The sequence below is a fragment of the Sorex fumeus genome, unplaced genomic scaffold (genome assembly GCF_029834395.1).
Source record: "Sorex fumeus unplaced genomic scaffold, SorFum_2.1 ptg000008l, whole genome shotgun sequence".
Taxonomy (NCBI): domain Eukaryota; kingdom Metazoa; phylum Chordata; class Mammalia; order Eulipotyphla; family Soricidae; genus Sorex; species Sorex fumeus.
The window spans coordinates 84,516,746-84,588,834 of NW_026606065.1; the positions used below are offsets into that span (position 1 = coordinate 84,516,746).

The 72,089-nt window shown below is 41.1% G+C and overlaps 1 protein-coding gene across 1 annotated transcript; it reads left to right on the forward strand.

The window, feature by feature from the left end:
- The first annotated feature begins 37,613 nt into the window (after positions 1-37,613).
- POMP (proteasome maturation protein) lies at positions 37,614-57,101 on the forward strand. The gene is made up of 6 exons (XM_056109876.1): positions 37,614-37,874; positions 40,982-41,079; positions 44,973-45,033; positions 46,847-46,948; positions 49,448-49,541; positions 56,919-57,101. The coding sequence occupies exons 1-6, from the start codon at positions 37,629-37,631 to the stop codon at positions 56,984-56,986; spliced, it is 669 nt and encodes a 222-aa protein (XP_055965851.1). The 5' UTR covers positions 37,614-37,628; the 3' UTR covers positions 56,987-57,101.
- Positions 57,102-72,089: the final 14,988 nt, after the last annotated feature.

The following is a 72,089-nucleotide window of genomic DNA, read 5'->3' on the forward strand; positions in this document are numbered from 1 at the left end:
CATGACTTGGAGACCAGCCACACGTGCTAGGTGAAAAGGAAGCTCAGATAGAGAAGAGAGCATCAAATAAAGGGTGTTGTGAGGATCCTCCCAGGATGGGAGATGCATGCTGAAAGTAGTCTATAGACCAAACATGATTGCCACTCAAGGCCTCTCTTGCAAAACACAGTACCCAAAAGAAGAGAGAGACAACAAGGGGGAATGCCCTGCCACAGAGGCAGGGTGGGACGGGGGGGATGGGGGGTGGGAGGGATGCTGGGACCTGTGGTGGTGGAGAATGGGCACTGGTGGAGGGATGGGTACTTGATCATTGTATAATTGAAACCCAAGCACGAAAATTTATAAGTCTATAACTGTACCTCATGGTGTTTCACTAATAAAAAAAAAAAAAGAAATGCTGGAACAGAATTCAGGAATAAAATGGGCAGTCTGTATTGATAGTACAGAAGGCAAGGTGCTTACCTGACAGATGTCTGACCCTGGTTCAATCCCCAGTACTCTATATGGTTTACCAAGATCTACCAGGAGTTATGTCTGAGCACAGAGCCAGGAGTAAGCCCTGAGCACCACCAGATATGACCTAAATATCCCCAAAACCCCCCCCCAAAAAAAAGCATAAAATCATCATGGATCAACTTTTTTTTTTTTAAATGGGCATTTTAATTAATTAATTATTTTATTTTAAAAAGGTGCTCACAATAATTTGCTACATTTAATAGTCCAACATCTGTCCCACCACCATTATGCCTACCCATCACCATATTTTGAATATTTCCACCCTGACCTGAAATGGGCATTTTTAACCAGTTAATTGTCTTTCCTCTAAGGGTTCAAAAAAATATGTGGAAGGCTATCTTTTAAAGATGTCTTGTCTTTCTGTGAATCTTGTTTTTTGGAGAGAGGTCAGAATATATGATTGCTAAGCACCAATATAATTCTGTTTTGGGGATACTGTAGAATTTTGGTTTTGGGATCACACCAGCAGTGCTCAGGAACTACTCCTGGTTCTGTGCTCAGAGATCATTCCTGGCAGGGCTCATATGGGAATCATATGGGCTGCTGGGGATTGAACCAGGGTAAACCACATGCAAGGCAAGTGCTCTATCCGCCATACTATTGCTTCAGCCCTAATTCCAGTTTTTGTCAACCCTGAGTACATTTGTTCTCAGTCCATCTTTTCAAACACTGTGCTGTGGCCTGATGCCAGAATAAGAATGTGCTTAAACTTGTAACTTTCAAAGTCCTTCTTTCTAATTCCCACAACCCTGTCCAAATAGCAACAATTTCATTTAGGTCAACCAATAGTCAATTTTTGGTTCTGGGAAAGAATAACTAATAAACCCCACTTCATTCCAGCAAACCCAGATCACATTCCTTTTAGATGGCCTATCACATTCCACTCTGAACTAAGTACCATAGTTACAGCTTCTTTGTACAACTTTGGGTAATCCATGTCCTTACTGTTTTCTCAGTGAAACCCTAGAAAACCTTTTTATTTCATCATTCCCAATGGAAAACATTTCTTTCTAGGAATCGAGGGCAGGATAGAATCTGTAAAAGGATTCTTATAATTATAAATATGTTAAAAGTTCCTATTTTGGGTGTCTAATTAAGCTCACATATGTATATCTTAGCAAACGACACTAGTAAACCAGAAGTTGCAACACCTTTGACATTGAGTATGCAAAAATATTTAAGCCCACGTGTTTTGTGGGCTTAAATATTCCATTTCTAAATTGGGATTAAATCGTTTTCCAGCTGAAAGTAAGGATGCTGGGTTCAATAATAACTGAAAGCTTCTATGGGAGGATTTGAGACCCAGGGTCTAGGTTCCAATCTGCCTCTTCTCTAGGCCACATTGTCTCTGCTGTCCCATTACATCAGACTCTTCACACTTCTGATTTAAGTCTTCTAGAAGTGCCCGGCAGACGCATGGCTTCTCATCTCCACCTATCGTCTGCTCCAAGAACTGCAACCATCTGTAATTCATCCCAGGCACAAGTCTACTGGCATGAATGAAGAGGAGAAAAAAGTATGGGACTGAAAAATCAGAATAAAATGGAAGAGCCAGTAAACTCATATTCTGGGGGAAGAAGCCTAAAATATTTTTCTCAATAAAACAACTTGCTTTTATAGCTTTTTGGATATTTCCAGATTGAATCCTTATTTTTAAAAGATGACAACTAAAGACCCTTATTAAAAAGTGAGATGATCTTTTCAAAGTGAAAACAAGATCTACTCATTGTTCTTAAGTTTAATTTAATAACATTTCTAATGAGATAAAAATATATTTGTTTTGATAGGTGCTATCCCAGTATGTTTGCTTTTTTAAAGCTATTATAAGCTTAGCATCAATGTATTTTTGAACGCTGCAGTCTAAAAAAAGATAAAACATGCCTCCCTGATGCCTTGAGATTCTTCTTTTTTCACTTCAGTTGCGATTTTTTAAATACTTTCACCAGTTTCAGGAAAGGGTGGGTTAGAGTTAGGGGTTTCCTGAAACTTTTCAGAACAAGAATTCTAATGAGGCAGTATGTTTAGAGAATTGTGTTTTGGAACATACCGACCGCATGTGGTATTCTCTTAGCCACGTTTTGCAGGTTTGTGTGAAATTTATTTTTAATCCTTAACAAAGCATATCCATGTTTATCTTAAGTTATGAAAAAGTGTAATCATTTAAAACAAAACTTTTCCAAAACAATTAAATATACAATGAATGCTGAAACATAAAAGTCTGACAAAATGTTACCTTAACAAGAAAGAGCTTCCTAGGGATCAAAGAATTGTTGTTTGTTTTATTTGCTAAAGACAAATAACAATACTTTCACTTTAAGGGATTCGGATGACAACTGAGGGTCCAAGCCTGTTCATTGCTCCACCTTCATCAAGATAAAGGGTCCTTACACTTCATGACCACAGAGCTGGAAAACATATTGGCATTCAAAACTATACAGAGTGTTGAGAAGTGTGATTGGAGACATCACATGAATCAAGCCAATGGCATTTCTGAGCATGTCCTTCACTCTTACTTAAAATTGGGTGGAATGGTACTAGGGCTTTGGTGGTGGGTCTTTCAGTTTTGTTTATGTAAGTTTTGTTCATGTCAGTTTGTTCATATATAGAAGCTGAATTCTTGGAATCTATATATTTTTAAGCCAATGGTATATTTTAAGCCAATGATAAATAAGTAAAATTTAAATACAGAATGTGCCAGTAAAAAAAATCATGGGTTAAAAGACAATCCCTGGGGTTTTGTCTATTTTGTGCAGTCTTGCTGTCCTGAGCAGAGACTAATGCAGCAAGTGCTGTTGTGTCCATATCTGAGTACAACAGGTCTGAATCCCATCAGTCTCTCTGGTGGAGCTAATTTTAATGCTACTCTTGGAAAGGAAGAGAAACAACGGGGCTTTTAGTGAATGAAAGTTCTTTTTTCCTTCTCTAGAAACTAAGTATTTAGTCTTTTTTAAATTGATGACATAAATTAAGTCAATTATAGACTAATTTTTCATATTAGCACAAGGTTAGAGTTTGTGCTGGTCTGTGATAAATGGTCTTGCATCATGCTTGTATCATGGGGCCATCATAGCAGAATCCATAATTTGGATGGATTAATGAATGAATCATCATTTCTAGTCTGCAACTTTCAAATGAACCATATCAAATTCAAAAGCATTCTATTTGTAGAGAAACAATAGCTTTATTCATTTATCTTCTGTGGGTTTTCTCCAAGGAACTTCAATATGTTTTTTCCTACTTTTTAAGGTAAAGGTAAGGTAAAGGTAAAGGCCCTCCCGTTGATCATCGATTTGCTCGAGCGGGCCCAGTAACGTCTCCATTGGAGACTTTGTTGTTACTGTGTCTGGCATATCGAATACGTCACGGGGAGCTTGCCAGGCTCTGCCGTGCGGGCGAGATACTCTCCGTAGCTTGCCGGGCTCTCCGAGAAGGGCGGAGGAATCGAACTCGGGTCGGCCATATTGGCTGCATGCAAGGCAAACACCCTACCACTGTGCTATCGCTCCTACTTTTTAAATCAAAGTATTTTAATAAGATACTTTGCATAAAGCTAGATTGTGATTTCTGTATTTTTAAAGGTGTCATTTCTACATTTTCTAGCTATTATCAAATGGCTAAGATATTGAACTCCAGAATTTGACAAACCGATTCCATCACATCCTGGTGTGATAGAGGCAAGTCATTGTAACTTTCTAAGCCTTTGCTCAGTTGCAAAATGACAGTTATGAATATTACTGAGCCTGAAAGACTACTGTGATATTTGTATACACTAATGAGTACAGCTGAGGGCCTGGTACTACATGATCGCTGTTATGGTAAATAGTATAATGTATTCTCATCCTTAAGCAATTATAAAGAACCATAAAGATACTAGGTAGTAGATGAGGGAAATCTAACAATGCCTTCCTTTCGACTCAGTTCCTTTCTGCCACGGTCACATGGAACAATTTGGAAAGCTTAACTGTAGGAAGTTCACAGTTCCGTTCTGTGAGGGGTGGAAGAGAAGCAAAGGTCATAAAGCAGAGCATGACCCTGATAAATAGATATATCTCAAAATATTCATACAGAAGATAGGTTCATTGAACCAATAATTATTCAAAACTCTACCTGGGACAGACTTCATTGTGATTTGGTAAGTGATATTCCCTGACTTTGGAAACTGTCACAGATAAATAAAGACTCACAGTTGGCAGAGCAATAGTACAAATATTCCCAAACCTGACACTCCTCCAAGTAATGGGGTTTTGAATGTATAAAATCAGCAGTTTACTTTGTCTTGCTTAATTTAGTTTAATAAAAGGTATGAGAGAGTGATGAAATGAAGTAGATTAGCTATTATTATTATTGTTGTTGTTGTTGTTGTTATTATTATTATTATTATTTGCTTTTTTGGTCGCACCCAGCAGTGCACAGGGGTTACTCCTGGCTTTGCACTCAGGAATTACTCCTGGCGGTGCTCGGGGGACCATGTGGGATGCTGGGAATCGATCCCGGGTTGGCCGCATGCAAGGCAAACACCCTACCCGCTGTACTATCGCTCCAGGCCCTGTTATTATTATTTTTAAAATGACTTCATAGTATTGCTTTACATAATTGCCTGAGATAGTTGAGTGACATCTTATTAGCTCATACTCATCAGAACATTAGGAAAGGTAGTTCATCTGTAGTAGAGATAATAAAAATTTTGTCTCCCTGCTTTGTTGCTGCTTTTGCAACACTCTGAGGTTGCATTTGGAGCTGTAGTACTGTGTATTTACTTGTGGGGCTCACTGGAGGGCTGGTATCATGTTGTTGTGCTCACTCATTGGGCTGAGATATTCATCAGGGTTGCACTCCCTGAAGTTCGGTGTTGCTAGGGGCTCACACTCCATTACTTCTGGTGCTTGATCATATTATGATCACAGTGCCAATCACAGTGTTTGCTGTCATGTTCATACATATGCCTGCCAAGGGTCGCACTTCTGTCCATGGCTCACACATCTTTTGAATTACAGTGTTCATCAGGGTTAGCATCCTTTAATGATGATGCTTGTATACACCTGGTGGAGGTACAGCTGGAGATGCTAAGGAAAATGAACAACAGAGCTGTCAAGTGGCAGCAGCATTGGCTTTTGTGATTTTTGTTTTATTTTTTATGGGTGATACCCACCTGTGCTCAGGTTTACTCCTGACTCAAGGGACCACTCCTGGAAGGGGACGGAGGACCATATGTATTGTTTTGAACTGAACCCAAGATAGATGTGTGCAAGGCAAATGCCCTACATTCTACCCACTATACTACTGGTCTGGCCCCAAGGCAGTAGCATTGGGAGTGGATCTGAAGGCCTCACACTTTCAAGGCCAGCACTCTAAGTCACTGAATTATCCCTACAGCCCTTTTAAAAGTACATTTTAAGATGCCAGAGTGATAGTGCAGCAAGTAAGGTGTTTGTCTTGCACACAACTAAGCCAGATTCAATTTCTGGAACCAAACACAGTCCCTTGAGCCCAGCAGGAGTAATCCCTGAGCACAGGACCAGGAGTAAGCCCTGAGAATCATTGGGTGCAGCCCAAAAACAAACAAAAAAAGAGTACATTTAAAAAATACTAGAGATAAAGTAGATGATTGCTTTTATAAGGGAGGACTGGGGAAATAAGACTAATTATTTTGGATAAATTCATTCTCACATATCAGACTTCAAAGAGCGTTCTTTTTTTTTTATTATTAGTGAAACACCATGAGGTACAGTTGTAGATTTACAATTTTTTGTGCTTGGGTTTGATTATACAATGATCAGATACTCATCCCTCCACCAGTGCCCGTTTTCCACCACCATGGATAATATCCCCCCCCACCCCCATCCCCCCATCCCCCCCTGCCTCTGTGGCAGGGCAAGCCCCTGTGTTCTCTCTCTCCGTTTGGGTATTGTGGTCTGCAAAAGAGGCATTGAGTGACAAACATGTTCAGTCCATAGTCTACTTTCGACATGCATCTCCCCTCCTGGGAGGATCCTCCAAACACCCTTTATTTGGTGTTCCCTTCTCTATCTGAGCTGTCCTCAAAGAGCGTTCTTTGGCTTGCAGAAGAACTTGAGTTTGGATCATCTCTTTCCAATATAGGTTTGTGTTTGTTTTTATGTGGGACTACACATGGTAGCAGTCAGGAACTACTCCCGGCTCAGTGCTCAGGGAATCACTCCTGATAGTATTCAGAGAGCCATATTTGGTGCCAGGGGTTGAATCAGAGTCATCTGCATGCAAGGCAAGTGCTTTAATCTCTGTATAATCTCTCCAGATCCCAAATACAGGTTTTTACATACAAATTTTTATTTAGTTTTCAATTGATTTAATAAGTGTTTTTTAAGGATCTGTCACGTAATCACAACATGATGAAATAACAATGATATTCAGATTGAGCCTACAATGCTTTTCCCAATGTGACTGTCATAGTTTCTTTTCCATTCTAAATGTGGCAGAGTTTGGTTGACTGAATGAAGAGTGACTGTACCACAGATAGTTCTACAATATCTCTATTGAAAGTTCTTTGTAGTCACATCCTGATCTGCCGGATTATCAGCAAATAGACAGTTGTAGTTCCGATCTCATATCTGCCCCCAAAATAGAACCCCAGATTCTTTTAATATGAGGCTTATCTAGATGAAGCTATATCTAGGTCTTCCCTGACAAGTTCTATGATTCATTGCTTTGTTTCTATCAACTAAAGTTAGAAACTGGAGTGACTCACTTTTCTTTTTTGTATGCATCTAAGTGTACAAGGAAATCAGACTGCGTTTGGTGGTGTTGTCTTTAAAAGCAAAATAAAAGATACGCTCTTTCTCAAGTATCCTTTTTAGGTCAGTGATTTTGAAGTGCAAGAGTTATTGGTATCCGAGAGGAAAGGGCTTATGCTCTGATTTATCACGACTCACTGTGAGTGGAGTTCTTCCATGACCGGAGAAAGGAAAACATTTGTTGTACTAATACTGAATGTGCTTCCTGTGTAAAATAACCTTTAACTCCGGAGATCCCCCATTTTAATGAGCGGGAACATAGTGGAAAGAGAAGGAAATCCAAACACCCTAGGGGAAGTTACTCTTCTCCCTAGTAGGTCAAGCTGGAAACCTCCTTATGGCAGAGATGACAGCGAAGGGAATGCTCTGCTGGGCTCTTGTTCCTCCTCTTTGAAGAGAGGGTTAATTACACTGACTGTTTCACAATGTGTGCCACACTTGGACCTTCTAAGAAGGCGGTGCTACATCATTCAGGGATGTGAGGAAGATGCAACAGGGGAGTCCTTGTACTCACACAATCGACGTGGGGACCTGGGGAAGCTGGTCAACTATAGCACCAGCTCTCAGACCTCAAGAAGAGTGAGAGTGTCTGTATTTCCAAATGTTTTTCTAGAAACACTCTGGAGTCTCCAGTGAACTGCCCTGACCATAATAACTTGTCTTTCTATGCACACCTGAAAAGGGCTTTCGTGTTCTGAGCCGGGGAGCAATCCAGAGATTTTCAACCAGTGAACTAAATATTTAGGGGATGCAAGACTGTGTGTTCTACGTGCAGTAACTCAGCCCTTCAAGTTCTTTGGAAAGTATGTCCATGTGATTAGCGTAAGCTCCTGATGCTTTTAGAATTTCCTGCCCTGCTAGAACTACGTGTCTCATTGCAGACACAATTGCAATGTCTCAACAAACTATACATCAATGATGCATTTGCTATTCCAAGAACACACTCAACAGTGTGTGAACATGAAAGCTTTCTGCAAAAAGTCAGAGAGGGACACAGTGACTCCAAACTCGTGTGCAGTTTTGTCCTTCTTAGGAGATGTATCTGCACTTGAGAAGACAGCAGTTTCCTGGGAGGAAAAGGAAGACAGGGGTCTGGATATTTTAATCTTTTCATCCCCTGTATTCTCTTTCTCTCACCCTACCTCCGAATCCCATTCTTTTTTCCCTCCCATTCCCCCAAGTCATACATTCCCATCAGTTTGACTTTCATCTGCCTCCTTCTCCCTAGGAATGAATGATTTGTCTCAATGAATGCAGACTGATTTCAATAACACAAGAGTGATGTATTTCACAAGTCGTGGACCATATCACTAGGTACTAAACATCGGATGAGACACAGCTGTGATGTGGTACAAAAAACACTGCCTGGTATCTTAGTATTTATCAACTTTTATTTAACATGTTTGTTGATGATTGCACATTGGTTAGATATCATGGAAGCCAGACCACTGTTCTACTAAATAGCCATGTAACCATTGATGGCATTCTAGAATCTCTGGATTTACAAATCCAGACAGGCTAGATTTTTAAATCAGAATTATATTTTTTTAATTCTTAAAATGGAATATCCTTGTCCTGAATTGTGCCAGAGGATGCAGGTACCCAGAAGAGAAACATTTCTAGAGTTACAATTTTACTTGAGGATAAGTAATAAGAAAATTATGTTTTCTGTAGGCTAGTGAATAAAAACAAGGCTGTATTAAGTACTCCTGAAATGTGAAGTGAATAAACTTTATGCATACAGTCAATAGTTTTGGAGAGGCAGGGTTTGGACTACACAGAGCAGTGCTCAGCGGTTAGCCCTGCTAGTGCTCTCAGGACACAATGTGGTGCCAGGGATTCAAACCAGGGTTGCAGCCACCCAGCCACAGGCAAGGCAAATAATTTATTTCCTGTATTATATCTCTACACTGCTTTCCAACCCAACAGATTTTAATTATGAACACAGACTGCCCCTCCACTCTTACCTCCTACTCATACTCACTGTCTTCTAGCTTTTTAAGTTATTCAGCAGAGAACCCTATGAAGCACTGTTGGGTGATAAGTACTCTTACATTGAGCCCCCATTTCTTTCCTGTTCTTAAAGTGCTTTCTCTTGGAGAGATTTCCCCCACCCAGAATTTTAATTGCCACCTGTATGCAAATATTTAAGAATCAATTTCTTTTTAGCATCAAAAAATTGCATATCTGGTTGACTTGGGATTTCTTTTTGGATATCTCAGAAGAACAAATCCAACGTGTTTAAAGCTGGACTCAAGATTTTCTTCAAAATCTTGTGCATCTCCATCTACAGCCTTGCAAATGCCTTTGCAGTTATTCAGTTACATAAGTTCAAAATGTCATGCATAACATCTTCTAGATCTTATTCTCTACAGTCAACCAATCACTCAAACCTTATCATTACTGACATCTAAATAGTTCTAAAATCCATCTTCCCTTCATCTTATGCTTAGCTCTTGTTTTAACTTCCTTGTGATCTTATGCCACATCCTATTTGGCCTCTCCACCTATAAGACTATATCTTCTAGATCAATACTTACCTAGAACAGCCTTGTTTTTTCTACTCCACACAGGCTCTTTGCCGTATTTGTTCTTCTTCCCTTTTTTATACTCCATTAACTTTCATCCATCCTTCAGCCTTCAGTTAATTTCTGCTCACTAGATGGAGAAGATTTTTTTTTCTGATCACACTGATTAAATTCTCCTTTAATTTCCTTTTGCTGGCTGGAGCTGCATTATTTTTCTTTTGTTGTTTGATTCAACTATGCTCCCATCAAGACCAAAATCCCATGAGGACAGAAACCATAACTGGCAGTAATTATCATCCCATACATTAGCGTTATGGTTTAGTCTATGAATACTTGCTGAGCCAATCAATAAAGTAGTTACTCAGTATCAAAAAGAGTAAACTCTATTGCTTAGTTACATCAATAAGAGTGAACTGGTACACAAGAAAGAATTTTGTGAATCTAAGCTAATGTTCATTTATGAGATTTTGTTGCACGTAAGCAGTTGGGATGCTATTTTTCAAACATCCAGTGTAGACTAGTATGACTTTATACAAAAAAAAGACAAGAAAAATTTATAGTCCCTCTTGACCATAAATAAAAAAATTTATACAAAATATTAGAAATTACACTGAGCAATATATAAATAAGGTAATAATTATTTGTCCTATCCCAGGAATAGAAATTGTTGCACATTAGAGGATTTATTAATATAATGTATTGCATTAAGAGATTTTTTAAAAAGAAACACTGCAGGTTATTTCAAAAGAAGTGCAAAAGTGGGCTATAGCTCAACAGTTGAGATACATGCTTTGCATGCATGAACCCAGAGTTCAATCCCCAGCAAAGCTGGGAGCAAACCCTTAGCACAAAGCTGAAAGTAGCCCCCAGTGCCTCAGGGTGTGGCCCAAAAGCAAAACCAAAAAAGGTGGAAAAACACTGAAAGATTTCATAAGCCATTATAAGAACAAAAACAAGCAAAACCTCTTAAACAAAAAGAACAGAAAAGAATATCGTCAGTGTATCTAATAAAACATATCTAGAAAAAACATCTCAGTTAAACATAGTTCTTCACGTAAAATCATTAAATGCATTTCCTTTTAAAAACCAAAAGTACTGAGACAAAGAGATGAACTATTACCAGCCCTAATAATCTTGTGTTGGTGTTCTAATCATTGCAGAATATTCAGAAAAATAACAAAATAATATAAAGTTTGTATAGGAACCTAATAGTTGTTATTTATGAATTCAATGATTGTCTATGTTAAAAACTCAAGGAATATACCATTATTACAAGAGATTTTATCAAGATTTTTAGGTATAGAATGGAAAGGCAAAATTTATAGTATTAGTACATATCAGTAAAAAGCTGCTGCAATTTTTTTTTTTTGCTTTTTGGGTCACACTCTGCAGTCCACAGGGGTTACTCCTGGCTCATGCACTCAAGAATTACTCCTGGCAGTACTTAGGGAGACCATATGGGATGCTGGGAATCGAACCCGGTTTGGCCACATGCAAAGCAAACGCCCTACCCGCTGTGCTATATCGCTCCAGCCCCCAGCTGCTGCAAATTCTAATTTAAAAGATATCACTTAGAACAAAAATAAGATACTTGGGAATAAATCTAAGAAAAATATTTAAGAAACATCATGTGCAATAATCAAAATGCACTGAAATATACGTAAACACACCTAAGTGAATGAAGAAAGATCATTTTAATGAAGAAGTTCTATCTTAAAGTTTCACCTTTCTCCTAAGGTATCAACTCAGTAAAAATCAAGTAAGTATTTTAATTGACTTTAAAAATTTATGTGAAAAAAAAAAAAAACTAAGTGCCCAAGGTAGCCAAAGTACTTTTTGGTTTTTGCTTTTTATTTTTGGGTCACGCCCAGAGGTGCTCAGGACTTACTGCTGAATCTGCACTCAGGGATTACTTCTGGCTGGGCTAAGGGAACTATATGGGGCCTGGGATTGAACTAGGTCAGCTGTGTGCAAAGAAAACACTTATTCCAGTGTACTATCTCTCCAGCCCCACCAAGATACTTCTAAAGAAGGAAGTAGACAGAACTTGGGGTATCAGCCATCAAAAGATAGTATAAAGTTATAAAAAACAACATAAAATTATAGAGATAGAAAACGTTACTAATAGAAGAAAGAGAGAACCAGAAATAGGTATGTGCGAAATTGACATTTTGCATAAATGGAGATACTTGCACTTCTCAGTATGTACTTCTCAATATGAAAACATCTCATCTACTTGAAATAAAAGAACTGGATATTGGGTCCCTATCTTATTCAATGCAGATATATATATACCTGTGTGCATGCATATGTGTATATAATAATTATATTTAATATATACACATGAGAGGAATTCAAATTTTCCTGAAGAAATGATTAATTTTATTATATTAAAATATTTATCAAAAATATATAGAAAAAAGGACTAATAGACAAATAAGTACAAGATACGTCTTGGAGAGCCTGGCAAGCTACCAAGAGTATCTCGCCCGCATGCCAAAGCCTGGCAAGATACCCGTGACATATTCGATATGCCAAACACAGTAACAACAAAGTCTCACAGTGGAGACATTACTGGGCCCACTCGAGAAAATCGATGAACAACAGGAGGGCAGTGACAGTGGTGAATTGGTATTTTAGAGGAGAAATAAACAGAAATTGGCCAATAACATAAAACCATACTCAACTTCTGTAACAATTAACTGGTGTCAGAGAAATAGTACAGCTGGCAGGATGCTTGCCCTGCATGTGTCTACTCTGGGTTCAATCCATGGCACTCCCTATGGTCACCTTAGACCATCAGCAGTGATCCCTGAGCGCAGAACCAGGAGTAAAGACCTGAGCACCCCTGGGTGTGGTCCCCAAAACAAAAGAAAACACAAGTAATTATAAAAATTAAAATTAAAATAACAGATTTTGTAGGTAACAGAAAAATGTAAATGTGTATTGAAGTATTGATTAGGATGTAAATAAATGGGAAATCTGTTAATCTGAGTATAAATTCTTTCAATCTGTATGACTAACATTTTGGTATTATTCGTTAGCTCTGGGTATTTCTACAATTTTACTACTTGCACCAGCAGACATACAAAAATATTTCTATGTCTGTTGGTGCAACTTGGCACCCTATCCAGACCCCTGAGCCCTGCTAGCAGTGAACCCTGAGCACAGATCCAGGAGTAAACCCTGAGTACCACCGGATATGATCTTTCTCCTCTGAAAATATTTCTATTACCACTATTTATGTTAGCAAAAACTTGAAACAATCTAATAAATTCAGCATAATGAATTTTTAATTTAGGCACCTTGATATTAATAATGACAGGATTTCATGAAAAAAAATTCAATACCATATTCTCCACCAAAGTGTCAGCTTCCCTCCACCATATTCCAATATCCCCTTTCCCCCACCCACCAGTCTTATCCCACATGCCTTGTTATTGACATATTTTTTATTAAAGGCCCTTTCTGTTTCTGTTGCCTTCGAATAGATACTTATTATATACTTTATATACCACATATGAGCTCATTCTGTGTCTGTCCCTCTCCTTCTGACTAAATTCACTCAGCATACTTTTCAGATCCATCCATGTAGCTGCAAACTGCATGATTTTGTCTTTTCTTATTTACTAGGTTATGCATTCCACTGGTATATGTACCATAGTTTCTTTATTCAGTCATCTGTTTTGGGGCCCTGGGGTTGTTTCCAGATTATGGCTATTGTGAATAGTGCTATAATCAAGATAGGAGAGTAACTGCCTTTCCTGAAGAGAGGGTTTTTTTTTCTTTTTTCTTTTTTTTATAAATTTATTGAATCATTGTGAGAGCAGTTACAAAGCTTTCTGGTTTAAGTCTCGGTCATACAATGATGAAACACCCATCCCTTCACCAGTACCCATTTTTTACCACCAAAAACCCCAGTATACCCCCCCATCTCACACCCTCCCCCTACCTGTGGGACAGGTGATTTCCACATTACTCTCTCTCTATTTTGATTACATTCAATATTTTGACACCAGGCCCACCGTTATTATTCGGGATTTTAACCCAACACTCAGATCTGCCAAAAAGGCAACCGTAGACAATTTGTTTTCTATTGCTGGTTATGAATAACATATGATGTCACATGGCTGCAGTAGTGGCCGCATGATTTTGGAATTCCAAAATTTTAACACTTAAATCTGGAGGGATCTCTGCCAAAACCTGCTGGGTTCTGAGATTTGTTCCTGAGTCACTGAGATCATGGCCGTTAAGCAGCTTGATCAGGAGCCAGGGAGGCCATACGTGGGTGGTGACTCGGGATCTTGTTGGGGTGGGGAGGAAAGGGCCGCCTCCACCCTCATCCCGTGAGGGTGGTTTGTGGGTGTGTCTTGTCACTGCAGGCCCAAACCTGACTGTCCAATGGCATCTGGAGGATGGTGGCCACTGAGTCACCAGGGGGAACAGGCCAAGGCATGAAACCTATTTCCACCTGGGGTGGCTCTGTGCCAGTGACCTACTGCAGGGTCGGGACACATTTCTGCCAAAAGCCACTGGGTTCCAAGATTTGATTCTGAGTCTCTTGGATCATGGCCATTAAGCAGCTAGATCAGGAACCAGAGAGGTCGTTTGTGGGTGGTGACTCTGGGTCTCGTTGTGGCGGGGAGGAAAGGACCGGCTCCACCCCCATTTATGAGGCCCCGTGTATCTCGTCACTGGGGACCCAAACCTGACTATCCAATGGCCTCTGGAGGATGCTGGCCACCGAGCCGCCAAGGGGAAGCAGGCAGAGGGACAGCACTCTTTCTCCCTGGGGTGGCCCAGTGCCGGTAACTTACTGCAGGGACCAGACGCATTTCTGCCAAAAGCCACTGGGTTCCAAGATTTGTTTCTGAGTCTTGGGGATCATGGTGGTTAAGAAGTTTGATCAGGAACCAGAGAGGCCTTGCCTCCAATTATGTAGCTGAGCTGGAGGTGGTTTGTGGGTGTGTCTCCCACACACATAACTTTTGGCCATTTACTTTCTTGGTAAACTTGGCCCCGACTTGTTGGGTCTGGCCAAAGGCACAGCAGCAATTTGGGGGTATCTAGAAGTCTGAAGGTACCATCAGGCTGCTGGTGCACTCGCCTCATAGGTACAGATTAACCTGCTGGCAGCACCATACCCCCTGAAAAGAGGTTTTTGAACCCTTGAGGCAAATGCCAACAAGTGAAAGTGATGGGTCATATGAGGGATTAATTCCTAGGATTTTGAGAAGTGTGCGTATTCTTTTCAAAAAAGTTTGGACCTGTAAACATTTTACTAGCAGTGGACCGGGGTTCCTTTTTCCTCACATCCCCACCCACACTGGTATTTTTAAATCTTTGTGGTATGTGTCAGATTCACTGGTATGAGTTGAAGGCTCATTGTTGTTATGATTTACATTTCTCAGATGATAAGTGATGCCCAGAATATTTTTTTTTTTTTTGCTTTTTGGGTCACACCCGGCTATGCTCAGGGGTTACTCCTGGCTCTGCACTCAGGAATTACTCCTGGCTGTGCTCAGAGGACCATATGGGATGCTGGGATTCAAACCTGGTTTGGCCGCATGCAAGGCAAACGCCCTATCTGCTGTGCCCACCGTATTTTTTATATGCCTTTTCACTATCTGTGTTTCTTCTTTGAGGAGATTCTATTCAGTTTTTCCATCTACTTTTGATGGTTTTTCTTTTTTCTTGTGAAGTTCTACCAGTACCTTACACATTTGGTTGCTGAGCTCTCTGTGGGGACTGCACACTTGGTTGCAGTGTTCAGGTGGTACACCTATGGTTTAGGGTATCACAATATCTGTATTAGAAATTCCCTGGATATTAACTCTTTATCAGAGGAGTGATGGACAAATATTTTCTCCAACTCTGTGTGGTCTTTTTATTCTGGTCATCGTTTCTTTTGCAGTGCAGAATCCTCTGTTTTATGTAGACCCATTTATTTATCTTGGTTTTCATTTGCTTGGCCAATAGTATTGGATCACTGAAGATGCTTCTAGATTCAATGTCATGAGGAGTTCTGCCTATATTTTCCTTGGTATAAATTTATGAATTGTAGTCTGATTTGATATCTTTAATTCATTTTGATTTGACTTTTGTGCATGGTGTTAGAATTCTGTGTTCATTTTTTTACTTTTGACTGACCATATAAATCTCAACATGTTTGATCTATGCTTTTAAAAAGTATCATTTTTTGATGAGTTCATGCACAATTCAATCAGTTTAATCAATAGCTGAATAAATAGCACTACTCCAACATTAAAAAATGTAATTTTTTAAAAAAGATTGAGACTGCATTGCATCTGTATAATGCTTTGATCAGTATTTCCATTTTGACAGTGTAGTTATTCAGGAGAAATGGAAAAGGGTTGGGTGAATATTCAGAGAAACTATATCACAGAAACTACTTAAAAGATCAAAAACTTTTGACAAAACAAGAGATTAAATATTATCTTGAAGATTAAAATACTAAATATATTTCCATTCAGATATTTTAGACAGATATCTTCTCTCACCATCATTTATTCAACATTATTTTGGATAAGCAATTGCAGTAGAATTTTTTAAAAAAGAAACAATATGTTTGAAAAAGTGCTAAATTATCTTTTTGTTTACAATACTGTTATTTGGAGACCTTAAGATATGATTTTTAAAAGTGTGAAACATATGACCACATACAAATGTGTCCTAATGCATATGTGCACATTAAACTCAATGATAAAATCTCTCTCTTAACTTATTCATATCATGACTATTAGGGTTTACAGAAACTCAGTTTTGCCTGTAAAATTTACAGACTCTACAGAAGGATTAATGATCTCACCTTATGAGACAGTCATGGAATCCACTCTCACCAATTGAGTTGTACACTTGTTCTTTCATGAAACCATTTTAATAAGAGCTTTGCTGTGATTGCAGTAAAGAAATTTAAACATTAGAGATGAGTTGTATGTTTTAGAAAGAATCCATAAAGACAAGGTTTTTTTTTAATTGAATTACTGTAAGATACAATTACAAAGGTTCCATGATTGAGTTTCAGTCATACAATGACTGAACACCCAACCCTCCACCAATGTCCCCAGTACTCCTCCTTCCTTCCCCACCCCACCCAACCCCTTGCTTCTATGACAGACAATTTCCTTCTTACTCTCTACTCGACAAGGTTTAAAAGTACTATTGGTTTGGGTCTGGAGTATGGCAGGTAGTGCACTAACTTTGCGAGTGGCCAACCTAGGTTCAATCCTAGCATCCTAAATCGTCCCTCAAGCACTGCCAAGAGTAATTCTTTTTTTCTTTTTGGGTCACACCTGGCGATGCTCAGGGGTTACTGCTGGCTTTGCACTCAGGAATCACTCCTGGTGGTGCTCAAGGGATCTGGGACTCGAACCCTGGTTGACCACGTATAAGGCAAACACCCTACCCGCTCCAGCCCCCCATTATTACATTTTTTTAAATGTAGGAGTACTGCTTTTTATTCAGCCATTGATTAAGCCATTATTAAGCCATTGTTAGCAGTTGTTTTAAGTATTTAGCTGTTCCCTCATTAGGTGCATATACATTTAAGAGTGTGATTTCTTCCTGTTGTACATATCCCTTGATGAATAGAAAATGACCTTTGCTGTCCCTTCTAATCTTTTTCAGCCTGAAATTGATGTTGTTGGATACTAGTATGACCACCCCAGCTTTTTTGAGGGAGCTGTTTGCTTGCAGGATTATTTTCCATCCTTTAACTTTGAGTCTGTGTTTGCTCTGACTATTCAGATGAGTTTCTTGTAGGCAGCAGAATGTTGGGTTCTGTGTCTGAATCCATTTTGCCACTTTGTGTCTCTTAATTGGTGAATTTTTAGACCATTGATGTTGAGAGAGATTATTGTTATGGGGTTTTGTGTCATCTTTCTGTAAGGGTGTGTTGTGCTTGTAGGGTTGTCTTGTCTTATAGTAGCCCCTTTGGCCCTTCTTTTACGTTTGGTTTTGAGTCTATGAAGTGACTGAGTTGCTGTTTATCCTGAAAATAGTGTACTGTTTCTTCGAGTTTGGGTGAGAGTTAGCTGGATAGAGTATTCTTGGTGAAATATTCATTTCAGTGAGTTTTTTCACTATATCCCACCATTGCTTTCAGGCTTGGAGGGTTTCCTCTGATAGGTCTGCTGTGAATTTAAGGGGTGCTCCTTTGTATGTGATTTCCTTCTTTGACCTTGCTGCTTGCAGTATTGTGTCTCTATTCACAGCATCAACCATTCTAACTATATGTCTTGGAGTGTTTTTGTTAGGGTCTCTTTTAGCTGGCACCCTTCGGGCTTCTTGAATGTGAATAGCTGCATTGTCGAGCTCTGGGAATTTTTCAGCAATGATTTGTTTAACCATGGCCTTTTCATTGGGATTGTTTCCCTGAGCTTCTAGTACTCCAATGATTCTAATGTTGTTCCTCTTGGAATCATCTCCTAGGACTCTGATTCTCTCTAGAGCTATTTTGAGGTCTCTTGCCATTGTTTCTTGTTGTCTGTTGGCTTGGTGTAGCTGATGTAGCTTATCTTCCAGCTCACTGATTCTGTTCTCAGCTGTGGTCATTCTACTGCTGAGGGCACAGACTGAGTTTTTAATTTCATCTACAGAATCTTTTATTCGTGACATTTCTGCCCTCATTTCTTCCCGTAATTTCTCGATTGTTTCTGTCATGTTACTGGATAACTGTCTAACTGTTTCACTGAGTTCACTGAACATCTTCATAACTTCATATCTGAATTCTATCTCAGAGAGGTCCTTTAGGTGAGTAGCACCTATTGTGGCTTCTGGACTCTTTTCATCGTCTCTCCCATGTGGTGGGGCTTTGCATTGTTTCTTCATGTTGGTGTGTAGGTATGGGAACTGAGATGTTACACTATATTTCTTTTCTTTTCTTTTTTTTAAATTAAATCTCCGTGAGAACAGTCACAAAGCCTTTCAGTTTAAGTCTCGGTCGGTCATACAACGATCAAACACCCGCCCCTTCACCAGTGCACATTTTCCACCACCAAGAACCCCAGTATACCCCCCTCCCACTCACCCCCCGCCTGTGTGGCAGATTTCAACTTTACTTTCTCTACATTGATCACATTCAATATTACGGCAAAAGACTCAACATTATTATTTGGAATTTCCCCCAACATTCAGACCTGCCAAAAAGACATCATTAGATAATTTGTTTTCTATTGCTGAGTATGAAGAGCATATGATGTCGTGTGGCCACAAGATCGGCCACATGAATTTGAATTGCTAATATTTTAGTAATAAACCTAGAGGAATTACTGCCAAAAGTCCCTGGTTTCCAAGATTGGTTTATGTGCCTCTGGAATCATGGTCATTCAGAAGCCGGAAGAGGCCTTTGAGGGTGGCAACCCGGAGCATTGTCATGGCGGGGAGCAGGGTTGATTTCCACCCCCCATTCCATGAGGCCCCACGTGCCTCATCAATGCAGCCTCATACCTGGCTATTCATTAGGCTTTAAAAGATGCAGGCCACTGTGCTGCTGCCACAAGAGGGGACAGGAGGAGGGACAGACACCCTTCCCCTCCCAGGGCGGCATAGCACCATAGTTTACACTAGATTTCTTGGTATGAGTAAACTACCTGGAGGTGTGTGAGCAGCCACTGGCCAGGAATTAGGCCACACCCACTTCTAAAGAAGCCATGCCCACTTCCAAAGAGGCTACACCCACACGAGAACCTCGTGTGGGGGTGGGGTACTAGCTGGGAGGGAAGAAGACAGGCACAGCATTGGGGACGGAGAGGAAGAGGCTCAGGGCTGCTTTTGTTCCAGTGTCTTAGAGGACAACTGGGGTGCTAGCACAGCAAAAGCCAAGTCCCGGGTTCAAATACTGGTGGGTTAACTGACCTGGGATGGGAAGAAGACCAACACAGTGTTGGGGACGAAGAGGAAGAAACTCAGGGCTGCTTTTCTCCCAGCGTCCTAGAGGATGCCTCGCCAGGAGTAATTCTTGAGTGCAGAGCCAGAAGTAACTCCTGAGCATCTCTGGGTTTGACCCCAAAACAAACAAAATATGTGTTGTTGGTTTGAGTGAAATAACTGTAAGAGATGAGGGACAAATTGTATAATCTTGTTTTTGTATTTTTCTATAAGCATTTTCAGATTGGGCCTCCCAAACCATGCACAAGGTATCTGGTGGCCATTACCACTAATTTTTGGCATGGTGAGCTGGTGGTTCCATGTGAGGTAAGGGGTCCTATGGCGCACAAAGGTGACCCTAGTGGTGCTTGGGTGCTTCTAAGGTGTAACTAGCAATGCTCAGGGAACCATGTGTTACCCGATATTGAAATGGGGTTAGTCATATGCAATGCATACACCTAAATCCTTATAAATGTTTGAAAGTTTCCGTTCCACAGTAGAGAAATCTAAACTGGAAATCACATAAAATGTGGTTTATGCAAGAAAGAGATGTCATTCCAAAGCAAGAGACTTAAAGAAAAGGACTCTGTCTGACATGAAGGAATATATGTACTAGAATAAACTAGCCACACTATCACTAGGTCACTGTCCTCCCATTGTTCATCAATTTTCTCGAGCGGGCCCAGTAACGTCTCCATTGTGAGCCACACTATAGTAAAACAAAAACAGCAAAAATTAAAGCCTAAAAGACGTAAGATGCCTCACCAGGAAGACAAGTAGTATAAATGTCTTCTGGTGGCCCCACATACTAGGTACTTTGATCTTTTAGTACTTTCACATCAAAGAACACTTACTACAGACTTAGAGAGGTTCAGGCACTTGCCTTGTGTGTGGTCAATCCAGGTTTTATCCCAACCTCACATATGGTCCCTCAAACACTTCCAGGAGTGATCCTTGAGCACAGAGCCAGGAGTAAACCCTGAGTACAGCCACGTATGGCCCACCCCTCTACTCACAAACAAGATAACTACCATTCTCACCATGGAGGGGAAGCCATCATGGAAAATAATACTCCATACTTCAGCTCCTCAATGATTCAGTGTAGGAGTGAATATATGACTTCAACTCACATTTTAATAGACCTGGATCAGTCACCTGGCTATCTGTATTTGGAAGAGACAAGAAATTATAATCTTTCATACTTGTTGAAGTGATAAATGTCTATCATCCACATATAAGTTTCTCATATTCCTATATCTTGCTAACTAAAACAGACGTGACAAATTGTCCTGCTGATCAAAATATTTGCTGCCTTTCATGCTAAATACTAGTGGTCTCCATCCTCTGTATGTCACACTTGACACTGGGACCTGAACACCGGGACCTGTGAATAATGTACCTCTCATGCTTCATTGTCAGGTATGGGCATGAGTCTTCTTATGTCTTATCAAATAGAGGGGTAGGAAATGGCATGAGACACTATTTGATTCAGTGAGACACATGCTGGATTCCTTCCTCTTTACTAAAAGATTGCACCATGACCTATAGTAGTTATTCCCTTAGTCTGCATGCCAGAGGGAAAAGAAAGTAAAGCAGATATGCTGTCAGTTTGTGATAGACATATGGTGTGGACAGGAAATTATTTGTAGCAAACCACTGAGAATTTCAGGCTGAACAATAAATTACACTAAGCTGCAGGATATGCATTCTCTCTTTATGTATCAGTCAGAATGCTTAAAGGAATAGCCCAAGAAATGAAATAGAAGTACATACATTCAACATGTAGCAGTGGAAAAGAGTACAAAATTATGAATGTTAAATTTTACAAGGTATGTTTAAGACAAGAAGAAAATTTAAAAATATTATTGAAGGATATTACACTTGTCTATTGTAAAAATGTGTAGAATGTAAATACAATTCCAATCATAATCCCAATGGTTTAGTTTATGAAAGCATTATGCTGTTTTAATTTCTTTTCCCCTGTTCTTTTTGTTGCTACAATGGCCAAGGATTGCTATGCTCACATGTCTATTGTTACAATGCTCACACACATTGTTGTGATGCCAGGGATCCGAATCAGTGTCCAAATTGGCAATGCCACCCTGACTGCATGTGGCATGTGGGACAGTTTATCCGGAATCAAAGTTGAGGCCTCAAGTATGCGAGGCTGGTGAACTAAGCTGTTTCTAGACCCCTGATAAAAGTTCATGTGGAACTTGAAGTGGCTTATAATATTTCTGCCAGAAACAAGTGAACTAAAATATTTTAAAATGCTTAGGAACATATTTGGCACATATGTGCATAACAAATGTTAACTAGTTCCATTGTTTAGAATAATACTTAGAAGATTACAATCCAGTTGTAAAATGAGTCCCAGTATAAACGGAATTTAAAGATAGCAATTAGAGAAAAATATAATTAGACTCCTATCTAAATCCATGTTTAAAAATAAATTCCATGAGTTAAAAATTTAAAAATGAACCACAAATATGTTAGAATAAAACATAATAGAGTGTACTAGGGATTAGGAAAACATTTTTGACTAAAACAGTAAAGTAGGAGGTGGTTAGAGGAAAAAAGACATTTACTAGAAATGCGTAGGTCAGAGATACTATAAACAAAGGAAAAATTTTACAAGAGATGTAGGAAATATTTATAATAGAGAAGACAAAGATTAACATCTACAGTATACAATGAGTGCCTGGAAATTTATAGGAATATGAAAAACTCCATAGGAAAATGAACAAAGGATAATAAAAAAGTGTTTTTCAGAAAAGCAAATCTAAGTGATGCTAATGAAGAAATGCTTTCTCTTACTAGCAGTCAAGAAGGCACAACTAAAGTAACAATAAACCACCTACCTACCAGGTTTTAACAGAAACAAGAATTTATATATTTTGAATCACTTTCTAAATGCTATTTTCTCTTAATAAAACAAAAGAGTCCCCCTTTAATGAATCCTTTAATGAATTAGTGGAAATCAAATTATTTTGTATTGCAAGACTAACCATACACAAACTACACTGTTTTTAAGTTTCTAACTTTCCTGGAATGTATTTCAATAAGACTCTGGCCTGTACCTTTTTTAAAAATCCCTCTCCAGTCATGGGAGTTTGTAAATACTCTTGGTCACTGGAAGTTGTTTTTTACTCTTTATTCCAACTCTGACCCAATACCACAAGAAAACTCCAGGTAACACATCTTTTTTTTTTTTTTTTTTTTATTTATTTATTTATTTATTTTTTTATTTTTATTTATTTATTTATTTATTTATTGAATCACTGTGGGAAAGGTTACAAAGCTTTCAGGTTTATGTCTCAGTCATGCAAATATCAAACACATTTCCCTTTACCAATACTTATTTTTACCATGAAGAACCCCAATAAAACCCCACCCCCCACCCCTCCCCGTCCCTGTGAGGCAGATGCATTCTAGTTAACACTCTATCTGCTTTGATTAGATTCACTGTTTCAATAAAAGATTCACCACTATTATTTAGAGTTTACCCCCCCCCCAATCAGACATGCTGAAAACGCATTGTGAAGTGATTTGCTTTCTACGGCTGGGTTCAAGAATTAAATGTTGGTTTTGGATTTCTGCTCTTTTACCTATTGACCCTGGAAGTATCTCTACTGAAAGTCAGATAGTTAAGAAATTCGTTTCTGTGTTCTGGAGTCCTGGCCGTGTTGGAGAGCCGCTCGCGGGGGGCAACCGGTGGCCTCGGTAGGGCGTGAAGGGCGGAGCGAAACGCCCCCCTTCCCCTGAGGTTTTAGTCGCCCCCACACTCCCGGCTCATACCTGCTGTCCACAAGGCTCCCATGTGGCCGCCATCTTTCTTTCCAGAGAGGAGAGGGCGAATGGGGCAACACCCTTTCCCCTCCGGGCAGACTTGATGGCCTGGATCAATGCATAGTCCGTTCACTTTTCTGCTCCAAGCTGCTGGGTTCTGCATTAAGTCCTTGTGGTAACACATCTTAAAGCATCCATCCGTGCAGGTTTTGGCTGCTCTGGTTGGACTCTGGTTAATGATGGATGGATGGGAACCTGGACCTTATATGAATCTATATTCCTTTATACAGTTTCTCATATTGCCTATGCTCTCATCTAAGCCATCACCTAATGTCTAAACCATCTAGTTATAGAATCTTTCATTAGGTGGCTAAGGTCAGGGTAGTCTTGATAGTAAAATATAAATTAGACTAAAGTAAATAAATTAGGCCCAGTGCTGAGGTGCCTTGGAGCTAATTTCACTCAGTTCTTACCATTAAATCTTTCAAACAAATAACCATTGTTAACAGAGCCTACATAGTTTGGAGATGATGTGGAGAAAAATGGTGACTAGGTTTACAGTCTTACAAGGAGAGACATCTGTGAAAATAAGTGCAACAGTGTGTCACAGATGCAGCAATGCAATTACATATGTACATGCAGTGGGGCACAAAGGGTTTATTCTCCCTGCAAGTGGGGGAAAGCAGGGAGGTAGAGAAGGTCAGGAAAGACTTCATAGAGGAAGTGATGCTTGAATGAGACAGTGCAATAGAGCATTCCAGAAAGAGGGCAGGACAGGAATAAAAGTATAGAGGCATAAAACCAATGACATTTTCAGAGAATTCCGAGTAATTTAATACAAGTAAAGGATTTACGAATGAGGTTGGCAGTTAGATCACAGAGGCCTGTTTGCCATTCTGAAAGGTCTGGAATTAATCCTAAAGGGCAGGCCACGAAGAGCTATTGAATAGCTGAGAGGAGGGAAGAAGTAGATTTAAATTTTAAAGAACACAACATCTTTGGCAACAGTATGGAAGATAGTTTGGAACAAGGCAAAAAACTCTTCTTGGAGCTCAGGTATCAGGCAATTAATTCCTTTAACCAATATATCCCATTTCTTGAAATTTCAAGCAATTTCACTGAGGTATTTTAGAAATAATACTTTTTTTTCTCACTGGGGTAAAGACACCTAATTAGACTGATAAACAAAGAGCTTTTTTTCTCCAAATCCTATTGTGTAAAATTAGTTTGTAAAGTCTAATTTAATAAATGGGTTAAGGCTGAATAGCCCTTGGCATCAATTCCAGATGTGATAAACAGAAAGAAAATAAGACATGGAATTTAATATTTATACATAAAGTCAATTGTATGGTTAGAGTTTTACAGCATTTTGAGAATAGTATAATTTTCCTGGCAAGAATCAAAAAATACCTTCAAAATATATTCAGAATAGCCATTTGGCATCCAACTATGCTGACAAAATGAAAAATGTGGAGTAAAAAACTTATGTGTAATTCACTATTCTTGCAGAAGTAATGGATTTTTTCTTTAGACTTCAGAAATACATATTTTATTAAATAATAACATGGTTATGAAAACAGCCAAGAGAAAACTTCCCAAGTCCCTTAGAAAACTTCCCAGATCCCTTAGAAAATGATCGAGTACCCATTCCTCCACCAGTGCCCATTTCCCACCACCACGGATCCCAGTATCCCTCCCAGTCCCCCTTCTCTCCCCCCCCCCCCCCCTGTCCCACACTGCCTCTGTGGCAAGGCATTCCCTTTTGTTCTCTCTCTCCTGTTGGGTGTTGTGGTTTGCAAAAGAGGCAATGGGTGGCAATCATGTTTGGTCTATAGTCTACTTTCAGCATGTCAAGCCAATTTTTTAAGATCCTGAATACATTCACTTTAAGGTAAATTGCTTTTTTTTTTAACATTTTCAATTTTATTTTCATAAAGTTGTTCACAGTAACTGATTACATTCAATATTTCAACACCAGTCCCACCACCATTATACCTTCCCTCCATCATTATTTCGAATTTTCTCACCACTACTAAAGCCTGTCCACAGGCAGATGCTAAATAATTTATTTTGTTTTGCTCATTATTAGTATAGGATGTCTAAAACTTTAAATAATTGGGGTTCAGAGGCATCTCTTTGTCGAGCTGCTGTCTTCTGAGATTCATTTGTGAGTCTCTGGATCAAGGCTGTTAATGTGCTTAAATCGCACCTGGAGACCCATGGTGGGTGTGGCAGCCAGGAGACCGGATGGGGGTAGGTGGGGAGGGACGGCCCATACTCACCTCTATGTGGCCTGGAGTTTTCAGCCACTGATCTTGTCAATAAACTGCTTTTGAGATAACCCTCAAGTGCACTTTACATATAGGATTTTTCTTCAAGTTTTCAAAACTTTAGGGAAAGAGTTTTGAATTTTTAAGAACCCCAACATTTCCCTTTTATTTGCTCATGCCACTGGAGGGAGAATACTGACCCTAGTATGTCAAGCATCAGGTATTGGTCTCTAAACAATGAGTCCTGTAAGGCACTGTGTAATATTTTTGGCAGATATGCCTTTTAAATTAACTGTTTTGACTCCATATTCCTACATGTGGACTGGCAAATGAAGGGAGAAGGTTATGGTAAAAGGAGGAGGTCTAGAATTAAAACCTCATTGTCTATAATCACAGACTGTATGCTCCACACACAAGTAAATAAAGACTCTCTATGCTGAAAATATAAACCACTTATTAAAAACATAGCTGAAATAGGGCTATGAAAACATGGAACAAGAAATGCTAACCTCTGTTATCTGATGTAATGCAGATGTAAAATAGTAAAGCAAAACACCTGGATTCAAAAGGGACCACTCTAGTGCTTATTCTTAAAACCCAGCTTTTCATCATCAGAGGACACTCGCTTAAAAGCAGCTCCATCTAAAATCATAGCAATATATTTCATAAGAAACATGAAACATTCATCTTTTAGGGTTAGGGAAAAGGTTCTGTCAAATAAACTTGATGAAAAGTATTCCTCTGTCCTTTAACATGTAAGGAAGGATTTGCAAGGAAAGATGCATGAATATGACTTACCTTAGATTAGTCTGAACTTTTTCCCCAGAGATTAGGCCATTTGGGCTGGAGTGATAGTACAGTGGGTAGGACACTTGTCTTGCATGCAGCCAATCCAGGTTCAATCCCCAACACTCCATTTCCACTCCCACCCTACTCCCATCCCACCCCTGCCAGGAGTGAGTGCAGAGCCAGGAGAAAGTCAGGAGTAAACCCTAAGCACTACCTAGTGTGGCCCCAAACAAACAGAGTCAGGGGCAGAGTGACAGTACAGCAGGTGGAGCATTTGCCTTACATGCAGCCCGCATGGATTGGATTCCTGCATCCCATACGGTCTCTCGAGCCCTGCCAGAAGTGACCTCTGAGCACAGAGCCAGAGTAAGCCCTCAGCACTGAGTGTGGCCCAAAAACAAAAACAAGTGTAGACCATTTAAAGGATAGTTCTATATATTTCTTCTAATTTGCACATTTTGGGGGGAGGTTCAATGTAACACTGTAGCTCTCTTTTTTTTTATTTTATCTTTTTTCTTTTTTTATGGATGATGTTAACATTTAGAGATGTTAACATCATCCTTAATTTATTATTAAATTTTAATAAATTTAATATTAATTTTATTAAAGCAAGGACTTGAGTTGGATTTCCTTTCAGTACTACATATTAAGACATATATATTTCTTTTTTTAAAATTTTTTTATTAGTGAAACACCATGAGGTACAGTTATAGACTTATAATTTTTTGTGCTTGGGTTTCAGTTATACAATGATCAAGTATCCATCCCTCCACCAGTGCCCATCCTCCACCACTACAGGTCCCAGCATCCCTCCCACCCCCCATCCCCCCTGTCCCACCTTGCCTCTGTGGCAGGGCATTCCCCCTTGTTGTTTCTCTCTTCTTTTGGGTACTGTGTTTTGCAAGAGAGGCCTTGAGTGGCAATCATGTTTGGTCTATAGACTACTTTCAGCATGCTTCTCCCACCCTGGGAGGATCCTCACAACACCCTTTATTTGGTGCTCTCTTCTCTATCTGAGCTTCCTTTTCCCCTAGCACGTGTGGCTGGCCTCCAAGTCATGGAGCAAAATTCCTGGTACTAATCTAAGCCATTCCTGGGTGTTAGTCTCCCGTTTTGTTGCTTTATGTTCCCCAGATGAATGCAATCTTTCTGTGTCTATCCCGCTCTTTCCGACTCATTTTGCTTAACATGATACTTTCCATGTAGTACCACTTGTATGTAAATTTCATAACTTCATCTTTTCTAACAGCTACATAGTACTCCATTGTGTAAATGTACCAAAGTTTCTTTAACCAGTCATCTGTTCTCGGGCACTCAGGTTTTTTCCAGATTCTGGTTATTGTAAAGAGTGCTGCAATGAACAAATGATTGCAGATGTCACTTCAACTATACTTTTTTGCCTCTCTGGCATATATTCCCAGGAGTGCTATTGCTGGGTCAAATGGGAGATCAAATTCTAATTTTTTGAGAATCGTCCATACTGTTTTCCAAAAGGGTTGGACCAGCCAGCATTCCCACCAGCAGTGAAGGAGGGTCCCTTTCTCGCCACATCCGCGTCAGCACCAGTTGCTTTTGTTCTTGTGGATGTGGGCCAGTCTTTGTGGTGTGAAATGATATCTCATTGTTGTTTTGATCTGCATCTCTCTAATGATTAGTGATTTAGAGCATTTTCTCATGTGCCTTTTTGCCATTCGGATTTCTTCTTTGTGAAAGTTTCTGTTCATTTCCTCGCCCCATTTAATTAATTAATTAATTAATTAAATTTAATAGTGAGACATCATGAGGTACAGTTGCAGACTTACACATTTTTGTGCTTGGGTTTCAATTATACAATGATCAAATACCATCCCTCCACCAGTGCCCATTTCCCACCACCACGGATCCCAGTATCCCTCCCATCCCCCCATCCTCCCCCATCCCACCCTGTCTCTGTGGCAGGGCATTCCCCTCTGTTCTCTCTCTCCTTTTGGGTGTTGTGGTTTGCAAAAGAAACATTGAGTGGCAATCATGTTTGGTCTATAGTCTACTTTCAGCATGCTTCTCCCATCCTGGGAGGATCCTCACAACACCCTTTATTTGGTGCTCTCTTCTCTATCTGAGCTTCCTTTTCCCCTAGCACGTGTGGCTGGCCTCCAAGTCATGGAGCAAAATTCCTGGTACTAATCTCAGCCATTCTTGGGTGTTAGTTTCCTATTTTGTTACTTTATGTTCCCAGATGAATGCAATCTTTCTATGTCTGTCCCTCTCTTTCTGACTCATTTCGCATAACATGATACTTTCCATGTAGTCCCACTTGTATGTAAATTTCATGACTTTGTCTTTTCTAACAGCTACATAGTACTCCATTGTGTAAATGTACCAAAGTTTCTTTAACCAGTCATCTGTTCTCGGTCACTCAGGTTTTTTCCAGATTCTGGCTATTGTAAAGAGTGCTGCAATAAACAGACAATTGCAAATGTCACTTCGACTATACTTTTTTGCCTCTCTGGGATATATTCCCAGGAGTGGTATTGCTGGATCAAATGGGAGCTCAATTTCTAATTTCTTGAGAATTGTCCATACTGTTTTCCAAAAGGGCTGAACCAGTCGGCATTCCCACCAACAGAAGGAGTGTCCCTTTCTCACCACATCAGAGCCAGCACCAATTGCTTTTGTTCTTGTGGATATGGGCCAGTCTCTGTGGTGTGAAGTGATATCTCATTGTGGTTTTGATCTGCATCTCCCTGATGATTAATGATGTGGAACAGTTTCTCATGTGCCTTTCAGCCATTCGGATTTCTTCTTTGTGAAAGTTTCTATTCATTTCATCTCCCCATTTTTTGATGGGATTGAATGTTTTCTTTTTGTGGAGTTGAACCAGTACTTTGTATATCCTTGAAATTAACCCCTTATCAGATGTTTAGTTGGTGAATATCCTTTCCCATTCTGTAGACTGTCTTTGTATTTTGTTCACTGTTTCTTTTGAGGCGCAGAAGCTTCTTAGTTTAAGATAGTCCCATTGGTCTATCTCTGTTTACACTTGCTTGGCCAGCAGTGTGACATCTTTGAAGGCACCATTAGTTTCTATGTCATGAAGGGTTTTGCCAACTTTTTCCTCAATGTACCTTATAGATTCCGGTCTGATGTTGAGGTCTTTAATCCACTTAGATCTTACTTTTGTACATGGATTTAGGCAGAGATCTGAGCCCATTTTTTTTTGCATGTAGCAGTCCAGTTTTGCCAGCATAATTTGTTAAAGAGGCTTTCCCTGCTCCACTTCACTTTTCTTGCCCCCTTATTGAAGATTAGATGCTCGTATGCTTGGGGGGAGATGTCAGTATATTCAACCCTGTTCCATTGGTCTACAGCTCTGCCTTTGTTCAGTACCATGCTGTTTTAATTATTACTGCCTTGTAGTAGAGTTTGAAGTTAGGGAGGTTGATTCCTCCCATTTTCTTTTTCCCAAGAATTGCTTTAGCTATTCGTGGGGGCTTATTGTTCCATATAAATTTCAGGAGTGTTTGCTCCACTTCTTTGAAGAATGTCATGGGTATCCTAATAGGGATTGCGTTGAATTTATACAGTGCTTTGAGAAGTATTGCCATTTTCACAATGTTAATTCTCCCCATCCATGAACAGGGGATAATTTTCCATTTCCTCGTGTCCTCTTTTATTTCCTGAAGTAGCGTTTTGTAGTTTTCTTTGTACAGATCCTTTTCTTCCTTAGTTAAGGTGATTCCTAGGTACTTGATTTTCTGGGGCACAATTGTGAATGGGATTGTTTTCTTCATGTCACTTTCTTCTCTTTCACTATTTGCATATAGGAAAGCCATGGACTTTTGGGTATTGATTTTATAGCCTGCCACTTTACTATACAAGCCTATTGTTTCTAGAAGTTTTTTGGTAGAGGTTTTAGGATTCTCTAAGTATAGTATCATATCACCTGTGAATAGTGAGAGCTTGATTTCTTCCTTTCCTACTTGGATGCCCCTAATATCTTTTTCTTGCCTAATCTCTATTGCAGGTACTTCCAGTACTATATTGAACAGCAGTAGAGAGAGTGGACATCCTTGTCTCGTCCCTGATCTTAGAGGGAAGGCTCTCAGTTTTTTGCCACTGAGGACAATGCTTGCTGTATTGCCCCATTTTTTGATGGGGTTGGGTGATTTCTTCTTGTGGAGTTCAACCAGTACCTTGTATATCCTTGATATCAACCCCTTGTCGGATGTGTATTTGGTGAATATCCTTTCCCATTCTGTAGGCTGTCTTTGTATTTTGGTCACTGTTTCTTTTGAGGTGCAAAAGCTTCTTATTTTAATATAGTCCCATTTGTCTATCTCTGTTTTCACTTGCTTGGCCAGTGGCGTGACATCTTTGAAGATACCATTAACTTCAATATCATGGAGAGTTTTGCCAACTTTGTCTTCAATAAACATTATGGATTCCAGTCTGATGTTGAGGTCATAAATCCATTTCGATCTTACTTTTGTGCATGGCATTAGGAAGTGATCTGAGCCCACTTTTTTGCATGTAGCCATCCAGTTTTGCCAGCACAATTTATTAAAGAGGCTTTCCCTGCTCCATTTCACTTTTCTTGCCCCCTTATGGAAGATTAGATGATCATATGCTTGGGAGGAGATGTCAGTATATTCAACTGTGTTCCATTGGTCTGCAGCTTTGCCTTTGTTCCAGTACCATGCTGTTTTAATTATTACTGCTTTGTAGTAGAGTTTGAAGTTACGTAGGTTGATTCCTCCCATTTTCTTTTCCCCAAGAATTGCTTTAGCTATTCGTGGGGGCTTATTGTCCCATATAAATTTCAGGAGTGTTTGCTCCATTTCTTTGAAGAATGTCATGGGTATTCTTATAGGGATCACATTGAATTTGTACAGTGCTTTGGGAAGTATTGCCATTTTGACAATGTTGATTCTCCCCATCCATGAACAGGGGATATTTTTCCATTTCCTCGTGTCCTCTTTTATTTCCTGAAGTAGCGTTTTGTAGTTTTCTTTGTACAGGTCCTTTACTTCCTTAGTTAAGCTGATTCCCAGGTACTTGATTTTCTGGGGCACAATTGTGAATGGAATTGTCTTCTTCATGTCACTTTCTTCTCTTTCACTATTTGCGTATAGGAAAGCCATGGATTTTTGGGTACTGATTTTATAGCCTGCCACTTTACTATACAAGCCTATTGTTTCTAGGAGTTTCTTGTGTAGCTCTCTTTTTAGTGAGACTTGAATTCCTTTCCTCATTCTTGCTGGAAACACAAATTTGGAAACTTACATCCCCATACAACATCCTAAATATTAAGTATCTTGAGAGGAAAAAAAAACAGTAACTTTTAGACTATTTCCCTCTGACATCTTTCTCAAATAATTGAGCTTTTATTCTTCTCTTACAACTAAACTCCAAGAGAAAACCATAGTCCCCAATTGCCTTGTTCTGCTTTCAAAACTCAAAAGACTCCATCAAAATGAGACCCTTAGAGGAAAAAATAACCAAAACAGATCTGCCCCACCCCCATGCTCCAATGCCACATACACACACCCCTAGGAATGCTTATGGATATCAGAATTGTAAAGTTATCAGAATTGTAGAGTAATAGTGGAATGCCAGAATTTTCTGAGTCTATTGCTGAAGAAGAGGAGACAAAGTAGAACCAGGCCATGATTTAGGGCTTTAGCTTACAGGTTGTTTTTTTTTTTAAATTATTTAAAATTTTTTTGTATTAGTGAGACACCATGAGGTACAGTTGTAGATTTACAAATTTTGTGCTTGGGTTTCAATTATACAATGATCAAATACCCATCCCTCCACCAGTGTCCATTTCCCACCACCATGGATCCCAGTATCCCTCCCACCCCTCATCCCCTCCATCCCACCCTGCTTCTGTGACAGGGAAGTCCCCTCTGTTCTCTCTCTCCTTTTGGGTGCTGACAGTTTTGAGGTTTGGGATTGGGCTCCAGGCACAGAAAGGTGCTTCTTGAAATTTCTCTAAACAAGTGATCTTGGATTCTCAAATACACCTCCAATCCATTTCCTAACTACATTAGTCAGCATTGCCCTTGCCCATTAGGCACACTTTTTAAAAAAAGCCGTTTCTACACTTTTTGTTCAAATAACATCTATTGGGCGCTTTCTAAATGCCCAATGTCGATACAGCAATGTTTAAGTTATAGTCCAAGATTTAAGCAGCATGTAAGCAAGGAAAAACAGACACTGGAAGTAGGTCAATATAAGAATGTGTTAAAGGTTATGGTTAAGTTTGTACAGGTTGCATCTGGGGCATAAAAGAGAGGATATTGGCTTTCCTTCCCCATGCAGTACTCTGTTACTATTATCAGCTCAGCTCCTGAACTTTCTACTCACTTGTCTTGCCTTTTCAAACCCCTGTATTCTTGGAACATGCAAATTAAACATCCTAAGTCTATTGCAATACTAGAATTCCCACTTTTTACCACAAGTTCTCTCTCTGTGTCTTGTCTTAATTAAAACCTACCTTTTTTGGGTTTTTTAAATATAAATATTGTCATATTACTAAAAACTTCTCCAATGGTCTTCACCAACTTCCTCTGAATCACAGGGCAAGAACTATTTGATTACAACCTCTTGCTCTCCAATATTCCTGCTTGGTTATTAACTCAATCACCTTTTACTTGAAATACATGCCACCTGTTTTAATATCCTTCCTCTGCTTTTGAAGGAATGATGATTCTGCCTAAAGCATGAGGATTTTTCAACTCAGTAAGTTTTTACAACTCCTAATAACCAACTTCAGCTCTTACTTGACTGTATTAATTCACCTGTTTCTCACCCATACCAGCCAGCATGTACTCTGGAGGAAAGTTTCACCTATATTCAGCAACATTTAAACAAATATTTGTGCCAGGGAATGTGAATTTTCAGAAGTATTTGGGACATAGCTCCCAACCCTCAGGGAAACTGAAGCAAACAAGAAAACAAGAAAGTGACGTAACAAAACTAGAAAGCAAGCATTATTGGAATATAAAGAAGATGAATATTGTACTTCTAGTCATTTGCTTTGCTTGTCCAATCCTCTTGCCTGCCCAACCCTCCCAGTCTTTGCCTTATTTATTCTTTATGATATTTGCTTTATGAAACCTTCTTTATCTACCTGCTGAGCATCATGACAGAAAACAGCATAGGTATATGGATCTGTTTTTTCAACTTTTTATTTTTCAACTTTTTGCTAACCATGCTCCCATTTCAACCATAATTCTTTTCTGACTGAGCTCCCTGTCCTTCTAGTTGGCCTCTTAGTGTCATGCCATGGTCCCCCACATATGCAATTATCACCTGTGGCCTCTTTGGGATATCCTGTGGGCCTACAGGGGGTTCTATGGCCTCCAGTTGAAAAACGCCATTGTAGCCCTTCACAAATTGATGTCATATACCTTCACAGGGATCCTTGCAGTTCTGATCTTTTCATTTTACTAATTCATTCCTCTATTTGTGGAAATAGTGTATTCTTCATGGTGACTTCCATTTTTCTGCTCTTCCAATGCTACCATCCGCTTCCTTCATCAGCTCCATTAATAGTGATCAGATTTCAGTTCCCACACCATTCCTCCCCTACATTTCCCATACTTTCTCCTGTTTCAGAAATAGGCCCCTTCAATGACTTGGCACTTCATTCGTGCCATCTGCCTCCCCTTGTATTGCTTTGAATGTCTGACCTTTATAATTCTCTCTCACTGGTATCTTCACACTGGCAACTTTACTAACTCTTTCCAACATCTGCCTGAACAATTCTGGCTTCTCCTATCATACATATGAAAGAAAAAGAAAACCCCATTGTCATTCAAACTCAACACTTATTCAAGATCCTGTTTCTTTTTTGAGTGACAACTTTCTAAAAAATATAGATCTATAAAATTCAGCTATATCATTCTCTATGAACACTTCAATTCTTAGCAATCTAAATTTGCTTCCACCATTTTACTTGGACTGTAAAGCTGTAAAGTATTGTTTTAGAATATTATCTAATATTACCCCATTTGCCACCTCTATGGACTTCCCCATAATCCCCATAATCCTAATACATGACATCATTGCCCATTCCTTTATCTTGAAATATCTTTCTTGACTCCTAAAATATTCCTTAACTGAAATAATTTCCTACTTCCCTTTGTAATACCTTTTAGCTCCTCCCAAGTTGTAAAATTAGACATTCTCCAGAAATTACATATATATAATTTCATGTAAATATGGAAGGCTCATGTTAAATATACAAGGCACTGTTTCATATAGACAAACCAGTCTTTAAGAGGGAGTCTAGGGGCTTGAGCAATAGCATAGCGGGTAGGGCATTTGCCTTGCACACAGCCAACCTGGGTTCGATTCCCAGCATCTCATATGGTTCCCTGAGCACCTCCAGGGGTAATTCCTGAGTGCAGAGCTAGGAGTAACCCCTGTGCATCGCCAGATGTAATCCAAAACTCAAATTAAAAAACCCCCCAAAAACAAAAGGGGATCTAATCAAACATATGACTTTTCACAATTTCTCAAAAAGTGTTTCCAATATGCTGTGCTGTGTTTACTCCTTTATCTTCTCTGGCTTATTCTATTGCAACACTCTTTAAATGGTATCCCCACTCTTAGTTTCTTCCAATGTATGTTGTGAAAAGATCACCTTTATCTCCTGTCTCCAAAATCTTAGCACACAATTTGGAGTCCTTCATTTTGGCCCTAACGAATTCTTCCATTCCCATTCTAATAATTCAAAACTCTAATCACATGGAAATGTTCTCTATTGTTCAAAATATAATATACCCTTTTAATAAATTCCTGCTTTTCCAGTTTCCTTTTCCTTAAATGCTCTTTCCCCATTCCCAGCCACTTCCTGACCAGCTTCTTTCTTGATTAAGCATTTACCACAGTGTATTTACAATATCTGTTTACATGTCTATTTCCCCAGGAAAATAAAAACCTCTCAGATATAGGAAAATGGTTTTTTTCCCCCACTTTGGGCTCTGAATTCTAGTACCAAGGAGATACTCAGTTTTAAATGACTAAATTGTGAACAAAAATTATTAAAGTAATTGGAGGTTGGTTGTGAAGCTACAGATTTTTTTCTCTTTAGGTGAGTTGAGTGAGAGATAAGATTGCAAATTAAAACACTGAGATTCAAATATCCAATATGGCTATTCTGAACAGTCAGAAGACACAGAAGTACAACCTAGAATACTGAAAGTGAAGTTATGTTTACTACAAGGTTCAGGACCATAGCAGTGGATAGAAAACAACACATCAGTTTTGTTCCACCCTCCTTAAAATACTTTAGTGCTTTACTTTTATGTGTGTTTTTGGTTTGGGGGCTATGCTATGCTCAGGGGTTACTCACTCCTATCAGCGGGGCTCGGACCCACATGTGGTGTTGGGGACAGAACCTGGGTCATCAATGTGCAAGGCAAGCACCCTGCTTGCTGTATTATCTCTTTCACATGGCTTTAATTTTTTTTTTTTCGTTTTGGGTCACACCCAACAATATTCAAGGACTATGCCTAACTCTGCACTTAGAATTACTCCTAGCGGTGCTCCTGGAACCATATGGGATGTCAGGTATAGAACCCAGGTCAGCTGCATACAAGGCAAATGCCCTACCCTCTGTACTAAAGCCCCGCCCATTTTTTTAAACACTGGGGTGGGGGGAGGGGCCACAGAGGAAGGTGCCAAGGAACTCGGGGCCTTAAAAATGCTAGGCATATTGCTTTTGCCACTTGAGCCACCACCTACCATCTTCAGTGTTTTGTGTGTGTGCGGCGAGGCGGGGGGAGGGGGTAGCAAAGGGGGGCCTGGAGGATTCCCCAGTGGTGCTGGGACCACCAGTTACATGCTATGGTTCTCAGGGAGCCCTGCGGATGTTCGCATGGGTTTTGAACAATATCGCTGCTTCTTCAATGGCTTTATAGGGTGGGAACGGGGGTGGGGTGAGTGGGGGGGGGGGGGAAGGCGGCAGTGCGGAAGTGGAGGAACGGCTACTTCCATGCACTGACCTGACAGTGCTGACCTGGAAATTAGGCAGGTGCTAGGTAGAGTGGTGATGCATGTGAAGTAAAAGAATTTGAGGCCTGATGCATGTACTCAAGCTCTATGAATTAGCCTCATCATCACCAGACTTTCTAAGGATAAAGGCTTATCTCTAATCAGGCACATCAAAGCCTTCATAATAAACTTGATATTACTTGCTTACAGCATCTCACCGTTGATCTTGCCCTTTAAACTTTACTCACACAGCAAAGCTGCTTGTAATCTTCATTTTGCAGCAAAGCTGCTTGTAATCTTCTCCCATATACCCTCCTGCCTCATGTTAGTTAGTCTTATTTTTTTCTTTTTGTGGGCCACACCCGACACCACTCAGAGTTTACTCCTGGCTCTGTGCTCAGGTATCACTCCTGGTGGGCTTGGGGGATCATAAGGGGTCCTGGGGATCAAACTCTGATCAGTCGCCTGCAAGCCCTACCCACTGCACGATAGCTCCAGCAGCTCACTCTTCAGTTACCATTGAAGGATTGTCTTCCTCATATGACACAGGATAAATACATTTTATTATACACACACACAAGCAGTAAGTGTGTACTGTTATAATCGTCAGATGAATCCGTAGGCATATCTGCTTAATCTCTTATATCTTGAACACTTGGGGTAATAGTAATATTTCATAACTATTAAAAGCAGTTGGGAAGTAATTGAAATACTTAGATCTGTGCTAATAGACGGTAAGTCATGTCACAGACGTCAGAAATGATTACATATAACTAACTGGTGATCAGCACCATCACCACTCCGCTCCCCTGCTCCTCCAGCCTGGGAACCTCATCTGTCCTACCCTTCATTCCCCAGAGCCGGGCACATAGTGACACCTCGAATGAAAAGGTCACGGGGAGTTGGTCGGTGCCTTCCGTTCCACTTTTTGCCTTACTAGGTGAAGGATCGAGAGGAAATCCCATCTCCATCACGGCTCACTTCCCCTCCTTAAAACTTCGAATGTCCCCTTCTAAGAGGTTTTCTATCTTTGAACACGACGCACGTACCGAATGCCCACCTCGCCGTGCGCAAACAGGGGATGTTTATTACTAATGAGGCCCGCGGCACGTCTCGTCCCCAGCCTCGCAGCGCCCTTGGCCTCCCGGCCCTGGGGACCCGAGGCGTGGGAGCCCCGGCCCCGCGCGGCTCCCTCCGGCGCCCAGCGCCCTCCTTCCTTCCTCGCCCGGACGGACGCACTTCCGGCGGATGTGGGGGGGCACACCGGAAACGGAAGTGAGTGGCGAGGCTGGCTGACGGGAACGGGGCTGCAGGACTCCTCGCAGGGCGATTTGAAGATGGTGAGTGAAGCCCCTGGTGACCCCCGGCGGGCTCGGACCCGTGGCCCGGCAGGCTGCAGGTCGCCGTTCCCGCCCTGTCTCTGGCGGCGGCGGCTGGAGCGGCGACGAGGCAGGTCTCGGACGCCATGATGTGTCGAGTCACGGGGTTGAGGGGGTTCGTGCTCGTCACCCCGGGCCGGGCGCCTCGCCGTCGCCCTCTCCCTTCCTCCCCCCCGCCTCCGGGGCCGCGGCCCGTGCGCTCTCGTGCGTGGGGCTGGGAAGGACGAATCCGAAAGTGCGACCCGCGCGGGGGACCCTGCGGCGCCGCGGGCGAGAACTCGGGGAGCCCCCGCGACTACTCCCCCCGCATCCCTGCCCCGCGGGCCGCCCTGGGAAACGCCGCGCAGCGCCGCAGGGGAGCGGGGCTAGCGTGCCCGACGGCGGAGGGCGCCCGGGCAGACGGCGCGGCGGCGGCGCTTCTCGCTTCTCCCGCGAGAGAGCTCGCCCTCCTCTCCCTCCCTCCTCCTCCCCCTCCATCCTTCTCCTTTTCCCTCCCTCCCCCTTCCTCCCCCTCTCCCTCCAGCTTTTCTCTTCGAAGCTCCCCTGGGTGGCCCGGTTTCCATCTTCCCCCCTACTCCCCTCCCCCCCGGCACTGCATAGGGCTGTGTCGTTGCTCCCCAACACAGAATGGGAGTGGTCCCGAGGACAGTCGAGGGTGCCCACCCCACCCCACCCCAAACCAGAGACTGGAATACGCTTTCCCTCCCTCACTGCAGTAAAGCAGTGGCGGGCCCGGAGACCGTCTCTGAGCGCGAGTGCAGGGCCAGTCTCGGGCTGTTGGCTGGGAAGTTCTGAGCTCTTGCAGCTCGAGCCCCGGAAGAGTCGAGGTGATGTCCGGGGCTGCGCGTCTGTGTGTGTGTCCCTGGCGGACGCCCCTCCAGATATCGGGGCGCTGTTTCGGCACAGTCTGTAATGTACAATATCGTTGTCACGAGAGTGTCAGGTGCACCGTGTGCTAAGCAGCCCCATTAGTGTCAAGCAGCCCTCCAGCAGCTCCCGAGGTTCACCCGTCCTCCTCATTGAACGCAAAGAGTTTTGGTTAAGTATCCCAGTTCGGGGTGCGCGTCGTTTCTTACGGTTTTGACACATGCAGTCGCCGCATCTCCAGTCCCCACAATGCCCGCCTGCCCTGATGGGTACCTCCTGTTACTTTGTCAGTCTCCCCAGCACCTTTCTCTCCCGTATCGCATGCCTACATCCCTTTCTGGACAGCTTTATTTCTGTGTGCCAGGACCAAGGGCTTCTCCACACTGATACCTTCCGTTTCCTTTTCATGCTCTCAGGATGGGGCAAGTTGAGTGCTTTTAGGAATATGCAGAATCGGAAAATGGAAGCTTAGCAGCAGGCCTCCACTGGAGTGCTGTTGGCATCATTTTCTAGGGGTGAGGCTGGGCATGGTACATTGAGTCAAGTGATCAGGACCAGAGTGCACAGAAAAGGAAGAAATCAGTGCAAAGGGTTGGAGAGATAATGGGCGGGTTGGGGCACTTGACTTGTATGTATCTGACTTGGTTCAATCCCTGGCACCACGTATGGTCTCCCTGAGGGCAGAGCCAGGACTTACTCTTGAGCACTGCTGGGTGTGTCCTCTCCTCCCCTGTCCAACAACAAACCAGACCATCTAGTGAAAAGCTGGTTTCTTAGAATAATTACTTCAGAATACTTTAAGACTAGACACTAAACTTCAGCTTTGTACATTTCCCCCAACAGAATTGAGGGGATATTCCTTATCAAGTTGGCAAATCTTTTACTGCTTGTAACATTTATTAGACTTTATTTATTATTCTTATTAGATAAAATCCTGGAAAGTAATCATGTGTTTTCATAATTGTGGTGGAGTACCTGCCGCATAGTTAATACTTAATAAATTTGGGGTGATTAAATCTGTTTTAAATATAGTTAATGGTAATTCATCAGTACCTTGTACTAAGTAATTATTTTGCTTGTTTGTGTTTTACAGTCTTGAGATTAGATATATTTCTTTTGGGGGAAGGGATGTTTGGATTGAATCCAGGACCCCCACATGTGAGCCTTGAGTCTTCGGCTATAATTTTTGTAGGTGTTAATGGGAGGACAGTGCTACAGTGCTACTTTCCTCTAACAGAAACAAAACTATGAATTTTTTTTCACATTAGTCTTTTTGACTCTCTCCTAGTCATTTTTTCTGTTCTTACCCTGTTCCTTGTTCTTCCTTGTTTTTAAGAAATGATTTTTCAGCTTTTTTTCCATCATGTGCTAATAATCATTGCAATCTGAGGGAAGATCTTTCAAATAAAGTCTGATCATGGTTTTTCGGTTTTTGGTGTTTTTTTTCTCCCCCAAAGGGCCTCATGTGGAAGTGCACAAGGTTTACTCCTCACTCTACACTGAGGGGTGACTCCTGGTGGCCTGGGGGACTGAACCTGACTCAGCTACATGCAAGGAAAGTGTCCTTCCCACTGTACTGTCTCTCAGACCCCAAATCTGATTATGTTTAAGGCTTTTGGTTTTCCTATCCTTGGCTTTGCCTCTCTTATGTATGTAGCAAGTCATTTCAAAACCTTTGTAATTTGTTTTCTTCTATTTTCAGATCTTTACCTATGTTTGTTTGAAGTTTATTTTTCTGAAATTTTTTTATTACAATTTCATAGTTTGCAGTCGTATTGAAGTCATTTTTGTTCTTGCAGTGCTGCTATACTAATCCCCCCACTTAGGTGTCAAGATTGCTCCACTATTGGAATGTGTTTTAATCTGACAGTACTTTCACCAAATTTGATATTATTCACCGTACTAGGTGTTTCCACTGATGCTAAAAGCACAGTCTGTTTAGATGAGTTTTTTTGATGGCAAAGACCTATTCTTTTTTAACGCTTAACAGTGTTTTTAAGGGCGTCTCATATGGTACCACCAAAAAGCCCCAGACTTCTGTCACAGAGCCAGAGCAAGAATAAGCCTCTGAGCACCAACGGGTGTGGTCCCCAAACAAGCCAGAATATGTGGATTAAAAAGTTATTTTGTTTCACTAAAAAACTTAGTGAATTAAAATTGTTTTTACCTTTAATGTACTATAAAGTTTTTTTTTATTGTAGAATGCCAGAGGACTTGGATCTCAGCTAAAGGACAGCATTCCAGTTACTGAACTTTCAGCAAGTGGACCTTTTGAAAATCATGATCTTCTTCGAAAAGGGTATATTGGAGGGCCATGTCTTTCACTTTTTAATGTTTCTGGAGTTCTCGAAATATTCTTTAAATATTTTGATAGACTTTAAATATGTGTATGATTTGGAAGAGAGCAAATATTATACCTTAGAAGAAGGGTTGCAGAGGCTTAGATGTTTTCTCAGTTTAAACAGGTATCTTCTCAGATATCTATTACAGATTCCCCAGATAGGGCATCCTTTGGGGAGGTGTTATCCCATGGCATGATTTGGTAGAATTCTTTTTTGTTGTTGTTGTTATGATAACTTGCAAAGATACAAGAACATAGTTATGAGCATGAACCCATAGAGTTAGTTCATTTGGGTTTTCAGCCTACTATTTACTGGATGTATGTCTTTGGGCAAGTTATTCAATTCCTCTGTTTCTCAGCACCCTCTGTGAAATAGAGGCTGTATATAGTGTGTGTCTTATTTTGAGTTAATGCATGAAAAATATTTAGAACAGACTTGACATTAGTAAATGTGTCAGTTGATATTTTTCCGTTCTAGTTTCAGCACAGTTATACCACTACCCTCTGATTTCTTTGCATTTTATATGTAATTTTTCTCACTGGTAATTTTTCTTGGCTGGTTGCTTTTCTGCTAAATCCAATAAGGATGATGTGATTCTCCTTTAAACTTTGATTTTTAAGTTAATTTTAAGTTGTTTAATGGTGTTAAAATAGAATATAATAGTGGTATTTGGGGATAACTATAGTACCCTGTATAGAACCTTTCCTTTTTTGTAGCGAAAGATTTGGTATATGTACCCTCTGGTATTGGAGGGAGATAAGATTTGATTTCTATCAAATGCATAATACGGCTAGAAACAAGTCTTGATGATTTCCTTTATTTATTTATTTTTTTAAATTAAATGCTCCTTTTAACCCCTAGACTTTAAGAGTGTTAGGAGTAGAACCATTTTCTAATTCCACTTCTGGAGTAATCTGTACAAAGGCTATTCAATTAATGATTATTGTAGGATTTCTTAGGTTTCCCTCAGCTCCCAAATTGATTTATTATCCAGACTTGGATAATAAATTCATCAATTTTTTTTACATCTAGAGTGGTCTAGTGGTTCTATGTATTATCTTACATTTTATACATAGTAGATACTCAGAAGATTTAAACTTTAAGTTGTGTTTTAAAAGATATTTTTCATATTGAATATGCACTAGACCAGAGCAGAGGAGGTTTATAAGCATGTCACCAAAGTTGTTGTAATAAATACAATTTCATTGAATTTCTCCTAGGTAAAGGATGTTATTTAGCATGATTTTGCGGAGGGTTTTCCGTAGTCAATTGAATTTTTTTTTAAAATGTAGGAGTACTGCTATTTATTCAGCCACTGATTAGCTGATTGAATTGGGCATGAACTTCACCTTATTTTTTCCCCCATAATTTTATTTATTTATTTATTTTTCTTATATTTATTTATTAAATCACTGTGGGAAAAGATACTAAGCTTTCAGGTTTAAGTCTCGGTCATACAGTGATCAAACACCTCTCCCTTCACCAGTACTCATTTTTCACCACCAAGAACTCCAATATACCCCCCCAACCCCTCCCAATGCCTGTGAGGCAGATGATTTCTACTTAACTCTTCTCTACATTGATTACATTCATTATTTCGACAAAAGATGTACCATTATTGTTTAGAGTTTCCCCTCCCAACAATCAGAATTGCTGAAAAGGCATTGTGAAGTACTTTGTTTTCTATAGCTGGTTATGAGAATCATATAATGTCACGCAGCCGTGATTTTGAATTTCTGCAGAGCCAGATAATTACGAGATTGGTTTCTGTGCGTCTGGTTTTATGGCTGTGCCGGAGAGCCACTCGTGGGGGGCAACTAGTGACCTCAGTAGGGCGTGAAGGACATGCCGGTACCGCCCCTCTTCCCATGAGACTGCGGTTGCCCCGTCATTGCCAGCTCATACCTGGCTTTCTTATAAGCTTTGAGGCGGTGGCCACCTTGCTGCCGGGGGAGAAAAAGGCAGAAGGGAGCAACACCCTTTCCCTCCCGGGATGGCATGGCACCGTAGTTTAATGCATGGTCCATTCACTTTTCTGCCACAAGCTGCCGGGCTCTGGATTAAGTCCTGTTGCTTCTGGAGCCATGGCCGTGCCGGAGAGCCACTCGTGGGGGGACAACTCGTGACCTCAGTAGGGTGTGAAGGACGAGCTGGTACCATCCCCCTTCCCATGAGACTGAAGTTGCCCTGTCACTGCCAGCTAATACCTGAATTTCCTATAAGCTCTGAGGTGGTGGCCACTTTGCTGCTGTCGTTGGGGGTCGGGGGAGGGAAGGCAGAAGGGAGCAACATGCTTTCCCTCCCAGGGAAGCATGGCACCATAGATTAACACATGGTCCATTCACTTTTCTACCACAAGCTACCGGGCTCTGGATTAAGTCCTATTGCTTCTGGAGCCATTGTCATGCCGGAGAGCCACTCAGCCACTCGTGGGGGCCAGCTTGTGACCTCAGTAGGGCGTGAGGGACCAGCCAGTACTGCCCCTCCTTCCCATGAGACTGCAGTTGCCCCATCACCACCGGCTCATACTTGACTTTCCAATAAGCTCTGAGGCGGCGGCCATCATGCTGCTGGGGGGGAGAAAGGCAGAAGGAAGCAACATCCTTTCCGTCCCGGGGAGGCAGGCATGGTTCCGTAGTTTAATGCGTTGTCCATTCACTTTTCTGCCGCAAGCTGCCGGGCTCTGGATTAAGTCCTTTTGTCTCTGTGTATGCAGTTCAGATGCATTTCTGCCAAAAACCGCCGGGTTTCGAGATTTGTTTCTGAGTCTCTGGGATCATGGCTGTTAATCAGCTTGATCAGGAGCCAGAGAGGCTGTTTGTAGGGGCGACTCGGGGTCTCGCTGGGACGGGGAGGAAAGGGCCGGTTCCACCCCCATCTGGTGAGGCCCCACATGTCTCGTCACTGCAGGCCCAAACCTGTCTGTCCAGTGTCCTCTGGAGGATGACGGTCACCGGGCCGCCAAGGGGAACAGGCCAAGGCACAAAATCTATTCCTACCTGGAGTGGCCCAGCCCCAGTAACCTACTGCAGGAACAGGACGCATTTCTGCCAAAAGTCTTTGGGTTCTGAGGTTCGTTTCTGAGTCTGGGATCATGGCCATTAAGCAGTTCGATCAGGAACCAGAGAGGCCATGTCTCCAATTATATAGCTGAGCCGGAGGTGGTTTGTGGGTGTGTCTCCCACATACCTAACTTTTGGCCGGTTGCTTTCTTGGTAAACTTTGCCCTGAGTTTTTGGGGTCTGGCCAAAGGCACAGCAACAATTTTGGGGTGTCTGAAAGTCTGACGGTGCCATCAGACTGCTGATGCACTCGACTCACAGGTACAGATGACCTGCTGGGCGGCACCATATCCCCAAGTCAATTGAAATTTTAACTGTTACTAGAATAGGTGTGTTTTGGGCTAGAGAGAGAACACAGCAGGTAAGGCACTTGCCTTGCATGCTGCCTTCCTGGGTATGATCCCTGGTGCCACATACAGTCCCCAGAGCCCTGCTAGGAGTGGCTCTGGGGCATAAAGCTGGAAGTAAACCCTGAGCCCCACTGGGTATGACCCAAAAACAAAAATGAAAGAATATATTTTGAAACAATGATAATACAGTAAAATTGTCTTCCCCCCTTATTAAATGGTTATATTCTAATACATTTAAAATTCTTACTAGGTTTATAGTTGAAACCTAATTATTATTTGGTAATGGTTCCTATAACCATAATTACAGGCAAGAACAGTTTCATCCCCCAGAAGTATTCCATCATGCATTTCATTGCAGTTACAAACCCTGGTAGGTGTGATTTTGATGTTTGGCTTATCAACTAATAATTAATTGAACTTTTGAATCTTTGTTTCCAGTTTTTCTTGTGTCAAAAATGAACTTTTGCCCAGTCATCCTCTCGAATTATCAGAAAAAAATGTAAGTATGCTACTTGTGTATCTCTAGTAGAACACTTTAGTAACACTTCTGTGGTTTTTCTTCTGTGATTTGAAAATTACTTGGTCAAGAAAAACTTAAAAAATGACAGTAGAATTATCAGAAAATTTATTGGTTTTTTAGTTTTCTTGCTTTGCAGGGGATGAGTCTTTATAGTTTACCCCCACTCCCCCAGGTGTTGAGGGATTAAGCTAGTGATTGCTCTCTGTCTTCTCCACCCATCCTCACAGAAGACAGGAGAAGTGATGGTGAGTAGCGTGTAATTTGTTAGGTAGAGCTGTCATCGTGACTGGTATGGGCCCTTAATATGGCACAGGTCAAGGCTCGAGTCTGCTGGAACCCATCCTGCAGGGAGGGGCTCTGTTTCCATTTCCAGCTCTGCCATTCCATTCGGAATAGGCCTAGTGAAACCAACTGGAGGCATACCTCACTCTGCATGGTGGAGCAGCAAGCAGAAGGTTAGGAAGCAGCTGTGGTGTGTGCCCTTAAAATGGCATAGGCTGGGTATGGGTGCTGCTGACTATACATTTTAATTAGAACTTCAGATTATGAATCCGTGATAAAATTCTGCATAAAGAACCATCATGCCAAAATTTGGTTATCAGCTAAAGTAATTTAAAAAAAACTGTGAATTATCTTACTGATGACCCAGGGTTGTATCTTAAAGGAGTGCTAGTCTCAGTGCATTTTTGATCAAATTTTTGTTTTTGGGCCATACCCAAAACTTAGGGGCTTCTCCTGGCTCTGCGCTTAGGGGACCAGATTGTGACAGGGACTGAATCTGCACATCCTTTATGCAGAGCATGTACTCAGCCCTTACGAGCTATCTCTACAGCTCTGAATTTTTGGGGGGGGGGGGCGGGGCGGGGGTCATGATTTAAAAAAAGCCAACAACAAAAGAACACAGTCTACGGTGTGCATTGTTATACTATGCTGTAGTTCATTAAGTATTTAATAATATGTCTAGAAAATAATACAATATGTTCATTAAATTTAACAGGAACACAAACTTAACATAACTATTGAAAAATGGCACTAAATGGGCTTGCAGTGCACGTCCACTTATATGTAATTTTTTTAAAAAGATAATATCTGAAGTGCAATGCAATGGAAGTATTCCTGTAGTGTTACAGAAGTCACTTTATCATTCATTGTATTTATTGTATGTAATTAAATTTTCAGTGTATATCCACTATGCTTCAGAGCCATTATAGGAAATTATATGTCCCATCAGTCAAGTTTATTCATTTTGTTTGAAAAATTTTTTGCTATTGCCATAAAAGTTTTAAGAAGTGATATCAAAGCTCAACAAAAGTATGATTGTGATAGAAAAATTGTTTATCAATACCCAACACAAATGGACAGAATTTTGGATTCCCCCTCACCATCACAAAAGTGGAGTTTTCATGTTGTAGTTTAATAGGATCCTATGATCGGTCTGATTATAGCTTTTATCAGAGCCTTTGAAATATATATGTTTTCAAAATTATGCTCTTAATTTTCGCCATCATTTATTTCTGCATAATTATTTTTACCTTTTCTGGCAACACTATAGTAATTCTAATCAAACCAACTAAAATATGATTGTGAGATATACTTCTGTATATTTTGTAATGTGAAAAACATTTATTTTTGTAGATCTGGACCCTACATGGTAATTTTACACTATTAAAATACTCCTGCATTCAATTAGGGCTATTAAAATCTTTCAAGAGTATTAATGTGTATATCAGTGTTAGCCACTTTTAATTTAGAATGATGAATATAACATTTTGAATTACTTTTTTTTTTGTAGTTTCAGCTCAACCAAGATAAGATGAATTTTTCCACACTGAGAAACATTCAGGGACTGTTTGCTCCACTAAAATTACAAATGGAGTTTAAGGCAGTACAGCAGGTGAGTGCTTGGGTATCAGTTACATTGGTTATCTGTTGAGTCAGCTCTGAAAGTGTCCTTCTGTTTTGATATTAGCTATACAAATCAGACCTTTTCTTTGTTGTAATTTAGTCTACTTTTGCCGTTGCTGTCCTGACCAGCTATTTTTAAATGAAGTTTTGACGATTTAGAAAAATACTTAATAAACTTTATAATATTTGGAAAGATTTTTGGTTTCTGGTTATGTTTCTTGGGGGGAAAAATCTTATCTGGCCCTTGGGTTATAAGGTATTGGTTACTGTTTAAGATATTACTATTATTTAGGCACTAGGCATCAGTTACTCATATTATTCTCACAAGGATCCATTATTACCTGCGTTAATTTCAGTTGTAACTGCTGAATATCAAAGAACTTAAAAACTGAGAATTTGTCACATTCAAGTTTGCTAAATAACTGTGCAAATGGCTATACTATATAAACACTTTAATTACAACATACTACTTGCTTGAGAGGTGCTGTTGCCCTAGTTCACATCTGATAAAGTTAAAAGTGAGATAGAGGACACTTTTTTTTTAAATTATTGAATCACTGTGAGATACAGTTACAAAGCTTTCATGTTCTTGTTTCAGTCATACAATGATCGAACACCCATCCCTCCACCAGTTGCGCATTTTCTACCACCAATGTCCCCAATACCCCTTTTCCCCCATCCCAACTCTCCCCCTACCTCTGTGGCAGACAATTTACCATACTCTCTACTTTTGGGCATTATGGTTTGCAGTATGCAATATGAGAGGCTATCGCGTTTGGTCCTTAATCTACTTTCGGCACACATCTTCCATCCCGAACGATCCTACCAACTATCATGACTTAGTGATCCCTTCTTTATTCCAGCTGCCTTCTCCCACAGCTCATGAAGCAGATTTCCAACTATGGAGCAATCTTCTTGGCCCTTGTCTCTACTGTCCTGGGGTGTCAGTCTCGTGTTATTTTATATTCCACAAATGAGTGCAGTCCTTCTGTGTCTGTCCCTCTCTTTCTGACTCATTTCATTAGCATGATACTCTCCATGTCTATCCACTTATAAGCAAATTTCATGATTTACTTCATCTCTCCTAACAGCTGCATAGTTATTCATTGTGTAGATGTACCAAAGTTTCTTTAACCAGTTGTCTGTTCTCGGCCACTCGGGTTGTTTCCAGATTCTGGCTATTGTGAACAATGCTGCAGTGAACATACAGGTGCAGATGTCATTTCTACTGTGCGTTTTTGCACCCTCGGGATATATTCCCAGAAGTGGTATTGGGGGGGTCATATGGAAGCTCAGTTTCTAGTTTTTGAAGGAATGCCCATATTGTTTTTGAAAAAGGCTGTACCAGTTGGCATTCCCACCAACAATGAAAGAGAGTTTCTTTCTCCCCACTTCACGCCAGCACTGATTGTTCTTGTTGTTTTTGATGTATGCCAGTCAATAGAGGACACTTACACCAAACTATACGATCCATAAATTGTAAAATCAGAATTTGAAGTCTAATTTCGTCATCATGCTGTTACTAGGAAATAAGAGTCATGGTATTAGGCTCTGAGAGTTTTCATTTTATTGCATGTTTGTTGTGGTTTTCCGGACACAAAGCAGTCTCCCAAATGTGCAGATGCGATGGGATACAAAATAGTAATACCAACTACTTTTAGGGTTAGAGACACAGTGCAACAGGTAGGGCACCTGCCTTGCATGCTGTTGGCCCAGGTTTGATCCTTGGCATCCTTATGGTCCCCCAGGCACTGTCAGGAGTAATTCCTGATTGTTGAGCCAGGAATATTACCTGAGCATTGCCATGTGTGACAGACAACCCCACAACAGCAAAACTAATGTCAGTGTCTTTAGATATTTTGAGGTAAAGTTTAGAAGAATTTTTGAAAAATTTGTTATAGGTGAAAATATGTTCTCCCATTAAATTGATATTTTCTTTATTGAGTGAATTTCATAAATGAGCAGGGCTAAGAATATAGCTCAGCAGCAGAGCAAGTACTTTGTATGTGTATGGTCCTGGGTTTGATCTCCAGCACCAATCTAGAAATGGAAAAATGTGCAACTGGAAGGTAGTTCAATGGGATGGAACATTGGCTTTTGGTCCCCAGCACTCTACAACTGAGTACCATTGACTGGTTAGGTGACTCCAGCACTCCTGAACATGAATAGCCCTAAATTGCTAGGTCTGAGCCCCACATATCAGTCCTGCACAGTGAGCTGAGCATGACCACAAGTGACCCCTGGGCTTTTTAAGCACTGCTGAGGAGATGACTGTCAAAAAATGATTTTTATTTGTGTGTGTGTTGGGGTCTCATTTGGCCTGTTACTTGGGGTCTGTTCCTGGTAGTACTCAGGTGCCAAGAAGTCCTTGAGTGTGTTTTCAACCTAAAAATTATTTTGAAAAGAGTAAAGAATGTGATGTTAGATTACATGTTGTCCTGCCACCTTGTGCTTTTCTCATCTGTTCCTTTGTATTTTTTTTTCAAAGGTTCAGCGTCTTCCTTTTCTTCCAAGCTCAAACCTTTCTCTGGATATTTTGAGGGGTAGTGATGAGACTATTGGATTTGAAGATATACTTAATGGTAAGTATTATTCAGGTTTTTTTTTTATAACCCCAGTAATGTGCAAGGCAACATCAACAAACAAAACAGCAAATCTGCATTTTTATTTATTTATTTTTTTGCTTTTTGGGTCACACCCGGCGATGCACAGGGGTCACTCCTGGCTCTGCACTTAGGAATTATCCCTGGTGGTGCTCAGGGGACCATATGGGATGCTGGGAATCAAACCTGGGTCGGCCGTGTGCAAGACAAACGCCCTACCCACTGTGCTATCTCCTGCCCCCCAGCATTTTTATTCTTACTGAGCTTATACCTGATTGCATTCATTAAAGTTTCGTTACAGAAGTGGATGGAATTTAATGGTAATAACTTTTTTTTTAAATTTGTTTAAAAGTTAGTTGGGTTGGAACCATTGATAATTGTAAATGATCACTCTAAGAACTGTGTGCTGAAAATAGGTAAAGGAACTGACATGATAACCTCGAAGTATCTGTATTGCAAACCATAATGCCCAAAAGGGGGGAGAAAGAGGTAGGGGGAGGAGGAGAGGGCCTTCCATAGAGATAGGCTGGGGGTGGGGGTGGGGGGACATTCATTGGTGGTGGAAAATGTACACTGATGGAGGGATGGGTGTTGGAGCATTATGACTGAAACCAGTCATGAACAGCTTTGTAACTGTATCTCACAATGACTCAATTTAAAAAAAATAAAAAGTTGGTTCGAGCCTGAAAGATAGCTCAAAGGATGGGGATACATTACTTGCATATGGAAGCCCTAAGTTTGGTCCCTGGTATTGCATGCAATGCCAGGTATGACCCTGGTGGTCCCCAATCTCTATGAGGGTGGTGGAACCTATATATGCTCCATGTCTCCCGTCTCCAACTGCTAGAACTGAGCAGCTCTGCACAACTGGACTCAGTATAACTAGAAGTTGGCCCTGGCCCTTGACTACTGGTAGTGTGTTCCACTCCCCCTACACATCAGGCAAAATAAATGAAGATCATTTAGAGTGCTTGGGATGTGGCTCAGTGGTTTAATACTAATACCCACCTTGGTACCCTCCACCCCCCCCCCCAAAAAAAAAAATAAAGGGAGGAGGAAGAGAGAGAGAGAGAATCAAAGTCTTGTATTCAGTTTAATGATAGTCATTTCATGTCCTGAGGATAATCTTTGATGTGATTCTAATGAAAGGTGAAGACTTCGTTGCGTTAATTCTTGTGTTCCCGGTATTTTATAAAGTGCTTGATCACACTAAATGTTGAAAGCTTGTTTACCACATTCTTAAAACTTTTTACTCAAGGGATTTTTCAATCTAAAATGAAGGCTAGGAATATGGATCAGTGGTTGAGTTGAATGCCTCATTTGTCTGAGGCCCTGAGTTCAATCCTCAGTACCACAAAAGTAAAATCATTATTAAAAAAATTGATGAGTAATTTTTTTAAAAATTTTATTAGTGAGACATCATGAGGTATACTTGTAGACTTACAAATTTTTGTGTTTGGGTTTCAATTATACAATGATCAAATACCCATCCCTCCACCAGTGCCCATTTCCCACCACCACGGATCCCAGTATCCCTCCCATCCCCTATCCCCCCGCCTCTGTGGCAAGGCATTCCCTTTTGTTCTTTCTCTCTCTTATTGGGTGTTGTGGTTTGCAAAAGAGGCAATGGGTGACAATCATGTTTAATCTATAGTCTACTTTCAGCATGCTTCTTCCATCCTGGGAGCATCCTTCCAACACCCTTTATTTGGTGTTCCCTTCTATATCTGAGCTCAAACTATGATGGAAATCAGTATATTTCTCAAGTTTACGTGTTTTGAAATATTGGAGGTGGGTAGACTTTTGCTTGCTTATCAATGAAGTGCTTGGTCAAGAAAAATCTTCCCTTATTACAAGGAAGGAAAGGGAGTATGAGAAGGACAAGAGAAGAATCAAGTCGAAAGAAGCCTTCTGTTAGTTTCCTTATGTAGTAGATTTACATACCTTCCAGAGAGAGATTTACGTGTAAATAATTTTTAAAAGGCAGTCCATTCTACCTTCAAGGCCCCTTCTTGAGGGCCTTTTGCTAATCACATATTTTACCTATAGCCGTGCCTTTGGAATTTCCCCAAGTGCTTCACAGTTCAAGCTGACTTAATTATTTCATAAAGCCACTCTCAGTCCTGTGAATCGATGAATCTTATTAAGCAATTTTTTTTAGTGTCAGAGTACTGCTATTTATGCAGCCATTAATTAAGCTGATTGAACTGGACATGAACTCCACAGTAGTTTTTTTTTTAATTTTTATTAGCGAAATACCATGAGGTACAGTTGTAGACTTACAAATATTTGTGATTGGGTTTCAATTATGCAATGATTAAGTACCCATCCCTCCACCAGTGCCCATTTCCCACCACCACAGATCCCAGTATCCCACCCCCCATCCTCCCCGTCCCACCCTGCCTCTGTGGCAGGGCATTCCCTTTTGTTCTCTCTCTCCTTTTGGGTGCTAACTCCACATTACTTTTTTAAAAAAAAATTTTAATTGCATATCCACGATAGATCACTACAAAGCTGTTCATAATTGGGTTTCAGTCACACAATGATCCATCACCCATCCCTCCACCATTGTACACTTCCAACCACCAATGTCTACCGTTTCCCCACCATCCTGCAACCCTCCACCCTATACCCCCAGCCTTCCTCTATGGGAGGAACTTTCCTTCTTGTTCTCTCTCTCCTTTTCCTTTTATGCATTATGTTTTGCAATACAGGTGGCTAAGAGGTCATGGTGTTTGTTCAGGGCATTCAGTATTTTTATTGGGATGGTAAGGCTGGAATAGCTTTTCAATAGGGTGGGAGCTTTGGGGTGTGGCCATGACTGCCAAAGCTTCTGGAAATACAGGGAGGCGGGGGGGAGGGTAGCCCACCCCAACTCTGAGAAAGCCTGGAGATTTCAGTCACAAAACCCACATACCTGAATTTTCAACAGATTTTATCTTGGTTAGACTGTGGCGTCAGGCAGGGGGTATGGCGACAGTTTTAGATTGTGGAAGCAAGTGATTGCCGGGGGCTCTGCTTAGGCAGGCATAGGCCAACCTGCCCCCCTCCGATTTAATTTATCCCAGTAGGTTCTGCACTACATGGGTCCGAGCTTAACTGTAGCTTTTGATCTCTTTCGAGATTTATGGGTCTCTGAAGCAACGCCAGTAGTAGAGCTTACGGGGTAGCGCTGGAGTTGGTTAGTGGGCGTGACTGCCAGTGCTTCCATGAGTATTGGAAAGTGGGGGGAGGTAGACTACCCCGACTCCATGAAAGCCTGAAGATTTCAGTCACAAAACCCTCATAGCATAATTTTCAACAGATTATATCTTGGTGAGGTCTGTCCTGAGACAGTGGAATCCGGCGCAGCGTATGGTGGTGATTTTGGATTGTGGAAGCAAGCGGCTGCTGGGGCCTCTGCTTGGGTGGGCCACCAGGCCAACCTGCCCCTCTCCAACTTACCTCAGTCTGTTCAGCTGTATGCAGGCCCGAAATTAAATGTGGCTTTTGATCTCTTCGTAGATAAATCTTTTGAGATGGGTCTCTGAAATAAGGCCAATAAATGAGCTGGAGGTGGTTTTTGTGCCACATACCTACCTTTTGTCTGTTTAATTTCTTGGTAAACTTGGTCCCAACTTGTTGGGGTCAGGCCAAAGGCATAGTGGAAATTTTGGGGTGTCAGGAAGCCAGAAGGTACCATCAGGCTGCTGCTGGCACTCGCCCAAGTACAGGTTGACCTGTTGGTGGCACCATATCCCCCAATTAAGCAATTTTTAGATTTTGTTTGGGGACTACACCTAGTGGTGCTAAGGGCCACTTGAATCCTGACTTTGTTCAGGGATTATTCCTGGCAGTCCTTGGGACTGTAAGTGGTGCCAGAGATACAACTGGGATTAGAAGGCAAATACTTTCTCAACTCTCTCTCAGGCCCCCCTAATTAAGCAGTTGTATCCAAATCATGAAGGTATTTCTATAGCTGAGCCCCCAGGTTAAGTGTCAACTGGGTATGTAGTCATTAGGCAGAAGAAAAATAAAGGGCCCCGAGGTTGTGACTCAAGTGATGGCATAGACCTTGCATGTGTGTGAACCTTGGATTTGATCCCTGGTATTGCTCATCTCCTCCTTTGCCCCCAGCCCCAACCTCCCCTTCCATCCAAATTATGTCATGGTCACGGTCCTACCGTTGTTCATCGATTTGCTCGAGCAGGCCCAGTAACGTCTCCATCATGTGACCTGTTGTTACTGTGTTTGGCATATCGAATACGTCACGGGGAGCTTGCCAGGCTTTGCTGAGCAGGCGAGACACTCTTGGTAGCTTGCCGGGCTCTCCGAGAGGGGCAGAGGAATCGAACTCGGGTCGGCCATGTTGGCCGCTTGTAAGGCAAACGCCCTACCGCTGTGCTATCACTCCAGCCCCAAATTATGTAGATTTTTGAAAAAGAAAAGTTAAAATTGGAAAAGACTCTAAGCTGTAGTTGAGAATTCTACAGATAGCCGTGGAGAAGATTTTTAGGTGTCAGGTGATGCACCCTCTTTTGACTTCTGTTAAAGCTTTCCTTGGCTGCAGGATCTCTGTTGTCATTAGGTCTTCAGAAAAGTGTTCAGTTATGAGGGCTGGTGAGGCACATTGACAGTGTGATCTCTCTGAAGTCTCTCTCAGGTACTACATTTCCAGTTTTCTTGGTATCAGAAAAGGTCAGTCTAAGTTGCAGATTCTTTCAAGTCAAAACTGGCACAGGATTGAACAGTGAGAGTTGAAGTGATAATACAGTGGGATGGCACTTGCCTAGTACATGGCACAGTAACTGGTTCTATATATGGTCCCCCAGGCCTCACGTCTGACCCCAGGAATAATCCCTGAGCACTGCCAGGCATGACACAACCCCTGACCCCCCCCCCCCCCCCCAAGTCCTGCCAACAAAAAAGATTGGACAGCGAGTGGTATAACTGTCTTAGTGACCACATATTTTGATCTCTGATATGTTTGTTGGTGTGGGCCTACAACTATAGAATCCCTGTTCCCAAAAACTATGATACTGGGATGATGAATTGGAAATGTTTCGATGGTTGTAGCCAGATACTGGAAAAATTCAGGGTCCAGTCCAGTTCACAGGTACAATGCAATTAAAAAAATGGTTAGGAACATAAATATCTGATGCCCACAGAAAAGGTATGTTGCTGGAATATACCATGCCACTTCTACCAACTAAGTCAAGTAAGATGAATTTACTCACAAATTAAGCCTAATTCTGATAAGACATAACCAGTATTACATGTCCATAATTTTCTGCTTAAGCATAGAAAAAACAGATACAACCTAATAAATTGTTTTAATTTTATAAAAGTTTTTCATTGACTCTACATTCAGTATTCATTTCTGAGAGTAAGAGTGCTAACTGACATTTCTGTTAAAGCCTCAGTAACACAACCAGCTTCCAAACAATCTGTTGAGAGGAAAACAATTGCTTCTTGAGTTTTTTCAAGAAAACTTATTGCCGTGAGAATACTTCAGTGAAAGGTTTTACATTCATTGAGTTAGAGAGAGAGAGAGAGAGAGAGAGAGAGAGAGAGAGAGCGCGAGAGAGCGAGCAGCAAACATTTCTTTTTGAACCACAAAGTGACTCAGTGTTTAATGCTGCAGGGCACAGTTACCTCAGAAAGGAAGCTGCCTTAAAACTTGGTTAGCTGCCTGTCTAGTGGTCTTAGATTTCATTCTTATTCCTGGTAGTTGTCGAGGAAAGGAGATTCCTGATTGGGTTACTAAATGGTTGGGCTACAGACAGTGAAAATCAATACCCATTCCTCACCATTTTCAGGGGCTGAAAGATATCCAAACAGGCCATCAAAAGATTGGTATATGAAAAATAAAGATGTTTGCATGTTTGTTACCTGCATGCATGGGAGTTAGTAAAACTAACTCCTAGACTTCTCACTTCCAAAGGAGGAAATAGATATCTGAGGCCATGTTTTTTTTTGGGGGGGGGGGGGTGGCAGGAAGGAAAGAGAGAAAAGAAAATGTCAGAACTGAGCTGTCCAAGAGCCCAGATCCACCTGAGTCCACCTCAGACTCAACATGATCAGCATGAGTTACTGGCAGAGCAGGCTTGAGTGGCACAGGTCAGGGCCTCGCTTATGTGGTATGTGGTCCTCTAGTACAAGTGACTAATAATAGGCAGCTACTTTATTAAAGTGAAAACCCTCACAAGTTTTATTTTTTAAGTTATATAAGTGAGTATACTCCTTGTTTAAAAGTTTTAAATATTAATTGAAATTCAGTTCCATAATTGCCTCCAAACACATTTCTCTTCCACATTATGCCCCAGCGACCTTCTATTTTTAGTGTGTTTTTACAGACTATTTTGTATCTATACAATTGTGTGGTCAGAATTTGGCATCACTTAGTGTTTGTTTTTTAAACATATTAAACTGCATATCTTATGGAATGTGGTATTTCATTTTCTTTAGTGAGTGATGTTCTTATTAAAATGAACGTGCTACAGTAGACACCTATCCATGATACTCATGGGCAGACATTTATGTTTAGATTTTGGATGCTTGTGATACTCAATTTTATAACAGTTTGTTCTGTTAGTGATAGTTGTGGCAGTGTCAGCTGTTGCTACAGCTAATTGTGTGACAGAAAGTTAAATAGAAGGAAAAGTGGCTTCACTGTCCTTAGGAATTTTACTGACAATAATCATTTCTAAATGATCATTTAAAGTTCCTTTTTAAAAAGAGCTTCATTTTAAATAAAGTTTAACTAAGACCTTCATTTAGATAAAGTTAAAACCAGTGTTTTGAAGATGTTTAAGGTTTTCTTGCTTTAAAATTCTGATTTTTGTTAGTATGGAAGTCTGAGTATCAGAGAGCAAAAGATTTACAAATAAGAGATTGCTTAATCTCTTAGAAATTGTTCCTTGAATCATCTATAAATCCACTGTAAAACTGAAACTTTGAAATTTAATATTTTAAAAAGTCAACCATATTAAGTTACTATGGAAGTATATATTTCTATAGTAAAATGTTCCACTTCTGCCATCATTACCAGGGGGCTGGAGTAGACCCTTGTCTCTCACCTGCACAGCATGAACTCCTAGCTGACTGTGCTGTCTCCCAAGCCCAGAATGTACCATTTTCTTTGTTTGGGGTCCATACCCATTGATGCTCAAGGATCACTCCTGGCAGAGCTCAGGGAACCATATGGGATACCAGGGACTGAACCCAGGATATGCTATTTTCAAGTGTACTGAAATCAGAAATCTACTTTCTGTCATCATAGATCACCTTAGATTTTGCCCGTTCTAAATTTTCATGTAATTGAATCAGTGCATTTTTTTCTTTTTTGGCTAATCTATCACTGTTTCTCATTTTCAGATCCATCACAGAGTGAACTCATGGGTGAGCCACACTTGATGGTGGAACATAAGCTCGGTTTACTGTAATTCAGTGTGCCACTGTGGATGAAAATAAAGAGCCTGCCTGTTGTCGATTATCATCTTTTTACTGTAATTTGATGTGTACAACATTAACATTAAAAGTTCTAACACTTAAGAATGCTGCCTAAAATGATATCTGTGATCCTCTGAAATTTTGGGGGGAGGGTGGGTGTTTGGTTTATGGCCACTTGACAGCTGAAAATGCTAAAAGAAAGGTGATTTTAACTCCTATTTCATATGAGAACAATCACCTAGTATTTTTTTGCTAATCAGTATTTCAAAACTACACAATTCCAATTCAACCTATTTTCTAGCTGCTTCATTCATTTAATTTTAAAAAGTATCAGTATTTGGGTTTGTAACCTTCATAGAACAAACATCTATAATGATTTTGATGGAAGAATACATATGAACATCTTTAATGATACAGAATGGAGATGGTTCGTAGTGGTTTGGTCTCTTGCATTGAATTGTCCCCCAGCAACTCCAGTGGGGACAGTTGAGATCTCTGAGAAGTGTGGGGAGTGTAGCCCCTGAGCACCACTGTTGTGGCCCTGAAACAATGCAAAAAAATTTTTTTTTAATTTTTATTAGTGAAACACCATGAGGTACAGTTGTGTAGACTTACAAATTTTTGTGCTTGGGTTTCAGTTATACAATGATCAAACACCCATCCCTCAACCAGTGCCCATTCTCCACCACCACTGATCCCAGTATCCCAACTCCCCCCTTCCTCCCCCCCATCCTCCACAGCAGACCTATCAGGAAAACCCTCCAAGCCCGAAGGCAATGGTGGGATATGGTGAAAAAACTCACTGAAATGAATGCTTCACTAAGAATACTGTATCTGGCTAAACTCTCATTCAAACTTGAAGGAACGGTACACTATTTTCTAGATAAACAGCAGCTCAGGAACTTCATAGACTCAAAACCAAACCTAAAACAAGGGCTAAAGGGGCTACTATAAGACAAACCCTAAAAGCACAACAGACTCTTATAGAAACAAAGTTGTATTTTAACTTGTATTATTTTAGTTCATTAATACTCATAGCTATTTGATTTAGTTTATTAGTTTTTTTAATGTAGGAGTACTGCTGTTTATTCAGCCATTGACTAAGCTGATTGGGCATGGGCTCCACATTATTTTTTTTAATTGAATCACCATGGTACAGTTTCAAAGCTTTCATGTTGAAGATTCAGCCATACAATAATCGAACACCCATCCCTCGACTAGTGACACTTTACACCCCCACCCCCATCCCAGTCCTCACCCTGCCTCCATGGCAAACAATTTCCCCAATACTCAACTTTTGGGCATTATGTTTTGCTCGAATTTTCCCACCACCACTCAAGCCAGCCTGCCGGGGACAGATACTAGATCATTTATTGTCCCTTGCTCATTTTGAGTATCATGGGTGCCACTGCTGCGTGCTTCAGGAATCCTAGATTGTAGATGGTTGGTTTCCAGAGACATTTCTGTAGGGCACTAATCCATTTTGGGATTCAACTGGGCGTCTCTGAACCAGGGCTATTGTTGCATTAAGATAGCACCCACAGGCACATTGCGAGTGTGACAGCCAGGCCCACGAGCAGGTGGGGAGTCAGGGACAGCCCAGCACCTCTGCCACTATGTGACATGAAGATTTAATCCTGGAACCTGGACCTTGTTTGGTCACCAGAATTCCATCTGGAGTAGGCGGGGAGACTGCACTTGCTCCAGCTGGAGTGCCCTGGTGAAATTGGCTCAGTATGGGGCCCCACGAGATCTCTGACTCTGGTGTCTTTCAGGACTCACTGCTGTGTTTCTGGCTTTTGATCTTTCAGGATTTATTTATGGGTCTCTGAAGCAAGGCCAGTAGTAGTTTACAGGGTAGTGCTGGAGTTGGTGTGTGGAGGTGACTGCCAGTACTTCCATGTGTACTGGCACATGGGTGTGGGGGGGGGAATGTAGCCCATCCCAGTTCCATGAAAACCTGGAGATTTCAGTCACAAAACCTGCATACCCAAATTTTCAGCAGATTATATCTTGGTGAGGTCCATTCTGAGACGGTGGAGTCAAGCCAGGGATATGGCTGCAATTTTGGATTGTGGAAGCAAGCAGCTGCTGGGAGCTCTGCTTTGGTAGGCACAGGCCAACCTGTCCCCCTCCGTTTTACCCCAGTCCATTCAGCCATGTGCAGGTCTGAGATTAACTGTGGCCTTTGATCTCTTTTGAGATTTATCTATGGGTCTCTGAAATAAGGCCAATAAATGAGCTTGTATAGCTGAGCTGGAGGCGGTTTGTGGGCATGGTTCCCACATACCTAACTTTGGCCGTTTAATATCTTGGTAAACTTGGTCCCAAGTTGTTGGGGTCCAGCCAAAGGCACAGCGACAATTTTGGGCTGTCAGGAAGCTTGAAGGCATCATCAGGCTGCTGATGCACTCATCCTGCAGGTATAGGTTGACCGTTGGCAGCACCATACCCCCTATTTGATTTAATTTACAAAGTATTGATTCACAGGGGTTTTTTAAAATCTCGTAAATTAACAATTAGCACAGCCAGCTAAAGTGGATTAAATCATTATGGTCTATAGAGTTAACATGTATTTAGTACCACCGGTCACAGGTCACAGTCCTCCCGTTGTTCATTGATTTGCTCGAGCGGGCCCAGTAACATCTCCATCATGACACTTGTTACTATGTTTGGCATATCGAATACGTCACAGGTAGCTTGCCAGACTTTGCCGAGCGGGCGAGACACTCTTGGTAGCTTGCCGGGCTCTCCGAGAGGGGCGGAGAATCAAACTTGGGTCGGCCATGTCGGCCGCTTGTAAGGCAAACGCCTTACCGCGTTTGTCCTACACAGATGTACAACTACAGGCAATGTTGTCCCTCCCTTCTAGAATTGGGGAATATTTAATAATATTTAGAGACCTTTGGTTATCTCAACTTGTGGAAGTGGTTAGTTGGGGGTTCCTACTGGTATCTGTTAGAGGTCAGGGATATTGCTAAACATTACATCTAGAGGTTCCCAAACTTAATTGGTTTACCATCACCCTTTAAAAAATAAAGGCACTCAGTACTTTCTGGAAATCTACCTTCCTTAATGAAACAGTATCTGTTAACTACCCCGTGGATTTTTGCCACAACCTCCAGTGTGTGTGTGTTGGCCTTTGGGGGTGGTGGTGAGCTGTGGGAATTTAACACCATTCTTTGGGAAACTCTAAATGGAACATTGACCTCAGTATGATGAATCGTAAGTATGAAAGTAGTACAATTTTTAAAATCCTAATTTATAGTCAAAACTAGCTTTTATATCTTTTCAAAAAGTATTACTGAATGCTGTAAAATGATTGCCATCTTTCCTCTCACAGCCAATTGTCATTTGGTTAAAATTTTAAAGGTAAAGGTAAAGGCCCTCCCGTTGATCGTCGATTTGCTCGAGCGGGCCCAGTAACGTCTCCATTGGAGACTTTGTTGTTACTGTGTCTGGCATATCCAATACTCTCGGTAGCTTGCCGGGCTCTCCGAGAGGGGCGGAGGAATCGAACTCGGGTCGGCCATGTTGGCCGCTTGTAAGCTGGAGCGATAGCACAGCGGGTAGGGCGTTCGCCTTACAAGCGGCCAACATGGCTGACCCCAGTTCGATTCCTCCGCCCCTCTCGGAGAGCCCGGCAAGCTACTGAGAGTATTCGATATGCCAGACACAGTAACAACAAAGTCTCCAATGGAGACGTTACTGGGCCCGCTCGAGCAAATCGACGATCAACGGGAGGTTAAAATTTTAATTGGTTAAAAACTTAAAGTTTGATTTTGGGTTCCCAGACTGATAGTACAGCAGGTTTGACTCCTGGAACTCAGTATGGCTCCCTAAGCACCTCAGGAGTAATCCCTGAGTGTAGAGGAATAACCCTTGGACATTGTTGGATATGGCCCCAAACAAAGATTTTTTTATGTAGGAGTACTGCTATTTATTCAGCCACTGATTAGATGATTGAATTGGGCATGAACTCCACCTTACCGTTTTTTTTCATAATTTTATTTTTTTCTTCATATATTTATTGAATCACTGTAGGAAAAGTTTCAAAGCTTTCAGGTTTAAGTCTCGGTCATATAATGATCAAACACCTTTCCCTTCACCAGTACTCATTTTTCACCACCAAGAACCCCAATATACCCCCCTCCCACCACTCCCAATGCCTGTGAGGCAGATGATTTCTACTTAACTCTTCTCTACATTGATTTCATTCATTATTTTGACAAAAGATGCGCCGTTATTGTTTAGAATTGAATCCCCCCCCCCCCCAACAATCAGAATTGCTGAAAAGACATTGTGAAATACTTTGTTTTTTATAGCTGGTTATGAGAATCATATAATGTCATGCAGCTGCACGATTTTGGATTTCTGCAAAGAGCCAGATAATTACAAGATTGGTTTCTGTGCATCTGGTGTTATGGCTCTGCGGGAGAGCCGCTCATGGGGGGCAACTCGTGACCTCGGTAGGGCGTGAAGGACGAGCCGGTACCACCCCCCTTCCCATGAGACTGCAGTTGTCCTGTCACTGCTGGCTCATACCTGGCTTTCCTATAAGCTCTGAGGCGGCGGCCACCTTACTGCCAGGGGGGAAAAAAGGTGGAAGGAGCAACACCCTTTCCCTCCCAGGGAGGCATGGCGCTGTAGTTTAACGCATGGTCCATTCACTTTTCTGCTGCAAGCTGCTGGGCTCTGGACTAAGTCCTTTTGCCTCTGGAGCCATGGCCATGCTGGAGAGCCGCTCATGGGGGGCAACTCGTGACCTCGGTAGGGCGTGAAGGATGAGCCAGTACCTTCCCCCTTCCTATAAGACTGCAGTTGCCACAGTGACAGCACTGCTGGCTCATACCTGGCTTTCCAATAAGCTCTGAGGCAGCAGCCACCTTGATGGGGGGCGGGGGGGAGAGGTGGAAGGGAGCAACACCCTTTCGCTCCCGGGAAGGCATGGTGCCGTAGTTTAATGCACAGCCTATTCACTTTTCTGCAGCAAGTTGCCGGGCTCTGGATTAAGTTCTTTTGCCTCTGGAGCCATGGCCATGCTGGAGAGCCGCTCATGCGGGGCAACTCGTGACCTTGGTAGGGCATGAAGGATGAGCCAGTACTGCCCCACTTCCCATGAGACTGTAGTTGCCCCATCACTGCGGGCCATACCTGGATTTCCAATAAACTCTGAGGTGGCGACCACCTTGTATGTGGTCTGGATGCATTTCTGCCAAAAGGCACTGGGTTTTGAGATTTGTTTCTGAGTCTCTGGGATCATGGGCATTAAGCAGCTTGATCAGGAGCCAGAGAGGCTGTTTGTAGATGGCGACTCGGGGCCTTGTTGGGATGGGGAGAAAAGGTCATCTGGTGAGGCCCCATGTGTCTCATCACTGCAGGCCCAAACCTGATTGTCTAGTGGCCTCTGGAGGATGGCGGTCACCAGGCCGCCAGGGGGAATAGGCCAAGGCACAAAACCTATTCCCACCTGGGTTGGCCCAGCACCGGTGACCTACTGCAGGAACAGGACGCATTTCTGCCAAAAGCCTTTGGGTTCTGAGATTCATTTCTGAGTCTCTGGGATCATGGCTGTTAAGCAGATTGATCAGGAACCAGAGAGGCCATGCCTCTAATTATATAGCTGAGCCGCAGGTGGTTTGTGGGTGTGTCTCTCACATACCTAACTTTTGGCCGTTTACTTTCTTGGTAAACTTTGCCCCAAGTTTTTGGGTTCTGGCCAAAGGCACAGCAGCAATTTTGGGGTATCTGAAAGTCTGACAGTGCCATCAGACTGCTGATGCACTTGCCTCACAGGTACAGATAGACCTGCTGGCAGCACCATACCCCCCCAAAGATTTTTTAAAGGAACTTGGTCTTCTTGAGATGAAATTTGAGCCATATTTATTAGTATTTGCCAATTAATTTTACAGACTGCTTAAAAATATATATAGAAATACTGAAGGGTCACTAATGATCATGTCCAGGTATATTTTCCATGAACTGTCACTGTCACTGTTGTTCATCAATTTGCTCGAGCAGGCCCAGTAATGTCTCCATTGTGAGACTTGTTGTTACTGTGTTTGGCATATCGAATTCATCACAGGTAGCTTGCCAGGCTTTGCCATGCAGACGAGACACTCTCGGTAGCTTGCCGGGCTCTCTGAGAGGGGCGTAGGAATTGAACTCAGGTCGGCCATGTTGGCTGGGCTGGAGCGATAGCACAGGGGGTAGGGCGTTTGCTTTGCACACAGCCAATATGGCCGACCCGAGTTCGATTCCTCCCCCGCTCTTGGAGAGCCTGGCAAGCTACCAAGAGTATCTCACCTGCATGCAAAGCCTGGCAAGCTACCCCTGATGTATTCCATGAACTATTAAGATAATTTGTATAAGATATAATTTGTATAAGATACAAGGTATATATAAGATACAAGATATATAAGATATAAGATAATTTGTATAAGATACAATTTGTATAAGATAATTTGTATAATTGTTCTAGTAGTTCTAGTTGCCGTTCCTGACCAGTAGAGGGTACTATCGAGTATTAAATGGCAATGCTGATGCTTTAAATACAGTAAGGGTGTACTTCCTGAAGGTCTTTTGCTTCTCTTTTTCCTTTTGTCTTTTCTGGGTACTTCCACCAGTCATTCTTATCCCTGAATATACATATATAAACATGTATATATGTATCTGTGTGAATATATATGTATACATATACACATGTAAAGAAAATGTGTAGGGTCTGAAGCTCAAATTTCTGTAGTGTAAGTCTGGGTAGAGCTCAGAAAGAAGTGTATCTTTCACAAGTTCTCTAGGATTTAAAATCTTTGACTTATGTTTTTGCTTGCTTTTGCATGCTTTTGACCTGGTAACATTCATCAGCATCAGTTAATCTTGGTATACTTCAGTGCTGAAAAGTTTACTAAGGTTTAGAATCTCAACAATTTAGTATTTGCTTGGGTTTGGGGAATTACTTGTGTTTCTTCAGCGTTGAATGCACCTCTGAGATATTTTCCTCCCTCACAAACTCTTCAGTTTTTTTTTTCAAGTGGGCATTATCAAGAGTGACTTTTCCAAGAATCAACCTGTGTTTTGTCTTCTTTTTCCTGGTAAAATAGTAATTTTTGATTTATTAAGTACTTAAGAGCTTTGTGCCTGATTAAAATTTGTTTTTGTTTTTTGGGTCACACTGCGCTCAGGGGTTACTCTTGGCACTGTGCTCAGGGATCACTCCTGGTGGCACTCAGGGGACCATATGTGGTGCTGGGGGTCAATTCTTAACCAGCCATGTACAAGGCAAGCATCTTACTGTACTTCTCTTGGACATCATTTTTTTTAACTAAATGATAAAATTTAAAATGAAGGCTATAAAAAATAAAATGAAAGCTATAAATGGGCCGAGGGTTAACTCAGTGATATCAGTGATAAAAGTGCCTGCCTTGCAGCCTTGAGTCCTTAAGTTTGATCCCAGCATCATCAACCCTGTGCTGAATGCTATCCAAGAGGTGCTGCCACTTGGCACCTCCATCACCACACCCACATGGCTCACCACAGCCAAGTTTATACAAGCACTGCGGTTGAAAGAGCAAACCCCAGTGAGCACCAAGTATGCAAGCACCCAGCTGTGTACGCGCTCATCACACACTCAATTGGGTGGAGGGAAGTAGAGAGAAAGATACGGATAGATTTAAGAAATGGTGTGGTTTTCATTCTAAGGAGTCTTCAGAGAGTAACAAGTTGTAGATTCTGTTGATGGGAAATGTGTGGGGCTTGACCAAAATAAAAAGGCCGATTTGATGCACCATGGAGTGGACTTTTCCATGGACTCAACACTGCAGTTTAGCCACTGTACAAGATGAAAAATACAGGCTAATTCCCTCTTTTTCCCCCTTTGATTTTTGGATCACACCCAGCTGTGCTCAGAGATAAAAGAAAAATGGGCTTAAATTTTTTTCTTTTAAAATATTTGAAAATGTTTAGAGTTTGTCTTCAAGATCATTCATTTATTTCTGGAGCCAGTAAACGTGCTTTGTCAGTTGTACTTTGTCTTGACTTAATGTAGACAGGAAAAAACTATATTGTTCATCTCTGATGAAACAGAGGTCACAGAGAGGATATGGCTTTAGCTTCAGCTTTGCCAAGCTCATTCACTTTTGAGAGATGAATTTATTTTAATTCAGACATCGACCCTTCTTTTTATTTCCTGCATTATATAGAAATCTTGCAAAACTTTTTCATTCTTGATTTTGAAAAGTTTCAAACAACTGAAAAAACAATGTAAAGAATACTCCATACAACCTTCATGTAGATTCACCAGTTGCCAGTGTATCTTATTTCCCCATGAATGTATTCACAATCAACACTTTTGGCAAGAAGTTTAGAAGAGATGGTAAGACATATTTCTCATTATCCCTGTCACTGGTGTTATGTGATCACTTGGCTAATGACTGATTACCTTCCATTGTAAAATTTTTCCTATTTTAATTCATAAATAATCTCTGAAGTAAAAGTTTGATATCTTGTTTATGTCCTATTCTCCAAGTGTCTTTCACCATGGGCTTTGAGCTTCCGTGAAACATCTGCTTTAACCATTTGTAACAATGGTCACTGAGGATTAGTGAAGAGTGAGGATAAGAAATTAAAGGATTTTATTATTCCTTCAGCATTTATTTGCAGACTTACTTTTTTGCAGAGACTCAGAGTTGTATATTCCCCCATTTCTTTTCTAAGGCATCATTAGAGGCTCATAGATTCTTAATATTTCCTAATCCATTTCTATCATTACTCTTCATGATGTTCTAAGCCTAATCATTTAAATGAAGATTTAGAACTCCAGTTTGAAAATGACATTCAAATTAAAGTGTTTAATTTCTAGCATTACTAATTTATGTGTTTCATAGAATATTGAATATACTTGAGATGCTTTAGTTAGAAGCACCGTTATCATAGAAGTTATGCCTAAATAAATACCACATTGCTGTGCGGGGGTACAAATGTCTTACTATTATTCATATTATTCCCAATTACTTGAGAAAGTCATGAGAACACACAAGCAAAATTAGTCAAAACCTTGCTGCAGTCTGCACTGTGGTTTAAAAGGAGACACTAGATCAAACATCCAAAAAAATAATTTTAAAATGTAATCCATGTTACCATCATCAATAATTACTTTCATAAATTTACTTATGGCCAACTATTTTAGCTATTTCTACCAACTTTCCCCCTAAATATTATTTTGAAAGGAATTCTAGACAATTTTCTCTGTATATTCAATTTATGAAGCTAATACAATCGTAATACTATTACTATCATACCTAAATTTTATTCTTTATATTTAGTGGTCAGTCAGCCTGCCTGCCTTTCTTTCTTCCTTCTGTCCTTCTTCCTTTTCTTCCTTCCACACCTGACTGTGTTCAGAGCTCACTCCTAAAGCTGTTTGTCCATCCCGCCCATCACCGAAACCTAGCTCTTACCTTCTTTAGGCTTGCAAAGAAGCCAGTGTGCCTCCTGGGCCCTGCCTCCTGGGAGATGTTCGTCCTTTCGTCCTGTAGGCCACTGGTCTGAAAGCTGCCCCTTAAAAAACATGTCTCACCTCTCAGGTGATTGTTTTGAGGATACAACTTCAAGCTCTTCTGACCTGCCAGCTGTTGCCAATTAAACTTTCCCTTTTTTTAAAATCTTTTTTTTCTTTTTGGTCTACACCTGTGGGTGCTCAGAGTTCAGTCCTGGAGGGGGTGGTGGGTAGGTATATGGGGAATCAAACCTAGGTTGGCCATGTGTAAGACAAGCCCCCCTACCTGCTATACTATAGTTCCAGCGCCATAAAAATCCTTCACTTCTCACTCCTTTGATTGGTCCTGAAGGTAGCAGAGGAACCAAAGCTTTCGGTTACAGTGACAAAATAAATAAATAAATAAATAAACTTAAAAAAAGAAAGTTTGGGGGCTGGAGTGATAGCACAGCGGGTAGGGCGTTTGCCTTGCACGCGACCTGACCCGGGTTCAATTCCCAGCATCCCATATGGTCCCCTGAGCACCGCCAGGAGTAATTCCTGAGTGCATGAACCAGGAGTAACCCCTGTGCATCGCTGGGTGTGACCCAAAAAGCAAAAAAAAAAAGAAAATTAAATAAATAAAAATAAGTAAAGTTTTAATACTGATGGACCTATCAGAAATTGGAAGGCTGGGGTTGGAGAGATAGTACAGATGTAAGATACTCATATTATATGTGGCCAACCCAGATTTGATCCCCAGAACCACATAGAGTCCCTTGAGTCCTACCAGGAGTGATCCCTGAGTTCAGAGTCAGGAGGAAGTCTTGAGCACCCACAGGTGTGATCCAAAAACAGAAGTGAAAAACAAGTTTTATTGGCAACAGCTGGCAGTTTGGACAAGCATTAACTTCCATCCTCAAAAGAACTTGTCTGACATAGATTGCATTCATCTGGGGAACATAAAGTAACAAAATAGGAGACTAACACCCAAGAATAGCCGAGATAAGTACCAGGAGGATTACTCCATGGCTTTGAGGACAGCCGCACACGCTAGGGGAAAAGGCAGCTCAGATAAAGAAGGGAGCACCAAATAAAGGGTGTTGGGAGGTTCCTCTCAGGATGGGAAATACGTGATGAGAGTAGACTATAGACCAAACAAGATTGCCACTCAATGTCTCTTTTGCAAACCACAGCACTCAAAAGGAGAGAGATAACAAAAGGGAATGCCCTGCCACAGAGGTAGGGTGGGGTGGGGGGATGGGGGGTGGGAGGGATACTGGGACTGGGGGTGGTGGAGAATGGGCACTGGTGGAGGCATCGGTATTCAATCATTGTATAACTGAAACCCAAGCACAAAAATTTGTAAGTCTACAACTGTACCTCTTGGTGTTTCACTAATAAAAATTTAAGAAAAATAAAAAGAACTTGTCTGAGAGGTGAGGCATGTCTTAGGAAGGTGTTAGTTTCAGATCAGTGGCCTACAGGACGAACACCTTATGAACCCAGGAGGCTCACTGTCTTCTTTGAAAACCTAAAGAAGTTAAGTTTTGGGTATGGGAAAGGATGGACAAACAGTCCTTATTTTTATCCTTTGCAACAAGAACAGCTGTCCTCTAATATTGATCTGTCTTGGTTTTAATCTACAAGCTAGTTCTTCCTTCCATATCTACAGAGGTTGGAGCCTTGAAGGAAGTTGCTTCCTGCTAAAATTACCTCTTTCCTGCGGATTTCTTACCCAAGGAGAAGCTGTTTTCTGAAAATATTTTTCTTTTATGCTAGTTCTGTTAGTCTCCACTGCCAATTATTTGTTTTTAGAAATAGCTTGTTGACTCTGATCTGGCCCTTTCCTGCTGAATGGGGTCATCATGGGGAGGGAACTGTGTGGACAAGAACAGGCTGACCCGGTGGGGATAACATTCTACAAATATGAATTACATTCTACATTCAGGCTGTGCCTATGGAAGAGCCTTTTATCTAAAACCGATTTTGGAGTTGCCATTTTTGCTTCCTGACAAATCCTACCTTTGGGACTTTGCGAGAAGTTGTTTTGTCCAATTATTTTGTAAAATCAGTCTCTCAGTTCTGAAAATAGACCAGCCCATGTAAGGCGTAGTATTTAATTCCTTGTCTGACCCCCCTCAAAAATTAAAAAAGTTAAAATGAAAGTAAATTTGAAATCTAAGAGCTCCAAGCATTGAATATTCTACATCCCAGTTAAGACATCTCCAAAGGGTGGGTGTTTCTGGCATCCTCAGGCATTCAGAAAAATAGCACCATTACTATGGAAACATTAAGTCATTAAGTCTCTATTAAGTTCCCAACTTGCATGGTCTTTTTGTCTGTGTTGGGGGCCAGAAGGTCATACAGAGATTAGGCACTTGCCTGGGTCCTTGTGACATCAGCTCCAATCCCTGGCACCACATGGTTGCTGTTATCACAGACAGACAAGTTTCATAAAGAACTGGAACATATAACAAATAAGCCAATAAAAATTAAAGGATGACTCAATAAAAATTATTAAAATGTGCAGGGATATTAAAGTAGATAGAGCAATTAATTGCCTTGTATGTAGTTGACCTGGGTTCCATCTCAGTATGCCATATGGACCCTCAAACACCACCAGAAGTTAGCTCTGAGCATCTCCAGATGTAACCCAAAGCTCAAAAAAAGAGAAAGAAAACTTTCATGTTTGTTTTTCAAATTAACTTTTGTTTTTACCCTTTTTCAAAATAACATTCATTTCCCTCTCCTGTAGCAGTTCCCATTTCATATTTGCTGGTGCCAGTATCATCATGAAGGCACATCTTGTTCCGTTTTGATTTTCTTATTTCCTTGTTTTGAATGAAGATAAACTGATCACAGACCAAAGTCTCATTTAGGGACTAAGCTAGCCTTAAAAGGCTCTCTATGCCCTCCTAACTTGAGACTGAATACCTCCAGGATTTGGATTGAAGCCAAAGATAGACAAGGTCACCAACCAGATTCCTTGACTTATGATTTCACTTTGTAAGTCTCATTTATCTTTGACGGTCTGGCATCCGTTCTCAGGCCCTACAACACCAAAGTCTTTGGGGAGTAGCTTTTCTTCCATTGTGTGTTCTCTTGCCTCCCTCTAGAATTCTGAGAGGGTACCCCTGTCTGCCCTGGTGCCTCCTGGGGGTAAGCTTGTGACCCAGGTCAGCCAATCAAACTTCCTTCTGTGCTGGACTCAAGAACAAGGACAGGAGGAGAGTGAGGTGACTTGTCCCTCTCTGGCAGACACATTGTCCTTCCTGCTGTGGCTGTGGCTTTATCTGCAGGACTCCTTTGAGTATTTTCTTAACCTTTTCCTAGTTTTCTTATTGAAGCAACATGTCTCTTCTGTCCCTTCAGGAATACAGTCTAGTTTCTTTATTTACTCTCTGTCACTAGGTTATTTCCAGACCTTGGCTTTTGTAAATAGTTCTACAACAAATACAGCTGCACCCATATCTTTCCAAATTAGTGTGTTTGTATTCTCAGGATAGATATCAAGGAGTGGTACTAATGAATTAAAATAGACTTAGTTTTGTTTTTGTTTTGGGGTCACACCTGGCAGTGTTCAGAGGCTACTCTTGGCTTTGCACTTAGGAGTTACTCTTGGCTCAGGGGACCTTGTAGGTGCCAGAGATTGAACAAGGGTTGATGTGTGCAAGGCAAGCACCCCACTCGCTGTACTATTGCTCTAGCCCCAGAAGTATATGGTATTTCTTTAAAAAAAATATTTAGAAACCTCTGTACTGTTGCCCATAGAGGGGCAGCAGCACAATGCCACTATAATGAATTAAAGCTTGAATACTTAAGTGATTTAAGTGCTAAATATGATGTCCTTACACAAAATAGTTCTCAAGACACTTAAGTCAGATGTCTTTGTGAAACAGAATTCAACACAGACCCACATAAGTGGAAGTGACAGGCCTGAGCACAGTGTAGCGGGGTAGTTTTCACACCTATAATACTGATGCTGCTAATCCACTCTGAACAGTTGGGCAAGAGGGAGGTAATCAAATAACTTGAAGAACAGAAATGTTATGCTATATTTTTACCTGTCTAAGTCCCCTGTTCACTTGTGTCCTCACTGTCTTCCCTGAGATGAGTGAAGTAACTACAACTTTAGCAAAGATTTTAAACAGTTACTAGAACTGGCTTCCAAACACCAATATAGTCTTTTTAATTTAATATCATTGAAAAATGATTTACATGGAATCAATGTGACCATTTTAAGTTTATAGTTGGAGAAGCTACTATGTGTGTGTGTGTGTGTGTGTGTGTGTGAGAGAGAGAGAGAGAGAGAGAGAGAGGAGAGAGAGAGTTTGTGTGTATACCCCACCTTGTTACATTCATCTGTTGAAGGGTACATAAGACACAGCTAAGTTTGGGCTTGTGTGTGTATGTGTGTGCGTGTGTGTGTGTGTGTGCGTGTGTGAGTGTGTATGTGTGTGTTTGAGCATCCAGTGGTGCTTATTTTTGGCTCTGCATTCTGTTGTGAACCCCAGGATATACTCATGGGTCAATATGTGGTGCAGGGGATTCAAACTGGGTTGGCTGCTTAAAGGGCAGACACCTTAAACTCTGTCCTATCTCTCAGGCCCCTATAGTTGGAGAAGTTTTGACAAATACATGCAACTGTACAACCACAAGCAAAATGTAGGTTGTGTCTATCATTCCCCAAATCGCTTCTTCCTATTCACCTCTGCTTTCTTGCCCTCGGCCCTCTGCAATCATGGATCTTTCTGACAGTTTAATTTGTTTTCTTTTTCGTTTTCAGATGCTTTATGTAGAGTGATATGGCATGTATTATTTTGTATCTGGCATCTCTTGATTTGTATAGTTTAAAAAGTTCTCAGTGCTGTGGAGTATATGAGTAGTTCTTTCTGTTGCTGATTAGTATTCCACTATATAAATACACCCTATCTTGTTTCATTCATTTGTTGAAGGGTATAGAAGACACTGCTAGGTTTGAGCTATTATGAATGATGCTTCTATGAACATTTATGTACAAGTCTTTGTATGGGCATGTGTTTTCTTTTGTCTTGGGTGTAGCATTGCTAAGCCATAAGGTAGATGAATGAACATTCTAGTTGCTTGATATCCTCACTAGCACTTGGTATTGCCACACTTTTAAAATAGTCATTCCCAGTACCTCATTGTGGCTCTAGTTTGCATCTCTCTTGTGATTAATGTCATTGAACATTACTATATGTTTATTTCCTGAATCGGCTTTTAAAAATACTTTCTATTCTGCTTTTTTAAAATAACTATCTTGCTTGAGTTGCAAGAGCCCTTTTTATATGCTAGATGTAAAGCATTTGTCAAATAGACATGTTGCATATAACTTCTAGAATCTTGACTTTTTATTATCTTACTGGTGTTTTTCAAGAGGCAGACAATTTTTTCAAGTATCAAATATTTTCTTTTCTTTTTTTCTTTTTGGGTCACACCCCGCAATGCACAGAGGTTACTCTTGGCTCTGTACTCAGGAATTACTCCAGGCGGTGCTTGGGGAACCATATGGGATGCCAGGGATTGAACCTGGGTCAGCTGCATACAAGGCAAACGCCCTACCTGTTGTGCTATCACTCCGCCCCCTGGCTAAGCTATTT

Coding starts and splice junctions, on each gene's coding strand:
- POMP (XM_056109876.1), top strand. CDS start 37,629: ATGAGGCCCGCGGCACGTCTCGTCCCCAGCCTCGCAGCGCCCTTGGCC. Junction 45,034..46,846: donor TCGAATTATCAGAAAAAAAT/GTAAGTATGCTA, acceptor TTTTTTTTGTAG/TTTCAGCTCAACCAAGATAA. Junction 46,949..49,447: donor AGTTTAAGGCAGTACAGCAG/GTGAGTGCTTGG, acceptor TTTTTTTCAAAG/GTTCAGCGTCTTCCTTTTCT.